Raw genomic sequence first — 72089 nt, forward strand, 5'->3', positions numbered from 1 at the left:
TCAGGCGGAGAAATCTCTTACAACAATGACATACAATAATAGAAGCTAAACTAAAAGTGGAAGTGTACAAGTGTTGGTTTGCTAATTGCTTGAATGAATTGAAAAGCTTCTGGACCAAGGCTGTATTTATAGCCTTGGTCAGGGCGCCTGGAGGGTTTCAGGTGACTGGGAAGGAGATAAAACTTTATCCCTTTCTTATAGATTGCGTTTAATCATGATCTGGATGAAATCTCGATCCGGGCGCCTCGGACTGGTCCAAGCGCCCAGAATGGTTCCGAGCGCCCGGACCAAGAAAGTCAACAATATTGACTTTTTTGGTCCAGGCCCTCTACTCCAGTTCAGCTTGCCTCGGTCCGGGTCTTCTGCTCCGGCTCCGCTTGCTTGGGTGATATCGACCATCTGGAATAAGGCTTACCCGAACCCAACTTCCAGCCTCGAGCAACCTTCCGCTTCGGCTTCTCGTCCCTTGAAAACATTGCACGCCTCTTTCTCGTCCGCCCGTGTACTCTTCCGCGGCACCTCGTCCCTCGGACGCACCGAGCCCGTCAGCTCTCTCCTGTGCCGTCCTTCTCGCTAGTTGAGTCTTTTGCTCGACCCCCTGTGCTCCTAAGCACACTTAGACACAAGGTTAAAACACCACAAGACCTAACTTAACTTGTTGATCACATCAAAACAACCTTGGGTTCCAACACATGCTTGACTAAAAAATTAACTAAGTCTAATATCTAAGTCAAATCACTCCAAAAGGAAGTAAAATCCCTTGAGGAGAGGACTAGCCCAAGTTCTTCAACTAACAAGTTCAGGATGAACCTCAAATCAAGTCTAGAAACTTGAGGAAGAGAATTTCTGCTTTGAAAACTCAAGTTCAAGAACTTAAGAGATTGTTGAAATAATTCACTTTGGGCTCCACGTACCTTAACATGATACATGGAACTCAAAGAGTCGTATACAACAAATCCAGACTCGAATATAAAGCTAAGACTTGATTCAAAACATACTTGCAAATTGAAAGTGGAGATTAGCTATTTAAGAAGAAATGTAAGCCTTGGAAAAGAATGGTACATGGGAAAATCTAGAACTGCCTAATGGGAAAAAAAAACTAGTGGGATGCAAGTGGGTATTCACGGTCAAATTCAATGTTGATGGTAGTGTTAACCGATACAAAGCAAGGCTCATTGCTAAAGGTTTCATTCAAACATATGGTTTAGACTACAAGGAAACATTTTCTCTTGTACTTAAACTCAATTTAATTTGAGTTCTCTTATCACTATCAACAAATCTTGATTGACCTCTTCAACAGTAAGATATAAAAAATATATTTTTAAATGAGATTTACATGAATAAGTGTATATGGATCCTCCTCCAGGTTTTGAAAAAGGGGATAATTTGGTGTTTAAATTGAGAAAATGACTTTATGGCTTGAAGCAATCACCAAGAGAATGGTTTGAAAAGTTTATTCGAGTTGTAAAAGGTAAAGAATTTCTCCAAGTGTGATCATATCATACTTTGTTTTACAAAAAATCTAAGAATGTGAGAAAATCCATTCTTATAGTATATGTGGATAATATAAATATTATTGGTGATGATCATGTTGGTGCAATCGACCTCCAAGGTCTTGATATTTGTATGACAATATGTTTACTTGGAAAAGTTCAGTCAAGTCAAGATTGATTGGATGCCTCGCACAGGGAAATGAGTTGGTGAGAAATCTAAGCAGATCAATATTGACCAGAGCTTCGCAGACAAGTGAGAAGTCTTGATAGGTCAAGACTGACCTAGGCAAAGGCAAAGTTGAGTTAGGTCAAGGTTGATAGGATGACTGGCAAAGAGAAAGTCCAAGCAAGTTAAAGTTGACTAGATGCTTAGAAAGAGAAAAGTTCAGGTAGGTTAAGGGTGAGCGAATGTCTGAAAAAGATAAAGTCCAAGCATAACAAGGTTGATCAGATGTCTAACAAAGAAAAAATGTCCAAGTAGCTGTAGGATGACTAAATGTCTAGCAAGGAAAACAACCCAAGCAGGTCAAGGATGATCTGATGTTTAGCAAAGATAAAATTCTAGGAGAGTAAATCCTAGGTAGTCAGAAGTCTTAGAGGAATCAACTCTAAACAAATGTGATTGAAACAAGGTTTTCGATCGATCTCACGCGGTCAATCAAACCAGTGTATTTGAATGATCGAAGCATAATATTTTATATTATTACTTCTATTCTATTGTGCTAATTTGGTGTAGCAAGAAAGTTTTAGTAGATCAGGTTGATCGGACACTAAGTAGAAGGAAGTCGAAATAGGTCAGTTAGACCATATGTTTAGCATGTAAGGTAAGTCTTTGAGAGACCTTCAATTTTGAAAGATAGAGAGGGTGCATCACATTTGGGATAAACCTTAAGTATTGATCCTACTAAAGAAACTAACGAGGGTTTCTAAATCAAGATCAGACAGTTTTAACTGTCAAAATAATTTATGCATACATATTTGTTTCTAATTCTATTTACAAAACTATTATTATTATTGTATGCTAGCTTTGTTTTGTAGAAAAACAAAGTCTCTTGTGGCTAAAGGGCTCAATTGATTGAGTAGGGTGGTTTAGTGGATCGATCCAAAGAGGATAAGCAGAGATTAGTTTCGATCTGAGCTTAGAAGAAAACAAAAGTTTAGTTGACTAAACAGGAGGATCAATTGACTAAACACATATGGAAACTAGGAATTGGAATCGATCGGATCAATCAACAAAGGAATCCTTTGGAGTTCAGTTGATTGATTAGGTGGATCAGTTGAACAATCAAGTGGATCACACAAGATTGATCTAATTGGATCAGAGCAAGCAAAGAATGATCATGTTCAATCGACCTATCTAGAGGTTTAGTCAACCAAAAAATCTTGAAATTAAGCACGGACACGATGAGATTTGATTGGGTTCAGTCTACTGAACAAGGTGTTTAGTCGACCAGAAAAAGTGTATAAAAGAGCCTCGAGATTTGATACTTAGAATAATAATTATGTAGTCCAACTCTTTTGTCTCGCTATTTGAAGCAAAGCTCTACAAGTCTATTGCACTAATTTACTCTCCAACAACCAACGCCAAATTTTATTAAATTATTTCGGTAATGTTTATATTACTTGCATTTCATTTAAATAGATAGTAGTGTGATCTCTTTTTTCTTTTGTAGTAAGTTTTTCTCTTTCTTCAAAAGATTCTTAGAAGGAGAGCATTAGTGTATTTCTTGACTGAAAATGATCAAAGGGATCGTAAGCCTTGGAGTAATAGTCGCTGGATTGTGAACCAAGTAACCACCTAGGTTATTTGTCTTTTACTTTTTGTTGTGTTTCTGATCTTGAAATGTTTTTGTAAAAGGAAAGAAAGTTCTTAATGTTGGGATCGATTGGCCAGCTAGAAGGGGGGTTGAATAATCCTGCACAAAATAAAAAAAAAATGAACCCTTCTCAGACTTAAAAGAACACTTGTATAAAATAAAATAGAGAAATAAACTAAAAGACGAGGCTCACAGATTTTACTTGGTTACAACCGGAGAAATTGCTAATCCAAGGAAATGAATCGTACTAAGTATCTCCTTCAGGCGGAGAAGCCTCTTACAGCAATGAAAGCACAAAAAGATGAAGCTAAACTAACAAAGTGAAGCGCACAAGTGTTGGAACTCAAATTGCTTGTTGTTGTTAAGCTTCTAGACCAATGGTGTATTTATAATCTTAGTCAGGGTGCCTGGAAGGGTTCCTAGCGCCTGGAGTGGGATAGATTTCTATTCCCGACGCAATGGTCAACGCCCACGTCGATGTTGATAAAAGTTGGGTTTCAAGCGCCCGAAAGGGTTTTGGGCTCTCGGAATGGGTCAGGGCGCCTGGACCCTCAAAGTCAACCCCGTTAACTTTTTCGGTCTAGGCCCTCTGCTCTAGTGCTGATCGCCTTGGTCTGGATCTTCCACTCCGGCTCCGCTCGTTTGGGTGATTTCGGCCAACCGAAATAAGGCTCACTGGAACCCAATTTCGGCCTTCTCCTTGAGCAGACTTCTGCTCCGACTTCTCGTCTCTCGAATGTCGCGTGCGTTCTTCTCGTCCACCAGTGTACTCTTCCACAACACCTCGTCCCTCAGACGCACTGAGCCCGTTGACTCTCTCCTATACTGTGTTTCTCGCTAGCCGCGTCTTCCGCTCGACTTCCTGTGCTCCTAAGCTCCTGCACACTTAGACACAGGGATCAAAATCAACATGATCTAACTTAACTTGTTTGATCACATCAAAATAACCTTTGGGTTCCAACACTTAAAGCATGATATTCACACCCCCCCCCCCCTCCTCTATCACATTCTTGGTCCTACAAACCATACCAATATAGAATCATTGAAAAAGTATTTGGCAAGTGAATTTGAATTAAAAGATTTAGATGCTTTCAAATACTTCTTAGGTATTGAAGTGTAGGATCGAACTCAACGCTAGAGAGGGTGGAGTGGGGGTGAATACGATTACAAATTTTATGAGTTAATATTTTCAAAAATAACTAAAATAATTGAATAAGCAAACTAGCATAGCAGAAATAAGAGTACTAACTTAGCACAAATTCAATCAAGCAAAACAATGTAAGAATGCAAAATTTATTCATAGTGAATCAACCATAGCAGATATTAACACATACATTAATTATAAAATATTATTTTTATTTCTAATTTATCTTTTCCAGAAAGCTTTTGGAGTGGAGAAACCTTACAGAAAAGAATCTAAAAAATAAGCACGCAATAAACACACAAGTATAACAACAATAAGGAAATAAAGATTATACTCTAGGTGTTATCATTTAGGAATTGAAGCGCAAAGCTGTAGGGTGTCGTAGTCACAGCATAGAAAGCACGAGAGCATAAAGAGCATGAGCACAGAAAGGATTGAATGAATGACTGATCTAAAAGCTCTACCTCGAGTCCCTTTATATAGCCTTCTTCTGTTGCTAACGTGCAAACTTCGATCGATCTAAGACTCCTTGGAAGCCTGTAAGATGATGGCGTCTACAACATCTATCAGTAGATAATGCTGTTTGAGTTCTCTGGTCGCTTGGAGAAGGGTCAAATATTATCTTGACCCGACTTGCTCAGATCGCTGGAACATCTTCTACTGATCGCCCGTACGCTTTGTTCACCCCAAACTAGCTACTATCGCCTGGATCCTCCAACTTTGCTTGTCGGAGTTATCACAAGACAATTGCTCGAACTCCTTCTGATCGACTGGAACCATTGAATTTTGCTTCCCTATAATTGTTATGCGTAATGAGTATGATAGAAAATTTTAAGTTACTTGCACTTATATGGCTAGATGTTCAACTCCCAATTGACCTATCTAGTGTGAGTTGTCAAACTTCAGCTCCCAACTGATTCCACTTAAAGTTGTCTACTAAGCCTTTAGCTCCCATTTGACTCTACTTGGACTTTTCTGCCAAGCCTTTAGCTCCCAGCTAACTCAATTTGGACTTGTTTGTCAAACTTTTAGCTTCCAGCTGACTTAACTTGGACTTCATCCACCTATTTTCCAACTAGGACTTTCTTGCTTGGTTCTCAACCAAGACTTAGGTCCTCCTTGATTCCTAATCAGGGCTTTAATTTTCTTGCTCCACTAAGACTTAATTATTGTCTGATTCTCAACCAGGACTTCACAATCTGTCAAGTAACCTGCTCCTACACAGTTGACATAAACTCATTAGATCTCAACAAATCTAACTTTAACCTTAGTCATACATCAAAATTTTAGGTTTAATGTTGTGCTATCAGCACCAATAGGAAGTTGCTCGAAGTAATGCAAGAATTGTTGTTTCTCAAAGAAAATATATACTTGATCTTTTAAGAGAGACAGGTATGTTGGGGTGCAAGCTAGCCGAGATGCCTATGAAGCCTAATGTTAATCTTGGGTTTGAAGGTGAAAAGGAGATTTATTTAGAGCAATATCAGAGACTCGTTGGTAAGCTTATTTATCTATCACATACTCATCCTGATATAGCCTTTGTTGTAAGTATTATTAGTTAATTTATGTATTTTCCTAAGGAATGACTTTTTAAGACGGCCTGTAAAATTTTTAAGATATCTAAAAAGCACCTCTAGAAAAGGTTTATTTTTCAAGAAAAGATATCATAGAATGGCAGAAGTTTATACTGATTTTGATTGGGAAGGTTCTTCTATAGACAGAAAATCAATTTCATGATATTGTACATATGTTTGGGGCAACTTAGTGATATGGAGAAGCAAAAAACAACTAGTAGTGGTTTGAAACAACGTAGAAGTATAATTTCGAACACTTGCACATGGGATATATGAGGGTATATGACTTCAGATATTACTAGAAGAATTGAAGTTCTCTAATGGCTCTCCTATGATATTTTATTATGACAATAAAGTAGCTATTAGCATTGCTCACAATCCAATTCGTCACGATAGAACAAAGCACGTAAAAGTGGATCCCCATTTTATCAAAAAAAAATTGATAAAGAAATTATTCGCATGATATACATTCCAATTAAGAAGCATAGTGTAGACATCATTAACAAAAAGTCTTCAAAAGTCCATCTTTGAAAATATGATAAACAAGCGTAGGTCGTCTCAATTATTCTGGAGGCCCTAGGCTGAAAAAAAAACTAAAGCCTTAATATTTTTTAAAAAATAAATATTAAAAATATTATTAGAGACTTCTAATTTTATTAGTAAAATTTAAAAGAACAAATTTATACATTACCAATGATTATTTATACAATCGAAAGGAGTGACCAACTAGGTCACATAGTAATAATTTTATCTTATATCAAACCTCACTTTTTTATTAGTAAAATTTATAAAAAATAAAAAAATATTTTATATTAATTAATTTGACAATGATTAATAAATTATTATAATATTATTAATATACATTTTAATTGTTATTTTTTAAAAAAATATTAATTAATTTTAACTTCGATGAAAGTAAGTCTTGACGCAACGGTAAAAACTATTATTATATGACCTAAATGTAATAGATTCGAGTAATAGTCTAGTAGATATAGATACTGTGTACAATAGACTCTTTCTTAGGATCCCACATTGGCAAGACCTTCGTGAACCAAGCTGTCTTTTATCAATTTTAACTTGGATAAATCATCAATTAAATTATTTAGTCAAAAATATTTAGCTAGTAAATATCGACGAAAAATTATTTTAAAAAAAGGTGTGTATAATAACTCATCGAAGAGCAAGGACACAATAATAATGGTAAAAATAATAATAATAAAGGATCAAAAAGAAAAATAAAATTTAGAGAGAAATAATAGCATAATGTTAAATATGCTTTTGAAAGACTTTCAAAAGTATTTTTATAAAAAAAATATTAATTAAGTATAACATTTTTAATTTATTAACTAGACTTAATTTTAATTATTAAATTAAAATTTTATTAGTAAAAAATTAAAAATTATGAGTCAAATTTTAATAAAAAATAAAAATAAATTATCAACCAAATTTAACTTTAATATTAAACAATTAAAATTATCAATCAAATCTAATAGAAGTAAAAAAAATAAAAATTTAACTTTAATCTATAAAAATAAAAAATTATTAGTTAAATCTAAAAATTAAAAATTATTGACCAAATATAATTTAGCTAGTAAAAAATTTAAAATATCGATGAAAATAAATTTTGACTAAAATTTATTTTAACTATAATTTTAAATATTTAATATCCAAATTAATATCATATATATATAATTTGATAGTCCCCAATATAATAGGGCCCTAGGTATAGATCTTAATGACTTATGTCTTGAGCCGACCTGAATAAACGGAATGACAATGTTTACATTCCTGCTTAAGTGAGTGTTGGAATATTCAAGATATTTAGCAGATTGGAGTACATAGTAAATCACTCTGTGTTGGAAGACGATGAATTTATTTCCCTTTTTTATTTTTTTTAAAGTAATTCTTTTCTTTACTCTTTTATTTTTTTTTTATAACTAAATATTATGGCATGCGTGCCTAGACCTATCGGGGCCTTAACCGATCCCGACCCATAACTGGGTCAATGGATCGGTTATTCATTGACTATGTAACTAACTTGGTAAGGTGTGGTGCTGGTTAAGGATTAGGAGTCCTATAACCTTAGAACTGATGGTTTTTTTTTATATAGATATAAATTGTTGGGGTTACGGCTCGAATATGGGTTTCCCAGATGAGCATCAAATATCCTAACTAATTAGACTATAACTATTAATATTTTTATATGTTAATTAATTATTTAATAACTAATTAATAATTTTCTTTTATTATATTATTATTTTTAATAATTATAATAAGAGTAAAAGAGATGCTCGTTTATTTGACGGTAAATAATTTCATGTGTTAGTTAATTATTTAATAATTAATTAATAGTTTTCTTTTGTTATATGATTATTCTTAATACTTATGGTGGCAAATGATTTTATAATTTTATTTTTTTAATATAATAATTTCGAATCGTGTCGAACCAGGACTAACTTTGAATTAAACCATGAACCGACAGTTTCAAACCGTAAATTATAATTATCTTGAACGGTTAAAGTTAGTGGTTGATCTATCAGAAACTATATAATTCCGAATTGTCAAATCGATAATTCCGAACCGTCGAACTGGTGATTCCAAATAATGGCATGGTCCAGCATGTCAAATCATTTTTCCTTTTTTGTCCAGATAAAATTGTATATATGTGTTAAATTATTTAAATAAAATACATGAATATTTCCTTGTAATAAATTTCGGATCTTTAGCTTCACCTTGATTTTGGCTACCCGTTCTCAAGTCAGTCACCCGACCTAACCTTTAGTCTCTAAGCCTCTCCTAGATTCGAGCTTCCCTTGAGTTCCAGATCCACTTGATCCAAATTACCTATATTGAGCTCCAAGTCCATCTAACACCACCATGTAGGTTTATCCAATCACTATAGTCTCACTAACAACAACGAAATAATTATTTTTCCAACTTCTAATCTATACCAATAGAACATCAACTTAGTATTCCATCCAAGATGAAAAATAACGTTAACAAGAAAGCTACTCAAATTTGGTATCATTTAGTGAAAAACACAAACATGCAGTGCCCAATGAAACTCAATTATGAATTTGATACTTATCTTGTCCGAAAGTCGAAGAGCCGGAAAATCGAGGATGTGGCGCTCACATTGATCTCATGTAGATTTCGCTCCGACCTACAATATAAACTACGTTAGTGCTGAGCCAGGAAAGGTCATTTGTGTCAAGCCAGGGAAGGGGTCTTGGCGTTGACCCTTCGACACTCAAGTCAGTCACTGGCGATGAAGTGGAAAGCGGAGCAACAAGAAGACTGTAGCATAAAAAGTGAATATCGCATACCTTCGCCGATACTTGGACTCCCCTTTATATAGAGCGTCGGTAACGCACGGGCACGCTTCCCAAGGCGAGCATTTTTCTCAAAGTTTCCCCTGAAAAGACTTGTCGGTAAAGTGTCCCTGACACAGTACCTTAACGGGCCGAGCATATTTTGAAGTGACGGAGGAAGCTTCCGTCGTACGATTTTCTGGTTGTCCATACTCGATGTCGGCAACACCAACTGTTGGACTGCGCGTTGGGCGGCTAGAAGGGGGTTGAATAGCCCTGTACAAATAAAAAGCAAAACCCTTCTCGGACTTTTTAAAATAACACTTGCATAAAATTAAATAAAGAACTAAAAGGTAGAGGCACAGGAATTTTTACTTGATTACAACCGAAGAGATTATTAATCTAAGAAATGAATCACACTAGTATCTCCTTCAGGCGGAGAAACCTCTTACAGCAATGATGTACAAGAAATGAGAAACTAAACTAGACAAGAGAAGCGCACAAGTGTAGAATTTGCAATTGCTTATTCTGTTTAGCTTCGCGGACCAAGGCTAATTTATAGTATTAGTCGGGGCGCCTGGAAGCGTTTCAAGCGCCTAGAAGGGGATACAACTAGGGGTGTCAAAAATGAACCCGACCCGACGACCCAACCCGAGTCGACCCGAAAAAAATCGGGTTCGGGTTGGGCATTTTCGGGTTCGGGTCGGGTTCGGGTTGGAGGGTTGGAGAGTAAAAAAATTTCGGGTTGGGTCGGGTTGGGTTCGGGTTGACCCGGGTTGACCCGGGTTGGCTTAAATATAGGGTTTTGTGGGTTTTTTTAGAGTTAAATCAAATTTTATTTTAAAAATTTAGATGTTTTTATGTATATTAATATCATGTTTGTATGATAATGATGGAATATTGAGATAAAAGTGAAGAATTATAGGGAAAATAGCCCAAAAAAGTCGTTTTGAATCGGATTTTCGGGTTATATGGGTCGGGTTCGGGTTGATCGGGTTGGTCGGGTTCGGGTTCGGGTTGAGGTGTTTTGGGTTGAACTCGGGTTCGGGTCGGGTTCGGGTTGGGTTAAAAAAAAAAAAAAAAAACTCAACCCGACCCAACCCGACCCGACCCACCCGAATTGACACCCCTAGATACAACTTTATCACATTCGTATAGATCGTGTTTGACTGCAATCTGGATAAAATCCAGATCTGGGCGCCCGAAAGGGTTCCGAGCGCCCCGGACTGGTCCGAGCGCCCGAACCAAGAAAGTCAACAGTGTTGACTTTTTCGGTCCGAGCCCTCTGCTCCGGTTCAACTCGTCTCGATCCGGGTCTTCCCCTCCGACTCCGCTTGCCTAGGTGATCTTGACCATCAGGAATAGGGGTCACCCGAACTCAATTTCCGGCCTTCTCGAGCAGGCTTCAGCTCTGGCTTTTCGTCCCTCAGAATCGTCGTGTGCTTCCTTCTCGTCCGTCAGCGTACTCATTCGCAGCTCTTCGTCCCTCGGACGCACTGAGCCCGTCGGCTCTCTCTCGTACCGACCTTCTCGCTAGCTGCGTCTCTTGCTCCCCGAACAATCTTCTGCTCCGGCTTCTCGTCCCTCGAAAACACCGCACGCTTCCTTCTCGTCCGCCGGTGTACTCTTCCGCAGCGCCTTGTCCCTCAGACGCACCGAACCCGTCGGCTCTCTCTCGTGCAGTCCTTCTCGCTAACTGCGTCTTCTGCTAAACTTCCTGTGCTCCTAAGTTCCTGCACACTTAGACACAGGGTTAAAATACCACAAGACCTAACTTAACTTGTTTGATCACATCAAAACAACCTTGGGGTTCCAACAATCTCCCCTTTTTTGATGTGAGCAACCCAAGTTAAGCTAGGGTTAACCAACATAAATTAAAGGTAATAAATTTTGCAAGAAAGTGCAAAAAATTAAAAATTTAAAAAATTTAAAAGTACCTCCCCTAGACTTAATATTCCCTTCTCCCCTTTTGATCACATAAAAAATGAGATTCCTTAAAACGTCTAAGGGTACATTTTCAAGACAAATAAGATAATTTAAACTCTGAATTTATCAAAAAATGACTTGAAAAAAATTGTTAATCTTAAACACAAGTTAAAAATGATAGTGAAAGCCTCAAGTCAATTTTTGAAATCTTGAAATATTTTCTGAAAAATAGAACATGCATTTTGACAGAAAAAAATATATTTTCAAAATTTAACCAAATTGTATATAGATAAGCCTTTAAAGCAATTGTATAAACTTAAATAGAATTTTTTGTAGTAAAAAATTATGAAAAGAATAATGCTAGCATACTCTTGAAAATAAGAAAATTTTAAGTTATTGCCAATTCTTTTCATTGTGATACTTAAATTTTCATTTTAGTCTATTATAATTTCTCAAATTTAAAGTAGAGAATTTTGAACATACAGAAAATTTTAAACTCTGTACTTGTTCCTTTAACATGTCATTTTCTATTTTTAGTTTGTTAAAATCCTTTAATCGACAAACTGTTGCTTGAGTTTCTTTTAACTCATTATTCTTTGTTAATAGCTTTTTAGGTTTTAATTCGCAAAAAACTTTCAAAAATATGATTTCTAATTTGTAAAAATCTTTCGACAATATAATTTCTAATTCACAAAAATCTTTTGACAAAGTTTTGATTTAATTAATCAATTGGTCAGGAGGTGGAGACCATACCTAACTTACCTTGTCGGTTGTTGATTCTCCCCCTGTTGAGTTGTTTTCTTCCGAAAACTCTCCTCTTTCATTGACGCTCATCTGAGATGAGCTTTCTATGTCCTCAAGATGGAATTCGGCTATTAAGGTTGTCGCGGCAATTTCCTCGGTCTCAGACTCTTCTGACAACGGCTTGGTGTCCATCGAGGAGTTTGATTCAACTTCTAATGGTTCTTCGTAGAGCTTTAAGAACTTTTTCCAAAGTTCTTTTGCACTTTTGTATTTTCCGACTCTGTCGAAATCCTGGGCAGGTAGTACGCTCAAAAGACTAGACTCAACCTTACCATTTGTCATAACATCATTACGTTGCTCGTCAGTCCATTGATACTCCTCAAGTTCTTCTCCTTCTTTGCTTTTGGGCACTTTAAAATCATATTTCATTGTTAGTAACATATTAAAATCGGTTTTAAAATAAACCTCCATTCGTCGCTTCCAAAAAGTGAACTCCCCCTCAAACATTGGTGGATAGATGTTAGTTCCGGCCATCTTATTGCTTCATTCAGCGGTTAGTCCTTCTGAAGCGTTTTTGCTCTGATACCACTTGTTAGACCGCGTTGGCCGGCTAGAAGGGAGGTTGAATAGCCCTGCACAAATAAAAAGCAAAACCTTTCTCGGACTTTTTTAAATAACCCTTGCATAAAATTAAATAAAGAACTAAAAGGTAGAGGCACAGGAATTTTTACTTGGTTACAACCGGGGAGGTTGTTAATCCAAGAAATGAATCACACTAGTATCTCCTTCAGGCGGAGAAGCCTCTTACAGCAATGACGTACAAGAAATGAGAAGCTAAACTAGACAAGAGAAGCGCACAAGTGTAGATTTGCAATTGCTTGTTTTGTTTAGCTTATTGGACCAAGGCTATATTTATAGCCTTGGTCGGGGCGCCTGGAAGCGTTCCAGGCGCCTAAAAGGGGATAAAACTTTATCCCTTTCGTATAGATCGCGTTTGACCGCGATCTGGATAAAATCCAGGTCCGAGCGCCTGGAAGGGTTCCGGATGCCCGGACCAAGAAAGTCAACAACGTTGATTTTTCAATCGGGGACCTCTGCTCCGGTTCAGCTCGCCTCGCTCCGAGTCTTCCGCTCCAACTCCGCTTGCTTGGGTAATATCGGCCATTCGGAATAGGGCTCACCTGAATCCAACTTCCAACCTTCTCGAGCAGGCTTCCGCTCCGCCTTCTAGTCCCTTGGAATCATCGCGTGCTTCCTTCTCGTCCGCCAGCATACTCATCTATAGCTCTTCGTCCCTCGGACGCACAGAGCCCGTCGGCTCTCTCCTGTGTCGACCTTCTTGCTAGCTGCGTCTCTTGCTCCCCGAGCAATCTTTCGCTCCGATTTCTCGTCCCTCAGAAACACCGCACGCTTCCTTCTCGTCCGTCGGTGTACTCTTCCACAGCGCCTCATCCCTCAGACTCACTGATCCCGTCGGCTCTCTCCCGTGCAGTCCTTCTCGCTAGCTGCGTCTTCCGCTCGACTTCCTGTGCTCCTAAGTTCCTACACACTTAGACACAGAGTTAAAACACCACATGACCTAACTTAACTTGTTTGATCACATCAAAACAACCTTGGGATTCCAACACCAACTCTCAAAAGGATGTCGATGGATATCAATGTACTGGACCGCTAGGCCGAGTGGGCTGGCCGCTCAGTCGATAATTCGCCGCTCTAGCGCCGCGTTCGGTTGGCCAAAACCTCGATACTCTACATGTCTGCTCGCCCGAAGTTATACTCTGCCGCTGTAAAGACCTGCTGTCGGACTGAGCAGGATAGCCGCTCGATCGAAGTTGAACTCTATCGATGTCAAGCTCGATTATCTGACTAAGCGAAGTAGCCGCTCGGTCGAAGTTCCGTCTACCACTGACGAATATTGGTACCTTGTTGAGCGAGGAAGTTGCTCGGGCGGCTTCTGCTCCTTATCTTCATTGAGCGTCGATTGACCTCTCCATGTGCTGAAGGCAGACCCGACCCCGGGCCGGGTCTGGCCCGGACCCGGCCCGGGCCCGTAACCGGGTCAACGGGCCGGTTGCCGGTTGACCCGGTTCGCCGGGCTGAACCGGAACTGGCCCGGCAAGTTGCCGGGCCGGTGTAAAACCGGCGAACCGCCGGTTCAATCATTTTGTTTTATTTTTTTTAAACGTCTTGAACCGCCGGTTAACCGACGGTTCATAGCCGTTGGAACCGCCGATTAACCGGCGGTTCGTAGCCGTTGGGAGGGTTTTTTGGGTATTTTTTTTCAACGGTTAGGATCATTTGACCGTTTTTTGATCAATGACTATGATTTAGTGTCCGTTACTATCGAAACTCTATAAATAGAGAGCTCATTTCATCATTTTTCACACATCTTCTCTACTTTTAATCTCATTTTCATATTCTCTAATCTCTACACGCTTTCGTTTTCAATTTTCAATTACAATAGAAGGAGGCCGCGGAGGTGCATCATCTCAAGCTCAGAAGGGAAAGCAAATAATGAATCCGCGGGAGGAGGACCCCAACATTCAATCCACCGATAATGAGATCGAGCATCTTCCGAATCCGACACCCGAAACACAAGGAAGTACCAATACAATTACTTCTAAGGTTCGGGAACTTCCTCCTCTAAAGTCTTCTATTTTTACTAAACATTTTGAGAATGTCACTCTTCCGTCGGGAGAAATGCGTGCAAAATGTAAGCACTGCAATGCTTCCTACAAATTCCAAGCCGGCGGCGGCTATGGGTCGTTGAAACGACATGTAGAAACGAAACACCCGACGGAATATGGACTCGACCGTTCTCAAACACAATTATCAAGATTTTCTTCAACTAGCGGTAGTACCGATTCCGGTTTATTTTTATATTCGGATAATAAATTAAGAGAATCATTAGCTAAATTTGTTTCCGTAGAACATCTTTCTTTTAGTTTTGGATCTAAATGCACATTTGAAGATTTTTGTAAAGAATCTCTTAATCCATGTGCTAAACGTGTTCCTAGGACTACACTTACTCGTACAATTAAAAAATTAGTAAAACAAGGAAAAAAGAATTTAATTGATGAATTTAGTAAATTAGATAATAAAGTTTCTTTATGTTCCGATATTTGGAGTGATCATTGGCAAACACATTCGTATATGGGTGTGACTTGCCATTGGATCGATAACTCTTGGAATCTCCAAAAAAGATTATTAGCTTATAGAGTTTTTGATGAATCACATAATGCTCATAATATCGCACAATTATTATGTTTAATTTTAGAAGAATATGGTTTAACTCATAAAATATTTTCAATATCATTAGATAATGCTAGTTCTAATACCGCTTGTATAGATGATCTAAAATTTGTTTGTCAACCTATTATTGGAGGTTTATTTTTTCATATTCGTTGTGTATGACATGTTTTAAATTTATGTGTTCAAGATGGTTTAAAAATTTTAGAAAGTTATATTAAACCAATTAGAATTGCAATTTCTTATTTATGGTCTCATCCATCTACAATGAAACAATGGGGTAGGTTTTGTAAAATTAATGGAATGAGACCTAAAAAATTTCCACGTGATGTACCAACACGTTGGAATTCAACATACCAATTATTACAAGATTCATTTAAATATAAAGAATTATTATGTTCATTTTTTGCACAAAACACTAATACTAAGATATATATTTATTTTCACAACAATGAAATATTTGTAGTAGTATTTGTGAAATTTTAAAAGTATTTAATGATGCAACCAAACAACTTTCCGGTGTTTATTATCCCACTGCTCAATTAGTTTTAGAAAATTTTTCTAATATAGTATTAGTTTTAAATGAACATATTAATAATGAATCTTTATCTCCTTGCATCTTAGCTATGAAAACTAAATGGGAAAAATATTTTTATTTAATTCCTGAAAAGATTTAAATTAGAAGTTTTACAAGAAATGTTAACTTTATATTATGATGCTTTAATTCCAATTAAAGATTTTTCTTCCCCTGATCCAGCTAATATTATATATAATGTTAGAATTTATTTATATGATATTTATAATCAATATTATGCAAAATATGGAACACAAATTAATATTTCTGAAATTCAACAAACTACTAGTAGTAATTTAAAACTTACAAAAGCACAACTCTTATTAAAAGAACGGACAAAACGTCCACGGGGATCCTCAAGTTCCACACAGGAACTTGAGAATTATTTTACGACTTCTTTTGATTTTAATGAAGCAGATAGCGAAAACTTCGATATCTTAAAGTGGTGGTCACAGAAGGCTCAAAGCTTTCCCGTTCTCTCCGTGATCGCAAAAGAAATTTTAGCTTGTCCAGTGTCAACTGTTGCTGTGGAGCAGACGTTCAGATGAACGACGATCAACTTTGTCTCCCGACTCCTTGGAAGCCCAAGCATTACTGGACGATTGGACCAGAGCGGAGAAAAGAATCCAAGGAATGCAACTTTCAGATGACGAAGTTGAAGATTTTGATACCGAAGGAACAAATACGATAGGAACAGGAAATGGAAGTGAATGAAAATGTAAAAGGATAAAAAATGTAAAAGAACTACGTGGGTTTTGATTCCCCTAAAGGGATACGTAGGCAACTTAAATAAGTGCAAACCCTTTGTTTAATAAATTTTAATTTCTAATTTTTAATGTTTAATGTTTAATGTTTAATTTTTAATTTTTTATTTTTTTAACATATTAATCTTGAACCGTGACGAACCGTAACGAACCGTGAACCGTGAACCGTAACCGTCTTGGGCGGTTAAGGTTAAGGGTCGACCTGCCTGGAACCGTCGAACCGGCGGTTCCGAACCGTCGAACAGTCGGTTCCGAACCGTGGTCAAGTCTAGCTGAAGGCGGTAGTGGATCGAGATCTTCTCCCTCGATCAAGGTATACTTTACACGATCGATCGATGTTATTTACATATTCATCGTCTTGATTTTAATCTTTACTATGATAGTAAAATGGGACCCTTCATCATGACCGTGCAATCCCATGGTGAAGAACAAACCGCGCGTACTAATCCTAACGAACCAGTGCCTAATGTAAATTTAAGTGTATATATATATATATATACGAAAAATAACTTTAAATGGTTGTTAAATCAATTATCCTGGCAAAGAATTTCTGGGATGGGGGCCACCGGGGGCTTATCCGGTCCCGGCCCTCGTCAAATACCCATCCTGCTCCTGCTGACTTGGATCACGTTTATCAATCTAATCGACGACACTCGAGATTTGTTCGCCGCCTCCGAATCTTGCGCCTTCACCGTATCCAATCCATCATCAAATCTACCCATCCATTGTCTCCGTCACCCAATAATAAGCTGTCCAATCACAGGATTAGGCGGACCCCACCTCCTCTGACCAATGGCCACCACAATTAATCATAAAAAAACTCATTTATTGTTAGGAGCAACGGAATAATTAAGGCATAATTAAAATATTGGCTAAAAATTAAAATTACATTTGAGTTGTCCAAGTGGTCTGTTAGGTCTAACATTCAATGAGTTGAATAATGCCAACTTGTGGGCCCGCCCTATCCCTTTGACGAGCTAACCATTGGCCACTTCTCACATCTCATGTTTTCGATTTTTTTTTTTATTTCTTTAATTCCTCATGCTCAAAATGATTATCGATGAGTTGCCATCTTCTTGTCCAAGCAATTGCGTGTCAGAAGGTAGAAAAATAAAAAATGTAGTCATTATAAATGATTTTTGTTCCCGTGATAGGCTTTCTGTCAACGTGTGGAATATCGGTGTTGGAACTAATTATTGGCCCACAAAGAAGACCACTTTGTTGTTCAGTAGAGTTTGAATCACCAACTCGCAATTGAATCCACTCGTCAAATGAAAAGTATGACTGAGCACAAATAGGGTGGTGGAGTTAGTAAAACCAAAAATAAAAAATGAATTATTCATTTGCCTAACATGATCAAATAAAAAAAGGAATGCCAATTTTTAACATTGACATTTCCATATAGATTGTGACAAAGTACTTTGCAATAAGAGATAAAAGCAATCAAAATTGTCATGTTTGATGTTTGATGATATCTATCACGGCTTCGTACAACAAAAAAAGTAAACGATTATAGTCAAGATAGACTATACGACAGTGTTATATGTTGACATAAAAGGAATTTCACTTATGCTACATCAATTGTAGTGAGACTTCTTTATGTATCCACTTGGACAGCATTCCACAATTATGTCAAACTTTGTAAATCAACATTAAGAAAAATCGAGTATCTATTTGTATTCTTGTTCAACACACAATAGTCCATACATAATCTTTGAAATCTACCATTCTTGTTTTGAGAAAGAAAAATTGCTATGAATGGTACTTTAGAACGTTGGGTGTATGCTACTTGGTTAATTATTTTTCCTCAATTATTTAGTTGATGACTTTTTAGATAGTCATCAAGAAAGAGCATATCCGAGTTAGTTATCATATGATAGATTTATAGTCACTTCACTTTGCAATATTGTTAACTCCATGCCCAACATGCGTACTTAGAGATCCCTTCCCTTTCAATCAATTAATTACTCGACATCAACATAAGCAAAACAGAGTTAAACCTAGGTCAAACTAAACCTCATAGATAGAGATGGAATGAGTGAAGGAGTGCGAGCCCAATAACTGAGGCCAAGACTGTGCCTTGTGGCAGAAGACTTCCACTGGCATCGAAATTGTACTGAATAAAAACAGTAAAGCTAAAATCAATGGGCCCACACATACATTTCCCATGCTTGTCGACAACACAAGTAGAGTCCAACTTTTCCTCCTCCGCTTCCTTACCTTAGGTACTAAACTTAACCCGTCAAACTTGAGTTTGAACGGCATATATTCTATTTGTTCACATTTCTTTTCTTTTTTTTTTCTTTTGATAAAATTGGATTAAAAAATTGAGAAATTTAAAAAGATCGCTTTATAAAATTAAGTATTCAGGAGCGATGCATGCTTCTCGCCATGGATCGGCGCACGTGGAGACACGTCCGAGAAATGGCGGCGGCACGTTTGTTTATTAAGTTTTCGATTTTGTAGATGACTCGTTTGCTGTGTTAAGATCTTCCATCGTCGGGAGGAGGAGGAGGAGGAGGAGAAGGAGGAGCTTGATTGTATTCCATGCATGCGCATCAAAGCGGCGAAGCCACACCGCCGCCGGAGGCGGATGAAATGGAGGCGGCGATGATGGGCTACCACCCATCGGCAATGGCGCCCGGGGACGTGCTGCTTTCGGCCTACCGCCGAGGTTGGGAGCTTTCGACGATGGTGTCGGCGCTGACGAACGTCGTGTCCGGGGATGTGCGGGTCGCGAGGCGGCAACCGGCGTCGGCGGGCGTCGTCGTGGACGCGTTGTCGGTGGTCTCCTCTCCGTCGTCGTCGTCGTCGTCGTCTCACTTAACGTCGGTGTACTCGCCGCCGCCTTTCAGCAGAACGGCGACGGCGCCGCCTGATTTTGCATTGAGGTACTACTATCAGGGTTTGGCTGGTGATCAGCAGGGAAGCTACCAGGGAGAGGCACTTGCTGATGTTTCAGGTGATCCATCGAATTTTAATTACTCTTGACTTCTTTCACATAAAATCATAGTATTTCATGTCACTGGTGATCTCTGTTTCGATCGTGTTCTTCATCATTTTTTCCATCTTCGTCTCTCTTGTAAACTGCTGCTAAATTTGAGATCATCATCATCATCATTTATTGATTCGAACACTGCGTTCGTGTTTATTAATTGTATTCCTTGTTTTACATGTTGTGATAACAAACAGATCATGATTTGATGATCATTGAATATAATTTTTGCATAATACATTATGAGACGTTTAATATTCTGTACACTTCTGTATCTGTAAATGTGCTTGTGAAACAGAGCAGCAGTATCCACAAGACGGCTTGCGACCGATACTGATACCGCCGCCGGCTCCGGTGGCCATGAACCTAGGAGAGGCCTCCCCTGCTTCGTCAGAAGGCGAAAGGGTGGCCCCGCCACGCAAGTACCGCGGCGTGCGACAACGGCCGTGGGGGAAATGGGCGGCGGAGATCCGCGACCCCGTCAAGGCGGCCCGCGTGTGGCTCGGCACATTCGAGACTGCGGAGGAAGCTGCGCGCGCCTACGACGAGGCCGCACTCCGTTTCCGTGGCAGCAGAGCCAAGCTAAACTTCCCCGAGAACGTCAGCCAGCTCCCGACGACGGCGCCAGGCCCGAACGCCCCGGCGAATGACGCGGCCGCCGCTAGGGACTACCTGACCTACTCCCGGCTGTTGGAGGGGTCGTCGTCGGATTTTCTTCTGGATCAAGTCTTGCTGGCGAACTATGGCTCGGTGGCTAGAGAGAGCGGCGGCACGGCACGCTCGCACTCGTTACCGGTGTCCTCTGTTTCGTATTCCTCTTACTCTCCGTTCTACCCTTCGATGACAGAGCTGCCGGATAGTTCTTGGATGGGTTCCAGCCAGTTTCCTCCTCCATCGTCTTCTTCCGGATAGAAATAGAACGGTCCTGTTCTTGCTCATCACTTGCTTTCTCCTCTGCTTGGATCCCACCTTTCCTATTCTTGAAATGGAACAGAGCTCACGTTCTGTCTCCCCCTCCCCTCCCTCATTTTCGTCCTTGTTATTGCCCGATATTGCTTTATCACGCCTCAAATCGGCGCACTGAAGATCTGCACTTACGGCCTTTGAAGCTTCGCCATGTTCTTCCATTGGCAGAAGCTCGGAGGAGCAAATGGTAGAGAAGAGCTGTCTCCAATCCCCGAGTAACCTATTGCTTCTGTTGTGCATATGGATGGATCTTGCCCTGCAGAAATCTGTCTGCTTCAACAGATAAATCGAAGAAACTAATTGAAAGTGAGCAAACCATAAATTCTTAAATCTTCGTTTTCTTTGTTAGGAAACGAGGGAAAAAAGTTAGACATAATTTTATGCGTTCATGAAATTTAAGCATTTATTCTTTAAAGAAAGTTTTATTGCCATTCTTCCTTTCTATTTCTTTTTCATCTTTTTTATATGTCCATATTTCGATGTAAGACAAATAAGGCCACTTAATTTAATAGATATGCTAAAAGAAGTAATGATTAGCACATGAGTTATTATCATCATGAAGTCTGGAATTCGAATTTCAGTAAAATCGAGATAAATATCTTCCTTATGTGTTCATTATTCCAAAGATTAGTAGTCATGATTTATCTCATTTGTATTGATCCTGAAATAAATTGACGGGGACATTAAGAATGAAGGCATTCACCTTTTGCCACTAAAAAAAAGTGAAAAATGTCCCGGAGCACTTATATTTATAAGAATTTTTTCTTAAAAAAATTTTAAAGAAGGCCTCAAAGTGCTTGGTCAAGAATGCTGAATGGAATTGAAAGAAGTATAAAAGAAATCATTCAATATAGCTTTACAGCGTGTAAGTACTCTTCACCTTTTCTTGAATTTGTGGTTTTAATTGTTTTTATAAAAAGAAAATCCTTTTGTTTTTTGATAAAATTTATAAAAAAAAACAAAAGTAAGTGTGTTAGTAATTTAACACTCTTCCTCTAAAAGAATAAATCGCATTAATAAAAAAAAATAAAAAAGATGATGATAGATAGATAGTTTTTCTGTAAAGTTTTATCTTTTCTGAACCTCTATCTCTTGAAAAGAAAGTTGAAAAGTTTCCCAATAAAATAAACAATTTAAACATTTCCCATTACTTTTATAAATAAAACATGTTTACAAAGCTTCAAATATAAGATCAGTGCTAACGCCACAAATATGAATCAGTAAAAATGTAAAACATATTATAAGTGATATGCGGATTACAAATTGTTTACAAGGAGGAATGAATCAATACACAACATAAATATCTCATGGCAATACAATCGATTTAATCAGAAGCATACAGAAAAGCTTTCTAGACTTTATTTAGATAGGTATAGTAGATGCCAGATAATGTTTTCAATAGGAACAATCTGCTCCTCTCTGCCTTGGTAGCTCTTCTATATAACAACTATTAAAATTGTGCAGCCAATCTACTTCTTCGAGGTTTGATGTATATATTCAGCATAAAGATCCCTGCAATGATAATAACAATAAGCAACAGTCACTCCCAATTATTTAAAATAGGCCACACGAATATTACCGGCATAAGAATTCAGAAAACTAAAGTTAAATAATTATATGGTATGCACAAATAAACGTGTTAGATATTTGGGGAATAATATCTTCGTGGATCTGGAGGGGAGCATTGGCTCAGCATAAAGTTGTTACCGTGTAATTTGTGGTTATAGTTCAAGTCGTAGAAATAACCTCTTGTAATATAGGATAAGACTGACCTTTTCTTAGGACTCCGCATTGATAGAAGCATTCCTTAATATATTAGTAAGCTATTATTTACCGGAGTTTGATGTTTAAGGTTTTTTTATGAATGGATTTTTGACATACTGTAATTGAATCAATCAAAAGGGGAATTTTAATCCGTAAAAAGGAAAGAAAAGGTCGACATTTATGTAACTTTTGTTGGTGTGTGATATTTGAGTAAGCTTACATTGAGGATCGGATGGCTTTCTGAGCATCGCTTGCAGGCAGGAATTTATCGACTGCAACCTTTTTGTTCTCATTTTTCTTGTCTGAAGAACTTGTCGAGGACTTCGTCACACTAGAGAAAGGTAAAAACATACTTATACTTGAAGCTCATATGAAAGGATACAGTCTTCAAAGAAGCTCTTTATCTCTGCAAGACGATGAGGAGATAACTCGCTGAGGTCATTGAAGTGGCGATACTCAGGATCATCAGCACAGACTGCAATGATCTTATCATCCTGCTCTCCCTGAGTTCCAGGCAAATTAGGCAGTCAATTGAAGCACTAAAAACCATCCAGTAGCGAAATGGCTCTTACTTTACTTTCTATCTGACTTCTTACCTGATCAATCATAGGCATAAGACCAATTGCCTTGGCTTGTAAAAAACATCCAGGAATCACTGGTTCCTAATCAAATATGGGCACTATCATCTAATGAACACCATTCTCATAAATGAAACAACAGAAATCACCTAAGCACCGAAGATAAAGAAATAAAGTTTGTGGAGATAGCATTAACAAACTAATGCAACAGATTTGTAATAATAAATCACATGAAAATACACGCAATGTTCAACCTGCATGAGGACCAAAACATCCATCGGGTCATTGTCTTCACAAAGTGTACGAGGGATGAAACCATAGTTATGAGGGTAGACCACTGATGAGTACAAGACACGATCAACCTGATAGTAGCAATAGAAAGACATTGAATGCTAAATAAATCAACAGAATAGGTCACACAAGAATATGTAATGGCATATCTGAAAAACATCACTTGGACAGTATGTCTGACTACTTATACTGACAAATTGTAAAAGAATATAAACAAACCATAATCAGCCCCGTTTTTTTGTCAAGTTCATATTTCACTTTACTTCCTTTTGATATCTCCACAACCTAATGCCAACAAGTGAAATCAATATGATCAGATAACTGCAGTAAATTATAAAAATGATATGAGAAAAGATGATTTACTCGAAATTAGTTTGCATTTGTAAAAAACAATCTCACTTCTGATACTTTATTTTGTACATTTTATCAGTCAAAAGGAAAAAAGTATACTTACCACATTGAACACAACAGGAGCCTCTTTACCTGGAGACAAATTCATGTTCAGAAACAGATACTGAGACAAATCAAATAAGTAGATGCGTAAATATTAGTCGTACTGTTAGTTTCGTTTTCGGTTACCTGTTTCAAGATCATGCCAAGGATGGGCAGCCACTGATCTCTTGGACAATGACGACAATATCCTTTCATTCAACTTTGGAGCTGCAACGTTCTGCTGTTGTCCGCTCATATTTCTACATACATAACAACATAATAAGGAGTATTTGAGGAGGTTGTAAGAGTTTATTGATAACAAAAGTTCAAGGTAACTCATGATCCATGAAAAAAATATATAGAGAGAAAACAAAAAACTATCAATCTGGAAGTTTTGCGCCTCGGCATTCTCTGAATGAAAGTTTAGTAATATGATAGTTGATGTCAAACAGAGTTGCAAATCCAAAGATGGCCATTTGTTCCCTATTATGGAAGTTAATTAACAATTGAACTTGTATCCAACAAATTAAAGAATGAAAAATTACTGGACAAGTTGGAAAATATGTTATTGTTTCATTTTTATGCTCGCATAATCATTGTGGTATTAATGAACCGTATACAAATTACAGGGCAGTAATTGGATAATCAACCAACTGCTTGCATTTATGCTTCCAAAGCAATGTAGAAGGTTTCATCACTTAACAAGACGTCATAAAAATAAGTCCTTCATCAAGTTCACCAGCATTACTACAGCAGATCGATAATTCACGAATAGTTTAATGATTTCAATGCAAGTAAATGATCAAAATCAAGACTAAAAGAGATTAAAGCAGGAATCGGAACCGAGAGTGCGATGCTTTTACCTTGACGAAGGAACCGGAAGCGAGGAGGGCGTAGTGATCGGGATCGGAAAGAGAGAAATCGTCGCGATCTAATTCAGACACGGATGCGGTACAGGACGAAGCTCCGAGGGAGTATTTATAGGATGGAACCTGCTTCACCTCCACCACTTTGTGTCGACGAGTGAGGGCAGGAAGCCACGTGTTCGCGTGTATCTTCACGAAGATGTAAGGGAGGTATCCTCACCATTCGCTATCCAACTCCCCACTGACCTTGTCCTTTTGTCATTTGGGTTTCGACATTAATCATAGGAAAATTTTCAACAAATAAATTTTTTTTAAAAAAAATCGCCACTTATTATCATTTTCGGACACTCTAATTTTTAAAAATATTAAAATATTAATTAATAATTTTATTAAAAATTAGTATACCATGAGCAATTCTAAACAAAACTACTATAATAATATCAAATTGAATTTTGTTTTTGATAAAATTAGAGTAATTTTAATTAAATTTAAAAAGCATATAATAATATTATATATAATGTATAATAATTTTAACTAAATTGAAATAATTTTGTTTTATGATATTGAAATAAGGATTTTTTTTTTCAAAATGAAAAATTAGATAGAAGTTGTTTTTATATTTTAAAAAATTAGAATTTTTTTAATCGCTAATAAGCATAAAAGATACTCTCTTAATTTTTATTAAATCTCACATTTCTTGTTTGTTTGCCCTAACTTTAACTTAGATTGATACACATCAAAAATGAAAAGATTGTAAGTACATTGTGTTAGTTTTGATGTGATAAACTGAGTTAAGTTAAACCATGTGTATTGGATGTCTTGTGTCTGAATGTACAAGAACTTAGGAATACAAGAAGTCGAGTGGAAGATGCAGCGAACGAGAGGGATGACACGAGAAGGGAGTCAACGGGCTCGGTGCATTCGAGGGATGAGGAGATGTAGAAGAGTACATCGGTGGAGCCAAAAGGATGTGTGTGACGCATCCGAGGGACGAGAAGTTTGGGAGGAAGTCTACTCGATAAGAAGGTTAGAGTTGGATTTAGATAAACTCAACTCTAGACGACCAGAGATCACCCAAGTAAGCGGAGCCTGAAAATGATCAACTCAAGTGTTGGCCATGAAGACCCAAGGCGCCTCAGTTGGCTGGAGGCGCCTCGAATGCCCTAACAAAGAAGCTGCCGTAGAATTGATCTAAGGTGCCTTAGTTAACTTGAGGCACTTCATATCAACCGGAGGTGCTTCTGATGCTCAAAACCGTTACAACTCAGATAAGAAGCTTAACACCATGTCAACAATAATTGAGGTTCCTATGGTGAACCGAGGTGCCTCTAATGCCACCAGATCAATTTTTTGAACATTGCATGGATAAAATTTTATCCACTTAGAGGCATCTCCAACTATTCAAAGCATCCCAAACTGTCGCATCAACAAAACAGTCACTTTGACCGTTAAGCAATAAATAGAGCCCTGAAGTTGTACTACAACTTCTGTATTTCTTTCTAAGAGTTCAACAATTATAAGGGGCTTCTCTGCCTCTGACCTCGGTCGAATAAGGAGTTTTTATTAGTGCTTTCATTGCCTTGGACTAGTAACATCCCTGGTTGTAAACCAAGTAAATTCTTTGGGTCTCTTACTTATTTTTTATGTTATTTATTTTTAAATTAATTGTGTGTCCTTGCTAAGTTAGAAAGCAAGCGAAATTGCATTTTGATTTGCAAGTCGTGTATTCACTGCCCTCTAGTCGGTCCACCCGATCCAATAGCAACAATCACAGAAGTATCAAATTCAGAGTTCAAGTTAGACTACAACTCAGCATCAGACTCAAGTCATAATAGCAACTCAAATGAATTAGATGATGAGGTAACAGACCCTTTAACTGAAAAGTTGTTTGCTATTGTTTCTTATTTGACTGAGACCCTAGCTAAATACAAGTCTAAAGTTAAGACTTTGCTTATGGAGGTCAAAGACCTTAAGAAAAGGACTAACTTAGACTCATTGACTCAGGTTAATCAAGTTGGAACCTCAACTCAGGTGTCAAATTTCAAGAAAAAGAATTCCAATTTGAAAATCTAAGTTAGTGAGTTAAAGTTTACTTTGAACAAGTTCACGTCTGGATCTAAATATTTAAATATGATTATTAGAACCATACATGCTGCACATAACAAGACTAAACTTGGGTTTAGCTTGAATCAAAATCATGTTTTTTTACCTTACCTTAGTCAAAAGAAATTTTAGAAACAAGATTGCTTGGATTCTAAAATCATGCTTAGTTAACCAAGTAAAAAATAACTTCTATTGGGTTCACAAACAATGTATACACGTGGTAAATGCTAATGTTTATTATACCAATCCTATTGCTAAATTGAAATATGTTAGAGCTCCAACGTAGGAGGAGTTAAACTTTTAGATCTGTTTAGATTAGGTTTGATTCTAACCATGTTCGTATGTTTTTAAATAAATAGCAATAGGAGATGGCAGCGGCAATAGGAATCAATAACAAGGGGCGGTAGAAAAAATTAGGTCAGAGAAGGAGAACTGCTCTGATACCATGTATAAATTAAAAGAAGAAAAAAATAACCATATTATTAAATCTTAAAATTGATATAGAGTATAAGGTCTTATATAGTTAAGTTAAGAAACCTAAACTCTATAAAAAAAAGGAAAAAGTTCAAATTGCCCTAAAAACTATAAACAAATAAATATATAATCTAACAAGAGATGCATCAAAGTTCTAGTTTTCTTAATATTCTTACTTGTTCCTATGACCAAGAGATTGAGCTCCTCTCCCCAGTCAAGACATTATTATACTTCTTGTATTCCTGATGTTTTGGTTATCATCCTCCCAACCAAGGGATCGAACTCCTCTCCCTGGTTGGGATATTATTGTACTTCTGTTATTCCCGGCTTTCTGATTATCATCGTCTCAATCAAGGGATCAAACTCCTCTCATCGTTAGGGACAATATTAGACTTATGGTATTCTTATTATTATCATTGGGCGAGATCAAATTTAATTTCTCAGTATTGCTACTTGCCCCTACAACCAAGGGATTGAGCTTTTCTTCTTGAATGAGACAAGGATTGGTCTTCTGACACTCTGGGAATCCACTTTATTATTATTATTATTATTATTATTATTATTATTATTATTATTATTATTATACCCATGATCACGAAATCCGTCACCTCTTCTTGGTCGAGACAGTACCAATCTTCCCGAATACTAATATTCTTGGCCTTTTGATTATTATCATCATGACCGAGGATAGAGTACTTCTCCTGATCAATGTAGTCACTTTTCGATTGGCCAAGCTCCTTTCCTTAGCACTACCAACACTACAGTAAAAGTTGGGATTATCGTCCAATATTTTACGTCCAAATTGAATTTGGTCGGTAAACATTTAAAATTACAGGCCAAAATAAATTTAGCCAGTAAATAATTATAATTGCCGACCAAAATTTGTTTTGGTAGGCAATTTTAATTTTTACCGGCCAAAGTTAAATTTGGTCGGTAATGTGTATTCTTTTATTGGCCAAAGTTTGATTTGGCCGATAATATTTAAGTTTTTACTAATTAAAGTTAGATTTAGTTGATAATATTTATTTGTTTAACTAACCAAATATATATTTTAGTCAAAATTAAATTTGGCTTATAATATTTAATTTTTTACTAATCATAGTTAGATTTGGTCAATAATTTACTAACCAAATCTATTAATATTTACTTTTGTACTAACCAAATTTACTTGGTTATAAATTTCTACGGGCCAAAATTAGATTTGACAGTAATATTTAATTTTTTACTAACTAAATTTAGATTTAACATGTAATATTTAATTTTTTTTATTAGTCAAATTTATTTGGTCGGTAATGAACTTCCTCTCTGCATCTAAAGTTAGATTTGACTAATCAAAGATCCCTATCAATATTTTATTAGTCAAAATTTATTTGGGAGATAATATTTATTTTTTTTACTAATCAAAGATATATTAGTCATTTTAATTTTTTAAAACCCAAAGTTATATTTGTCTAGGAAATTATAATTTTATTATGACTAAAGTTATATTTGACTAGTAATTTTTAACTAGAGGTGTAATTAAATCGAATTGAGTTGAACAGTAAAAGGTTGGAGCTCGATTCCATTACTTTTTTCCTAAGCTCAAGCTCCACTTGAGTATATAATTCGATTCGAGTTTTAATTTTATATTATATGATATTATATATATAAAGTCTCTTTACGAATTTGTTCACATTTAAAATAATTCATTTTAAAATATAGTCAATAATTATATTAATTTTGATTGCTAAAAAATTTTTAAATATCATCCAATTTTTTAGTGATTTCTTTTTAATATTTGAATAATATTTATATTAATATTAGCCAGTAAAAAATTTAAAAAATATCAAGTAGAATTTAGTTTGATATACTTTTAGAAAATTTTTACTATTTAAATTTTTATTTTTTACAATTTTATGATAAATTTTAATGAGATTATGGATAAAAATTTAATAAATAATTATTATAATAGATAATAATCAATTTTTAAGTCAACCAATAATTATATTATTATAAACCTATTTTCTTTCTTTTTTTTAATTTTTCATGTTAACATTTATTTGATCTTTATTTACACTTTACTTTATCAACAGAAAAACCTTCATCTTCCTCACCAAAATACAACTTTTCATTCCTTGTCTTTATTTACACCTTCCTACTGCTTCTCAACAAAAATCCTACATCTTCCTCATAAAAAACCTGAGCTTTTATTTCCGTCACTACTTTCCTTCCTCTTCCCTTCCTCACACGTGCCCGGACATTGTTGCCGCAGTAGCCACCCAATAACTGATGGTGACGCCACATCCCTCTGTCACATATTGCACTTCACTTCATCACACTCCTTTTTTTTTTTCTCGCAATGTTAGTGAGTTGTCTATCCAATACATTTTCTCAATATCCCTTTGACTTCAACGTATATAGGAATATTCTTCCATGTTCGTATTATAATCAATTTCTTTCACTTTTTTTTTTAACAAATATCACTTTAGCTTTCATCTGTATTAGTCATCACCTATTTTTAAACTGCATCGGCAAAACTGTAGTTAGTGAGTTTCTCCATGGATTTGATCTTTTTCCCCCTTCATAGCGAGTGTATTATAAGTTCATTTAGTGTATAATTAATAATCAATTTTTTTCCAACTTCAATATTTATCTATTTTTAGTTCAAGAAATTGGATATAATTGTATTCATTGACCCACTAATTATTTGACTAATAAATACACCTCATTCAAGAAGACTTTTGTGATCTATCCACGATAATATGAAAGTTAAAAACTAAAAAACAGATTGTAGGTAGTTAGTGCTTAACTAGATGATTTTTTTTTTTATTAACTTAATTAATGTTTGCTAAATATAAAAAAAAAATCTAAAACGATGTTATCCCTGATTGAGCACAGAAGATATATTACATTTTGGTTGTACCCTTTGGAGTATTAAATAATTGGAATTCAAAAAGAGTCAAGTTTAGTCTCAGTCTTGACTAATATTTATATTATAGTATATTTTTCAAGTTTTTTCCCCAGTGTTTGCCAATTTTTTTCATTATGTCTTATTCTTATAGTATTTTGGAAGAATTTTCTTACTTTTGATTCATGTTTTCTCTATAGTTTAGCCTAATTCTTTACTGTTTAATTTTCATGATCTCCTTCCCCGATGTTATTTTTTATTATTATTTAGATATGCATCCCCGATTATTGAGCATGCTTATATCTATATACAATTTTTCAATCTTTTTATTTAAATTAAATTATTAACCTACTTAAGTCTTTTTTTAAAAAAATACAAATGTCACCCAAACCACTTCACTTACAAACTAGTTTAACCATATCACCTAAGCAATCCTCTATTCCTATTGATGTTGGATTTTCGCAAACAACACCTAACGCTACAACCACATTAGTTCTTCCTCCATCTATTGGTCATCTAAATTTATCAACTATGATTCCAAGCTTTTCACGACAAGGTATATGTTCACATTTGAATTAAATTCTATTAACTATTTAATATTTGTATATTTTTTGAACTGGTCCAAGAATTAATAGTTTTTAATTTATTTTTTTTATATGTCGTCATGCACATTCATCGTCCCAGTCATCTAAGGGGTTTTCACATCCACATCGTATAGACATAGTAAACTAGACAAGAGAGGGAAAAAAAATTACTGTGACATCAAAATCAATTTATGGTAGGCCAACGGGCTTGATAGCCAGTATATTTACTACTAAACTTGGTGCATTGGTACACAATTTCTTACCATTTACATACAAAAGTTATAAGAAAGTCTTGGAGCCAGATAAAATTCAACTAATTCAATGCATTCAAGTAATATTTTTAAAATAAATTATTTACAATAATTTCCTTTTTAATAAATTATTGAACTAATTTTTATTATTTATTGGTCTGTGTTTGAGTTTCAAGGTTGTGATGATGTAGAGGTTTGTCTTTTGAAATTGATGAGGAAATCATATTCTACTCAATTGAATGGCATCAAGAGTATAACAAATTTCTAGCTAGTTGAATTTTAGACCAAAAAATAAAGCCGAATAATTTATCATCACAAGAAGTATGGACATTTTTATGTAATTATTGGGAGTCTGAAGAATTTAAGGTGATTTATTTTATTTTATTATAATCTTTTCAATTTACAATCTTAATTTTATCATATGATAGTTACTGATTATTGGTTATATTTTTTTTATATAAAATTTCTTCAAGAAATAAAAGAAATCGTGTAAAACTTTTGTTTAATCATCACGGGCTCTAGACCAGTGGTTCAACATATAAAAGATGTAAGCTAAATAAGAATTAATTATATAATTATATGTTTGATTCTATATAAATATTTCTGTTTATTTTTTATTTTTACTAATGACATGATGCTTATTTTTTTAATAAAATTACAAAGGGCACTTGAGCCTTGACGTCGATATTATTGCATAGAGGAGATTGGGTGGACAAGCGTGCTTGCAAAAGAGTAATATGTAAGTCATAATTTAATAATTATTTTTTCATATTTGTATTTTATTTTTCGTATGATAAGTTTTTTATATTCATATATATTTGTTTAATAGAAAATGATGATCACCCACTACCAGGGACGGATCCCAGATTTAGAAGTGTACTGGGTTAATCCTGACTTAATTAAGTAGGCTAAGAATTTCATAGAAAGGTTTGAATTTATTTTGCACGATTATGTTATCATCTCATTGTAGAAGAGAATTTCACATAATCATCTCATTGTAGAAGAGAATTTCATTGTCAAACATGAAGTGATCGAATGCTACGGTTAAAATCTAAATCTATTAGGCAGGCAGAGATAAAAATTATATTATTTAAATTGGAGTTTTTTTATATTTTATTTGATTAAATTATAATCGAACTGAATATATAGATTGATTCGGTGATTTAAAATGACTTAGCTATTTTTAACGAATATTTTTTTAGTCTTCTCTCTCCACACAGTAGCCACTGCCACTCTCATCGCCTCATACTTATGTTTCGATAATTTATCAAAAGATGTACTAAGTTTAATGTATTTACCAAAAGGCGCATCATGGTTTTGTATTTACCAAAAGGCGGAGTTTACCAAAATCAATTCCCAGATTACCCCACTGGCTAACCTGGCAACCACCTTTTTCAAACATATTTTTCGAAGCATCCAAACCGAAATTAGAATTGAAAAATAATTTGTGGTTCGGATGCACGTCTTCTCACCGTCTCTCTCCCTCCATCCCTTTGTGTGGTGTTATAAACTTGAAAGAAAAAAGAAATATGAACCCTGCGCTTGCCATTATTGCTCGTGGTGGTTGGCGGGATTGCAATAGACCAGTTAGGTTTATGGCATAATTGCGTAAGAGTTGTTAAAGGAGACCAAGGACAAATTAAGTTAAGAACGTCAGCCGAGAAGGGCAAACTTCTTGCAAGAGGGAAATTAGTAGAAGCATACATTTAAAGATTTAGACATGTATGTATTGATTTTTTTACTGTAAATTAAGGTAGTGAAGGTAAATAAAAATGACACTATTGGTGGGCAGGGTGGCAGCAAAAAGTATTTTTATAGTTAATTTTGGTTGTGTGGGGAATAATATTCAACAACACCTGAATTATGATGTAATAGAAGACTTAATCGATTTAAGTCATGTTAGTTTTTGACGTTGATAGTTAAGTTTGGCCAAAAATTGTTTATTTATGGTTTAGGGTTTAGTCAGTGGTGGTCCTAGTTTACAAGAAATATTTGCTTCAAAAGGGGTCTGATATCTATGATATCAGGCCCACCTTGGGCCTGATATCGATAACATGTTATGTGGTTAAAACTTTGCTTTTACATCAGACCCTTCCTAGTTTGAGCAAAATTACAATTTAACTACAGCAATAGATTATGTAGTTGCAAATTTACTAAAATAGTTTGTAATTTATTTATTAGGGATGATCATATAACTAACGAAATTCTATCTGAGATATAGAATACTCTTGATGCAAATTCTAGCATTGGACATGCAGATAATGTAGGAGAAGTATCCAGAACAAATATTCCATCATCTTCACAGTATAGTTGTGTGCATAACACAAATAGAAATACAAGCAGTAATTTCACATTTGATCTAAATGAAGAAACTAGTATTCAAGAAGATGAGGTTCTGAACCCGTGTGCAACACTTGTTGATTACTATGAGTCTACTTGGAGTGAGAAGGAAGGGTATTATAACCGAAATGGAGAGGAAATGCAATGCAATACATATGTACAAGAATTCTTTGCTGATGATATGCAGATTGAACAATATGAAATATCTCAAGAGCAGTACAGTGACTTAGAGGAGGAGTTCCCAATAGCTGATGATCCATATATTCTAAATTCTCGATTGCTCCAAAGGCCAATTGAAGAGGCAACAGATCAGCATGAATTTTTTGTAGGACAGATATTTCCGTCTCGACAAGAGTTCAAGAATGAACTTGTGAAGCATGTCATGGTTAAACATATGAGATATAACCCAGTTGACACTCGAAAAAATAAAGTAAAAGTTGTCTGCTTCAATCAACCGTATAAGTGGAGAGTAGTTGCCAGGGGGGATGTCGAGTTCATTGTTACAAAATATATAAAGGAACACCAATGTGGCACCACTAAGGAAAGTGCTGATCATCAAGCATGCTCTTCATCCTTTGTAGCTTCTTTTGTTGAAGAGCAATTTCTTGCTAATAAACAATACAAGCCAAGTATGATTATAGCAGATATAAAAGTCAGGTTCGGAGTGATCATATCCTACAGAAAAGCATACATAGCTCGAGAGAAAGCGATGAAGAAAGTTGTTAGAGATTATGATCAAGCATATAGAGATCTTCCACTATATCTGTGTGAGTTAAGAGTCATGGATCCTGAAACCTATGGCACTACACAGGAATGGGGATAATCAGTTCCAACGCTGTTTTTGGGGTTTTGGAGCTTGTAGAAGAGTATTCAGGTCTTATCTTCGTAAATTAATTGGAATTGATGCCACACACCTAAGAGGCAAATATCCGAGTGTGTTGTTGATGGCTACATCAATAGATGCTAATGACAATGTCCTCCCAGTATCCTTTGGAATCGCTGAAGTTGAATGTGGGTCTGCATGGGAGTGGTTTCTGGATCATACGAAGAGATTCTTTAATGTTGATCCAGAGTCAATGAGTATAGTATCAGATAGACATCGTGGCATTATAGCAGCAGTTAGGAAAGTCTACCCTACTGCCCATCATGCTTTTTGTTGCCACCATATGTCTTGCAATATGGTAACAGATACTGGCAGTAGGTCAGGTTTAGGGTTGTTTTGGGCAGCTGCTCGAGCAAACACAACACTACAATATGATCTCAAAATGCAGTCCATGCTTAAAAAACATCCAGATGCTCATAAGTGGCTTCAGAACATTGACCCTAAAAGATGGGCTAATGCACACTTTAGTGGCAGAAGGTACACAATGCTAACCACCAATTGTGTAGAGAGTTTAAATGCTTTGTTCAAGGAGACGCGTGAACTTCCGATAAACAGGTTAATTGCTAATACCAGAAGAAAGGTAGCTCAATGGTTCTTTAACCGTAAGGAGGAAGCGTCGAAATGATATGTTGCGTTGACACCTCATGCTACCAAAGAAATGCAATCAAGGAGGGAGAAAGCTAGACGATATAAAGTCCACCCCTACTCTCAATCCGAAATGGAAGTAGAGACATGGGGTGCTTCATACATTGTTGATTTGGAGAGAAATTATTGTAACTGTGGGGAGTTTCAAATTTCAGGATTGCCTTGCTCACATGCAAATGTCGTCATAATTCACCGAAACATGGATACACTCCCATATTGTGAGCATTATTTTCATTCACATAATTGGAAAACAACACACATGGATCGTATTTACCCATGTCGAAGCAAGAAATTTTGGCCTAGGGGAGTCAACAACATTATAGTGCTATGTTCCCGTAGCCTTGTACAGCCTGGTAGGCGAAAGAAGGCAAGGATCGAGTCGAAACATAATGGGAAAGTAAAAATCAAATACAACAGGTGCAAACAACTGGGCCATAATCGGAGGACCTGTAGAATGCCGCCAGCCCCTGGTTCTTGACTGAATTGTAAATTGGAGGAGTTGAGCCATATGTTTTGTATGAAGTACATAAATAGGTTTGTAAGAAAAACAGTTGTTAAAAGTGATGTTTCTGTTATATAGGTTTATAGAGTATTTAGTTTGTGTTACAGTGTTATGGTAGGTATGAGAAGTGTAAACCATCACCTGCAAGGCAGAAATAATACTTCACACCATATCTCCATTGTGTAAAATAAAAATGTGATACATTTCAATTCAACAGGAAGGGGTTCGTAATTTCAAAGTCACGTAAATATGTAGTGAAATATAGATGTGTTAAAACTCGCACAAAGGGATTGTAGTAATCCTTGCAAAATAAGATAGGACAGCAGTTCTCGGTCATTGAAATGAGGTATAAATATGTTTTGACACCAGATATACCATCTTCCCAGTTAGACCTTCACAGGGACTTGATTTCATGTAAATCCAAGTAGGGGAGGGCCATCAGTGGGTTTTGGTCAAAACCCACTGATGGACCTAGACACCTCTGATTGTACTCATTTCAGCTCTAATGGTATTCTGGAGTTGCAAGGACTCCAAATCTGCTGGCAAATCATTATTTAAATATCTATAGGTGTGGGCAACGATCTTCCAAGATGAGGACCACCAAAGCACCTTCTTCTCCTCCTTGCTAGGTTTGGCCAAATCAAAAGCTTCACCAAGGATGAAGAAAAACACCAACCAAACTCCAAGGGATGAAAGCTTTCTCTCCTTCTTCTTCTTCTTCTCCAAGTAGTATCCGGCCACCACAAGAGCTCCAAGCAAGAGAGGGTTTCGGCCACCACAAAGAGGAAGAGATGGAGAGAGGATGGTCGGCCACAACACCAAGGAAAAGAGAGAGAGAATAATAGAGGTTGTGTCTCATGAAGGCACCCCAACCCCCTCTTTTATATTCCTTAGCTTTGGTAAATAAGGAAATTTAATTACAATAAAATTTCCTTAACTTTCCTTGATAACAATTAATTAAGAAAAATTAAATAAAATTTCCTAATCAATTGTATATGGCCGGCCACCTCATGGAGATCAAACAAGACAATTTTCAATCAACAATTAAAAATTCCTTATTTGCCTTCGAAAATTTTAAAAAATAAAATTTCCCTTTAAAATCCCTTCATGATTGATAAAAAGAAATTTTTATAATTTTATTTTTTCAACATGTGAATAATTTTCAAAGAGAAAAAATAAAATATCTTTCCTATCTACAAATAAGGAAAGAGATGTAATCTCTTTTCTTAATCTTTTGTAGAAGAGATATTTTAATTTTAATTCTCTTCAATAAATTATATCTTCCACATAAGAAAATTTTAAAATTAAAATTCTTTTAAATTTAATGGGGGTCGGCCACCTAAGCTTGGGTTCAAGCTAGGGTCGGCCACCCATTAACCAAGGCTTGGCTGACCCTAGCTTGAACCACAAGCTAGCTTGGCCGGCCCCCTTATCATGGGTATGAAGGTGGGTATAGTACTCTATAAATAAGAGGTTATGATAGGGACCGAGAGGAGGAATTGGTTTTGGTCTTCCGATAAAATTAAGCATCCCGTGTTCGCCCCGAACACACAACTTAATTTTATCAATAATAATTCATTCCACTAGAGAACTATTATTGAACTACCGCACCAATCCCAAATTATATTTTTGGGCTCCTTCTTATTATGAGTGTGTTAGTCTCCCTGTGTTTAAGATGTCGAATATCCACTAATTAAGTGAGTTACTAACAACTCATTTAATTAATATCTTAATCCAAGAATAGTACCACTCAACCTTATCGTCATGTCGGACTAAATCCACCTGCAGGGTTTAACATGACAATCTTTATGAGCTCATCTTGGGGACATTATCAACCTAGATTACTAGGACACAGTTTCCTTCTATAATCAACAACACACACTATAAGTGATATAATTTCCCAACTTATCGGGCTTATTGATTCATCGAACTAAATCTCACCCATTGATAAATTAAAGAAATAAATATCAAATATATGTGCTTGTTATTATATTAGAATTAAGAGCACACACTTCCATAATAACTGAGGTATTTGTTCCTTTATAAAGTCAGTATAAAAGAAACAACCTCAAATGGTCCTACTCAATACACTCTAAGTGTACTAGTGTAATTATATAGTCAAGATAAACTAATTCCTAATTACACTACGACCTTCCAATGGTTTGTTCCTTTCCATTTTGGTCGTGAGCTACTGTTTATAATTTATAAGGTATTGATAACATCATCTTCTGTATATGGCACCACATACTATGCTATCTACAATATAAATTAATTGAACAACTACAACTAAATATAGACAATTTGACCAAATGTAATTCTTTATTCAAAATAAATATTTACAAAAGCTTAGGCTTTCAGTATACACTTTAACAATCTCCCACTTATACTAACGACTAAGCTGTCATATCTTCTGCCATACATCTGATTCTCATTCCCTCCACATGTCGATCGAAAGCTTTTGCTGGAAGGGCCTTAGTGAAAGGATCTGTCAGGTTATCTGCTGATGCAATCTTGGCAATGACAACTTCTCCTCGCTTCACGATATCTCGTATCAGGTGGTACTTGCGCTCTATATGTTTACTTGCCTTATGGGCTCGTGGTTCCTTCGAGTTCGCAACTGTACCGCTATTATCACAATAAATTGTGATGATTTTGGGCAAACCAGGAATCACATCTAAGTCCATTAGAAAGTTCCTGAGTCATACTGCTTCTTTAGCCGCCTCAGAGGCTGCTACATACTCAGCTTCCATGGTTGAGTCCGAAACGCATTTCTGCTTAACACTCCTCCATGCAATGGCTCCACCTCCCAAAGTAAACACATAGCCTGATGTAGACTTACTGTTGTCGCTATCTGATTGAAAATCTGAATCCGTGTAACGCACAGAGAGCAAATCGTCTGCTTGGTAAACTAGCATATAATCTCTAGTCCTTCTCAGGTACTTTAATATATGCTTTACTGCAGTCCAATGTCCTTATCCAGGGTTACTTTGATATCTTCTAACCATGCCCACGGCAAAACAGATATCAGGTCTCGTACATAGCATTGCATACATTAGGCTTCCTACAGCCGAAGCATAAGGAACTGCTTTCATGTCCAATATCTCCTTTGATGTCTTCGGAGACATCTCTTTAGATAGAGCTACTCCATGCCTAAAAGGTAAGAAACCTTTCTTGGAATCCTGCATGCTAAAACGAGCAAGGATTGTATCTATATATGAAGCTTGGGACAGACACAACATTCTTTTCTTGTGATCCCTTATAACTTTGATCCCAAGAATGTGTGCACAATCTCCTAAGTCCTTCATATCAAATTGTTTGGACAACCATACTCTTACATCTGATAATACCTTGACATTGTTGCCAATTAACAAAATATCATCTACGTATAGTACAAGAAATACCACCACGTTTCCGTTACACTTCTTGTATACACAAGACTCATCCGGACACTGAATAAATCCATATGACTGGATTACTTCATTGAACCGGATGTTCCAAGACCTTGAAGCTTGCTTCAGTCCATAAATGGACCGATTGAGCTTGCACACTAGATGCTCTTTGCCTTTTTCAATAAACCCTTCTGGTTGCTTCATATGGATGTTCTCTTCAAGACTTCCATTAAGGAAAGTTGTCTTGACATCCATTTGCCAAATCTCATAATCCATATGAGCAGTAATGGATAAGAGTATCCGGATAGACTTAAGCATGGCTACCGGTGGAAAGGTCTCCTCATAATCGATTCCCTCTTTCTGAGTGTACCCTTTTGCAACAAGCCTAGCTTTGAAGGTTTCTACCTTCCCGTCTGTCCCTCTTTTTCTTTTGTAGATCCACTTGCATCCAATGACTTTTACACCATCAGGTGGTTCTACGAGCTCCCAGACCTTATTAGAGTACATAGACTCTATTTCAGAATTCATTGCCTTTTGCCAAGATGCTGCATCTATATCTTGGAGTGCTTCGTCATATGTTCGGGGATCAGGTTCATGTTTACCCGGGATCAAATCCGAAGATTCTCCCAAAAACATTAATCTTTCAGGCTGCCTTACAACCCTCCCACTACGACGAGGTACTGTCTGTGGTTGTGTATCATGTGTGACACGTGTTGTAGTCTCTTGTGGTACTTCATCTTGTACTGTTGGTACTGAAGTAGACGTGTCCTCTCTAAGTTCTTCTAAAACAATTTTGTTATTGGGCTTGTGATCCATTATATAGTCTTCTTCTAAAAACTGGACATTGGTGCTAACAATGACCTTCTGGTCTTTAGGACTATAAAATAAACCACCTTTCGTTCCTCTGGGATACCCCACAAACACGCGAACTTCTATACGAGATTCTAACTTATCAGCATCTGGTTTCAGCACATGTGCTGGACTACCCCAAATTCGAATATGTTTTAGACTGGGCTTTCGCCAATTCCACAATTCTGTGGGAGTAGTAGAAACTGATTTAGAAGGTACTAAGTTCAGAATATACACTGCTATTTCCAGAGCATATCCCCAAAACGAATTTGGTAATTCTGAATAACTCATCATCGATCTAACCATTTCCATAAGAGTCATATTCCTTCGTTCTGCCACACCATTCTGTTGGGGTGTACCAGGTGCAGACAGTTGGGATTGAATCCCGACCTCTGATAAGTAATTACTAAACTCTCCTAAGAGGTATTCGCCACCACGATTAGACCGTAGTGTCTTGATACTTTTACCTAGTCGTTTCTCCACATCAGCCTTGTACTCTTTGAACTTATCAAAGCACTCGGACTTGCGGCGCATTAGGTAAATGTATCCGTATTTTGAATAATCGTCTATAAAAGAGACAAAATATTCAAAACCACCTCTTGCCTGGACAGACATAGGACCACACAAATCAGAATGAACCAATTCTAACACTTCTTTGGCTCTATACCCCTTGGCCTTAAAAGGCCTCTTGGTCATTTTACCTTCCAAGCAAGATTCACAAGTCAGAAAATTTTCCAACTCTAATGAACCCAAAAGTCCATCGGCTATAAGCCTCTGAATCCTACTTAAGTTAATATGATCAAGCCTTAGATGCCAAAGATATGCTTGGTTCATTTCCGAATGTTCTTTTCTCTTATTAGAATTAGAAGATGAGTTATAAATTTCCTTGTTTTGCATTGTGGGAGAAATTGGATTTAAAGTATACAAATTGCCAACTAATGCACCAGAACAGATAATCACTTTATTTCTCTTAATAACTACATCGTTACTAAAGGAAACTGAATATCCATCTAAAAACAGTTTAGAAATTGAAATTAAATTCTTTCTAAAACTGGGTACATAAAGACAATTTCTTAAAACCAAATTTCTATTTCTATTAAAAGATAAGTAGACATCTCCCACTGCAACAGCCGCCACCTTAGTAGCATTGCCCATGTAGACGGTAATCTCTCCTTCAGTTAGTCGTCAGGTTTCCTGGAACCCCTGCAAGGAATTGCAGACATGATCAGTGGCTCCCGTATCTACACACCAGGTGCTGGTAGATAACACCGCTAAATATGTTTCAACAACTAGAGCATGAGATATACCTTTGTTGTTCTGATTCCTAAGAGGACAACCCGCCTTCCAATGCCCTGACTGCTTGCAGATGAAGCACTTGCCCTTCGGCTTCTTCATTCCAGCTTTAGGTCCTGTACTCTGAGATTTATTCACTTTCTTTGCTGAACCAACTTGTTTTTTCTTCTTCTTTCCTTTCGGTTTAGAAGTAGAACCATTTTCAACATAGTGAATATGAGAATTGTGACGAAACAAACCTTCTGCTGCCTGAAGTTCTGTCAGTAGTTCCACCAATGAATATACCCTTTTGTTCATATTGTAATTCAAGCGGAATTGCTCAAAACTTCTAGGTAGTGTTTGGAGAATCATATCGATCTGGGTTTCCCCATCAATTTCTCCTCCAAGGATCTGTATTTCGTTTAGATAAGCCATCATCTTTAGGATATGATCCCTCACAGGAGTACCCTCTTGCATGGTGGCTGTCATTATCTTTCTCATGGCTTCTTGTCTAAAAGCTCGATCCTGATGACCAAAGAGTTCCTTGAGATTGTTCATAATATCATAAGCTGTTGGTAAATCTTGATGCTGATGTTGCAATACATTTGACATTGAAGCCAAAATGTAACACCGCGCCATCTCATCTGCCTTTACCCATTTCCTATGATATTCAATCTCCTCTTGGGTAGATTCACCAGTGGGTGCATCAGGACAAGGCTCAGTCAGTACAAATTTATAACTTTCAGCAGTAAGAACAATGTCCAGGTTCCTTTTCCAATTTATGTAGTTAGAACCAGTAAGTCTATTCTGTTGTAGTATGATGGACAGTGGGTTGAAAGTCATCCTAAGAATCACAAATAACTTTTGGTCAGAACTCTAAATTTAGAATAATATTGATTCCTCAAACAATACTATTTTAAATTGACCAACACCTCAAAACACCGTGAATTTTGTATGCCACGATAGTGTGGACATATACAAATTCAACATTTGTAAAAGGAGGGTTTTAACCCATTAATTTTATTATCTTATCAACCTAACTTTTTGACAAATAAAATTAATAGTTGGTATCCTTTGGTCACACAAATAATAACAGTGACTCTGATGGGGAGGATACTATTAGATGTGCCTAAGTGTATACCATTACTTGACACTAAGTCCATTAATAAGATTATGCCCCTTCCGATGGGGAATATCACACGCTCTTAATTAATTTCCTATAGTCATCCTAAATGGAAGTTTGTTCTAGTGATCCACAAACAAGCTCATCCGATATGGAGGAAGGCACTCAGAGCCAACGCGCAAGCTTGTTTGCATCACTTACAAACCAGTAATGGAGACCGTGGAATTTATTTAAAATCCCTCTCCCACTTAGTTATTTATAAATGAGGAATTTTAACTATGCTAGCCTACTAAACATGTATACTAACATGCACACATCACAATATAAAAGCAATAAATAGAAAAACTAATTTTCAACTATTATGGCTTTTATCTATTGTTGTCCTCCGTGTGTTGTCATCCCAAGCTGCTGCCATTTTTGGCCACCGCCACCGGGTCTAGCTGTCGCTTCTTGTTCCGCTGCGCCTCTGGTCCTCAAAAGGTTCCACGCCTTGCAAGATTCGATCCGCGACATAAATAGAATTTTACATTCTTCGATCCTATATTCCTCGAAGGAATGTACATGTAAACTAGATCGAACATAAAATAAAATTTACATCCATCGATCTTATATTCCATAAAAGGAATGTACATGTAACTAGATCAAAAAATAAAATCATAATAAAACTAAATACAGCTCCTGCTGTATTTTATAATACAATCATACACACACAATAAAATGCCCTTGACATGTCCAAGGGTCCAATCACACACATAATAACTATAAGCCATAATAGTTGGATCCTGCATCCACAAAGTTAGCACATCCTACTATTAACCTGCCTAAATTATGTATGACATGTGCAAGGACTCAAAACCCACTGATGGACCTAGACACCTCTGATTGGACTCATTTCAGTTCTAGTGGTATTATGGAGTTGCAAGGACTCCAAATCTGCTGGCAAATCATTATTTAAATATCTATAGGTGCTGGGAAAAAATAAAATAAAATCAATCAGCCTCCGTTGGGCCTGATATGCTTGGATATCAGGCCCAACGTTTGCCTGATATGAGTGCATATCGGGCCCAACGTGGGCCTGATATGAGTATCATATCATAAAGCATTATTCTATCTTCCCCTAATATAAACTCCAAACATTCTAACAGGGGCCTGATCAAAAAAATAAAATAAGATCAATTTTAAAAGTCACCTTCGATAGGGTTGAAAAGAAAAGCTGTGCACTGTTCCGTGCCAACTGGCACGAAGTCATACCTTCTAATCCATGGTGTATAAATTATGTTTGACACCATATATACCATCTCCCCACCAATACCTTCACAGGGGACTTGATTTCATGTAAATCCAAGTAGGGGAGGGCCAGCAGTGGGTTTTGGTCAAAACCCATTGATGGACCTAGACACCTCTGATTGGACCCATTTTAGTTCTAGTGGTATTCTGGAGTTGTAAGGACTCCAAATCTGTTGGCAAATCATTATTTAAATATCTATAGGTGTTGGGAAAAAATAATATAAAATCAACCTCCATTGGGCCTGATATGCTTGGATATCAGGCCCAACGTGGGCCTGATATGAGTGCATATCAGGCCCAACGTGGGCCTGATATGAGTATCATATCATAAAGCATTATTCTATCTCCCCCTAATATAAACTTCAAACATTCTAACAGGGGTCTGATCAAAAAAATAAAATAAGATCAATTTTAAAATTCACCTTCCATAGGGTTGAAAAGAAAAGTGGTGCACTGTTCCGTGCCAACTGCCACGGAGCAATACCTTATTAGAAATGGGGTATAAATAAGGTATTGATTAACCATAAATTTAATTTACAATAAATTTATATATTCACCATAAATTTAATTTACACAAACAGTAAATCATTACAAGAATAGTATATTACAATTGTTCACTATTTCTATAGTTTAAAGTTTTTGTCAGACATGATTTTATGTCCAAGTTTAAATCTATAAGCTCTCATATCAGCTTGTACAAAGTCTGTAGATCTCTGGAACATCAAACTCTCTGCACAGCGCATTATAAATAAAGCACAATCCAACCTACAAAACAAAAGCACAATCCATCATAAAAAAGCCAAATCAAATTATTATGGAACATACACAAATACTTACGATTTGCTTTGTGTGGGGCCAATAACTTGCATCGTTTTATACTCTCTCCCAGAGAATGGTGCTAAATCTTTATGTCATCTGTGATAGTATGACCAGTTTAGCTCCTTAAAAAACAACACCTACAAATATCAAACCATAGTAATTAATACATAAACAATGATTATTGGATATAAGAAATTTGTTACTTATAGTTTGATTAAAAACAGAAGTGTAATTTTATGTGGTGCCAAGAGAGTTATAATGAATTATTTGACGTTCCTCCAGGTCCATGACCATTAGATGCCAATGATCATCTTGGTTATGTAGAGGATAGAAAATATATCTAATGTCCTTGTCATCATCAGTTTTTTCAGTTTGTTTCAATGCATCCATGTGCATCATTCCGAACAAGTCCTATGCAAATAATAGAGCTATTTAGGTGACTGCATCCAATATATATTGTAAACAATTTACAATGAGATAAGGGACATACTCGGAATCCAACCCCACAAAATATGGATGGGTGGTATGGTGAGTTAGAGTTTTTGGCTTCATTAGCAAGAATATTCCAATAAACATTTATGCAATCCCCATTAGTATATTGCGTCCAATCAAATATTGTCATAAAAGATTGCATATCTAAAGAGAAATTATCATTTATCCATATTGGTTGCACCGTCACCCTACACACAAGGATACAGTCAATGGTATTTAATAAATTAAAAATATAAAAAATATCATTAAATTCCAATAATAATCCTTCATTGACATGTGGGTTAAGTATTTAGGTTGGCAACTATGTTACCTTAACTGACTGAGCTTCAATAATGCACCGACTATCACATCATCTTGACTCTTTTTAAAAAATATCTTCGCTTGCTGAGATAATTAAAATAATACTATGTCATTAAGGATTATAAAATAACAACTTACCTACTCTCGACCGTACCTTCAATATTTTGGTTTTGACCTTGTTAAGTTCATGACATTGTGTTTCTAGCTGTGATGAACTTGTATTTTCTGTCTTTGATGGTGCAGGAGCATCTGGTTCGACAGTAAGAACAAGTTGTTTGCCTTTTTTTTTGGTGCATTCGGATATCAAACTTCTCTGGGTTCTCTTTCTTTTAGGGCCTACCCGAAAATTAGTTGGAATTATAGGCAGATTAGGGTCTATGCCTTCTGATGCAGGGTCTATGCCTTCTGATGCTCTTGGCTCCCCTGATATGCTTTGTATGACTTGTTGGAGCTCTTTAATCTAATTTTAGGCATCGGCGATGATTTTGTCTTTTACATTTAAAATTCTGTTATCCACGTCAGAATTTATAGTGTCAGCTGTAACGACCCGACCCATTTGGCGGCCCATTTGGCGATCCTCGGGTCATCGACCGTCGGTCGTGCCGTTACTCACTAGGACTTTCCACCCCTGACCAGTGGATTTTTGCCTCCCCCAGGATTCGAACTCTAGACCTCCAAGCTTAAGTACTAGAGTTCGAATCCTGGGGGAGGCAAAAATCCACTGGTCATGGGTAGAAAGTCCTAGTGAGTAACGGCACAGTCGACGGTCGACGGTCGACGACCCGAGGGTCGCCAAATGGGTTGTCAAATGGGTCGGGTCGTTACAATAAAAGGCGTCTTTTTATTGTAACGACCCGGCCCTCTTGGCCCATTTGGCGGCCCATTTGGCGACCCTTGGGTCATCGACCATCGGCCCTTATGTTGTCAGCCCATTTGGCGACCTCTCATGTCGTTGATCGACGACCCTTGGCCGTGCCGTTACTCACTAGGACTTTCCACCCCTGGCAATGGATTTTTGTCTTCCCCAGGATTCGAACTCTAAACCTCCAGGCTTAAGTATTAGAGTTTATGAATCCTGGTAACCAAGTGAGATAAAAGAAATTAAAAGATTAATTTCAAGTATAAAGCTATAAGTAAATGAAACAAGTATCACCTATGTTTAGAATTTGCAGAAGTTTAGTTCCTTTAATTCTAAGCATACAACATGAGTTTCATTACTTTTCTTATCAGTTTAGTGAGCATGATTAGTTTAATTTACAGTATTCAGCTTTATTCTGGTATATCATGAGTATGTAGTTTATTTGAGTACCTTGCTATTAGATGAGTACATGTAGCTTTTCTTTTAGCATTTCAGTTTCAGTATCGTTTGCATTTTTATGCACTTCGAGTTTTTGTGAGATAGTATAGTACTTACTAAGCGTTTCGCTTATAGATCTATTTTTTCCTCCTACTGCAGATAAAGGAAAAGCTAAAGTATGAAAGGAAGGTGACAAGGTGGTGGTGATGAAGGTGTGTGATGACTGGACTATGGAGAGATCCAGAGTTTGCTGGCAAATTGTCAAGACTCTTCTGTTTAGAGTTCTTTTAGTTTCTTTAAATATTATTATGAGTTGAGATTGTAATTAAGTTTATTCCGCACTTGTAGTTGGGTCCTATTGTTGGAGTGATATAGTTGTTTGCTATTGCTAGAGTAGTTTCCTTCTTCTTATTGTGTTATTATACTGCGTGGTTGTGAAAAAAGTATGTTCCAGCCGCCTGTGGCTGTGTATATAGTGTCTGTATGGTTGATTTGGTCATCGGTACAGGGGAGACTCTGCCGAAATTTTTCGGTAGGACTTCCTCTGGGGCCGTGATAAATCTAAGTGTTGCTAATATTAGCATAAGTGACACTAGTAAGTAGAGTAATAGTTAGGTAACGGTCGCCCTTAGAGAGTAGTAGTAAGAAGGGTGGTCGTTACAGTCATCTCACTTGGTTACCAGGATTCATAAACTCTAATACTTAAGCCTGGAGGTTTAGAGTTCGAATCCTGGGGGAGGCAAAAATCCACTGCCAGGGGTGGAAAGTCCTAGAGAGTAACGGCACGGCCGACGGTCGACGGTCGACGACCCAAGAGTCGCCAAATGGGCCGCCAAATAGGCCGCCAAATGGGTCGGGTCGTTACAATTAAAAGGCGCCTTTTTATTGTAACGACCCGACCCTTTAGCCTCTTGGGCGGCCCACTGGCGGCCCTTATGTCGGCGGCCCTTATGTCGTCGGCCCATTTGGCGACCTCTAATGTCGTCGACCGACGATCCTTTGGCCGTGTCGTTACTCACTAGGACTTTCCACCCATGGCAGTAGATTTTTGCCTCCCCCAGGATTCGAACTCTAAACCTCCAAGCTTAAGTATTAGAGTTTATGAATCCTGGTAACCAAGTGAGATGATCTCACTTGGTTACCAGGATTCATAAACTCTAATACTTAAGCTTGGAGGTTTAGAATTCTAATCCTGGGGGAGGCAAAAATCTACTGCCAGGGGTGGAAAGTCCTAGTGAGTAACGACACGGCCAAAGGGTCGTCGATCGACGACATTAGAGGTCGCCAAATGGGCCGACAACATAAGGGCCGCCAGTGGGCCACCGCAAGGGCTGCCCAAGAGGCTAAAAGGTCGGGTCGTTACATCAGCCTTGGTGCCACTCGTATCCCGTTTCTTACACAGTTCACTTATTTGTTGATCCTTTTCTTTAAGCATAGATTCCATATCAGCAATCACAATATCCTTTGCTGCTACTAGACTATCCTTTTCTTCTATCACCGTTGCCAGGTTTTTATTAGCTTCCTCCAAACTTTGAGAAACTTTATGTAATTCTTGCTTTAAACTCTCAATTTTGTTATCCTTTTCATTGCACAAAATACAATCTATCGTATCGTCACACTGCAGTAGACCTTCTTCGGCTTGATGTAAAGATCCTTTGCCAACCAACTCAAGATACTCAGTTGGCTGAGGCCGGTTTGGTAGTAAATCCAACTCTGATTCTGTCGAAATTAAATCTACTAAAATTTTATCTGCAGTTACACGGTCTATCATTTTTTTTACTATGTCAACATGATAGTTAGGCCACCTCCACCGTAGTATTCTTGGCAATTTTTCTGGATGGTCTGGATCAATAATGTTGATGTGCTCACACACCCATACCTACAATATGATTATAAAAATAATTCATAATCTTTACAAATATCGTGATATATATGTAATCGGACTTACAGCTAAAATATTTGGAAATCCCTTGAGCAAGGGGGCCTTGGGCGTTGCATCAGCAACCTGTGGTTTTGGTCTTAATGTAAGCTCCAATCCAATGGAGTCTAATTGTTGAGCCATGAAACTGTATATTGCATTGCACTAGTTAAACCTAGCTAAGTTGTCAAAATCATCTATACAATCAATTAGGGAGAGCACAGGTATTCTAAGAACACTGCTACTCCCACAAAACAGAACAGTTGTAAAAAAATATAGGATATACAGCTGACAGTACAGCTTGTCATTTGATCTCGACTTCCTAATCAGTTTCTCTAAATGTCTGACAGAACAATCTGATTCTCGGAAAAACTCCATGTACAGTGCGCTTGAAGCCTCATTTAAATCGAGACGAACTATATGTAAAATACCGGAAAATAGGCGAATATTAATAAGGAAATTTTCCGGAATTTTTGGAAATTTTTCGGGAATTTTTCGGAGCTCGTATGGACGAGTTAACGGGGACAAAAACGGGGCTCGGAAAAAAAGCCTGTTTCGGATACCCTGTTTTAATGAGGAAAAGTTTTAATTTTCCTTTTTCCTTTTCTTTTTCTTTTATTTTTCTTTTCCTCTGGTTTTTTTTTCCCCGACGCCGAACTCGTGCCATTTCCCTTTCCTCTCCCGCGCGTGCCGAAGCCCGACGCCGAGCCCTAACCGCCGGCCCGGCGGTTCCTTCCTCTTCTCCGAGGCCGAAGCCTTAAACCCCTCGGCTCCTCCTTTTCTTCTTCTCCTCATCTTCTTTGCGCCGATCGCCTCACCCCGCGACACCGAAGTCACCACCGCCGGCTCCTCTTTTCCTGCGCGCCGACGCAGATCGCCGGCTACTGCCGACTCTAACGCCTTACCCCGACGCACGGAGCCAGTCGTGGTCGTGCCCTAGCAGAGACTTGCCGACGCCATTGCCGCCAGCGACGCCGAGCGCCTCTGCACAGCGCCGTCGCCGTCCGGAATTTGTTGCCGGCTTCTCCTCTACCCCACCACCTCTGTGCCCCAGGCAACCACCCGACGCCTTCTACTCTTCTCTGTGACCAGGTCTTTACCTCTGCCTGTCGCCACCTTGCCCTAGATTCCTTCACACAAGAACCATAGTGCTCTGCTCACTTTGGTGCCCTAATTGTGATCTGGAAGGTAAGGTTTGGTTTCAGAAATTAGGTTGTTTAAATTCGGAATGCTTGGTTTTGTGATCTTCTCATCTTGGTCTGATCCAGGAAGGGAGGTTTTGGGATTGTGAAGATGCTCTTTGGTTCCAGTAGTGCAGATTCTTGATTGTGGATCGAAGGATAAGGACCGTGAGGTGAAATTTAGTGTTGTAGATCAACAAGTGCGGTTGTGAGATTCTGTTCTGTTCTCTTCTGTGGTGTTCTTGATTTCAGCTCACTTTGTTCAAGCAACACTCCTTTCCGCCAGTTCCTCTTTGGCTGCTGATTAAGAACAGAAATCTGTGATTTGAGGTAAAGTGTATAATTTGTTCCGATCTTATGAGCCTACTTAGGAGAAATCAAGTTTATTTAGGTTTAGACCTAAAGCAAGTTGATTATGTGATGCTGATTAGGGTTTTGTCCTAATTTAGGGTTAGAGATTTCATTTAGCTATTTATGGGAAATTGTAGCTAAATAAAATATATTTACATTGGTACCACAGGTCTTTGACGCGAGACGGGTATCTCGATTATTGGATTGGAAAGCTATTTTGGAGGCGGGTACTTTTGACTTATTGTCTCTGATATGCTTAGTAATTAAATTAACAAGATGCATTAATTGTGTTTCTTACTTGTTTTGGTTAATTACTGCCCAATACATGCTACCTGTTGATTGATTGTTTGTTTACATCTTGTATGGATATGTACCTGATTCCACATGCTCATGGGTAGTGATATAACCATATTTTACCATGTCAGGACCTAGGTTTGATACCTTATAGGATCAGATACCTTGATATGATTCATTCGCTTTGGTGCACATTATGATATGTCCAGAGATTGGTTTAGTATATTACCATGTTTAGTGACATGCACCATTCGCATGATTGCACGCTTGAGTGATTGATTGCTCCTTTATTGTCGAGCACTTTGCGCTTCATCACCGCCGGTGCTCGACGCCATGGATAGCGGGACATGGTAGCACGCCGGTTTGGCTCTTCGGTGCTCCGTTGGTCCGCTCATGGGTAGTGTGACGCAGCTGTAGCACGTTAGAGATCCCTCCCCGTCACAACGTACCGGGAGTTGATTGCGCGCCCCCATTTATGATTTGGGGTAGAGTACGTATGTACTCCGACAACATCCCGTCCACTCGATCACTCATCGGAGTAGTGTTGCAGAGTGCACGATTGTCACACCCTACCCACTCGGTCCCACCGTTGTTGTGAGTCGGCCGACGTCGGGGTGACCATGACATTGGCATCATATGCATGATGCATTTATTGTTTGTGTTTGTGTTTGTTGCACTTATATGCTGCACATTGCTTGGATACCTTGATTGACATGCATACAGGTCTTCTATACCTTTCGGACTGTTTGTCCTTTTACCGGGTCCTGGTTAGTACAGATTCTCTCCTGTCTTCTTCGGTTTGTAGTTACCTTTATCTTTATCAGGAGACTGTACGCATGATTAGTGCTAGGTGTTATTTCTTTACTTTGCATATCAACTGTACCTGCTGAGTGTTGGACTCACCCCGCCTCCATTGTTGATATTTTCAGGTTGATGCTGTCAAGAGGGAGTTCCAGTCGCTAGTCCCCACTGCACGTAGTGCTGGTCCCTGCAGACCTCGAGGATATGTTTGGTTTTCTTGGTTTCTTTTCTATTCTAGACTGTTTTGAACATGTTATGTTCTAGATTTATTTGCTTATGGACATGATATAGATTTTATTATATTGATGGATTCGGATTTGGTTTTTATTCTACTACATGCCTGCCTGGATGGCAGAAGAGGTGAGTTCGTCGGTTTTGAGCTTTACGAGTGTAGTTGAGTAGGGTGGTTTTTGAGTCAGAGTATTATTACTGCGTGGTTGTGTCAGCCAGAGGCTGAATATATATATAAACTGCGTGGTGATTGATTTTTTATTATTGTTATGATTCCAGCCGCATGTGGCTGAGTATTTAGTGCTTGTAGAAATTTTTGATTGTCCGGTATAGGGAGATGCTGCCGAAATTTTCTCGGACAGGGTCTCCTCGGGGCATGACAATTTAGTGGTATCGCGCAAGTTTACGATCTTGTTGGATTTTTGGATTTTGGATTTTCGATGATTTATCAGAGCGGGTTATGATACCTGCTTTTGGTGTTCTGGAGATTTATCGGATACCTGTTGTGGGTATTCTAGGTATTGGGTTAGCCAGGTTTGCGAGTCAAACTGGGCATTTATTTTGGAGTTATCGGAGTTTCGATAGGGTGATGTTTCGGATTTCCGTTTCGGATTTATTTTCAAATTTGGGGACTGGACAGCGACGGAACATCTCCAGACAGCAAATAGGTATGTTGTTATTTTATGTTGGTTATATTGGTATTGATATCTGTAATTTAATTTAACAGATATGAGACGATCTACTCGTATTGCTGCGAGACGTGGTGCTGGACGACCACGTGCGAGGACCACGGGATCTCTGGATATGCCAGAGATGCCCACTGTTAGTGAGCCTGTCAGTCAGGGACAGACTCAGGATGCAGCGGGAGCATCGGGCTCTCAAATCCCGATAGCTCCTGTAGAGATACCTACTTTGGCCACACCGACGGTATCCACTCCTACCTTATTTACAGTACCATCAGGGGTACCATTGGTGTACCCGACATCTGCTCTAGCGCAGCCTACGACGTATTCAGTGCCACCACCACTTGGATCTACAGTGTATCCTATACCAGTGGCACCTGTGCCCCCAGTGCCTACAGTAGCAGCAGCTGCACCATTACCTACCGTACCTCCAGCTGCCACCACTTTTATTCCCCAGTCAGTACCACCGACGGCTTATGCTCCGGTATATACAGCAGCTTATTCCGCGGTACCACCTGTAGTATCAGCTCCGCCAGTTCCTGCAGCCGTCCCGACACAGCTCACTGATATTGTCGCTGCACGAGCTAGGATTCCCGCACTGGCCGAGTCGATGAAGACTCGTTTCACTCTTTTCCGCGGAGATCTCGATCCGAGTATGGCTCTGTCATGGATAGAGACTATGGAGCAGACTTTCTTCTATATGGCTTGCTCCGAGTAGGGGTGTCAATTCGGGTGGGTCGGGTCGGGTTGGGTCGGGTTGAGTTTTTTTTTTTTTTTTTTAACCCAACCCGAACCCGACCCGAACCCGAGTTCAACCCAAAACACCTCAACCCGAACCCGAACCCGACCAACCCGATCAACCCGAACCCGACCCATATAACCCGAAAATCCGATTCAAAACGACTTTTTTGGGCTATTTTCCCTATAATTCTTCACTTTTATCTCAATATTCCATCATTATCATACAAACATGATATTAATATACATAAAAACATCTAAATTTTTAAAATAAAATTTGATTTAACTCTAAAAAAACCCACAAAACCCTATATTTAAGCCAACCCGGGTCAACCCGGGTCAACCCGAACCCAACCCGACCCAACCCGAAATTTTTTTACTCTCCAACCCTCCAACCCGAACCCGACCCGAACCCGAAAATGCCCAACCCGAACCCGATTTTTTTCGGGTCGACTCGGGTTGGGTCGTCGGGTCGGGTTCATTTTTGACACCCCTAGCTCCGAGTGGGAGAAAGTCGAGCTGGCTGCTTACCATTTACGGGATGAAGCTAATGCCTGGTGGGTTACTCAGCGTTCTATTACTGGTGAGCGCAACGTCACATGGACCAGTTGAGAGGCTTTTGAGCCGTTTCTTCCACCGCCCTATCGATGGCTCGCCACAGATTTTATAAGTCGAGGCGAATAATCGCTCGAGGACCGAGTATAACTGAATTCCTCCGTTGGCCCGCTTTGTCCGAGTTAGTTATGGAGGACGGAACTCGCATGATGCGCTTTATATAGGGATTGGATGGTTATCTGCATGTACACTTGCCTGGATTAGGGTTACATCTTACTCGATGCATTGAATCGAGCTTTGATGATAGAGTTAGCTCGCGCAGCATATCCGGACGGGAAAAGAAAGCATACGGTCGAGACTTGAGGCAGGTCCAACACACAAGGCATGTGCGGCCTCGAGAGCAGATCCGGCAGCAGTCGTAGGTACTGGGGCGCCTCGTAGGCCTCGTAAATCGGCGGTCTTCTTCAGACGCGTTCCCGCTTTCTCAAGAACCGCAACCACCTTCCGTGATACTCTGTTTCGATGTGGTTCCAGACCACATCACTTCACCAGACTGGAAATCGGCTTGCTTTTATTGCAACCACTACGGCACCGAGCCGAGATTGTCACCAAGGCTCAGACACGCTTCCTGAGGGTCGAGAGCGAGAGGGACAGTCTAGTCGGTCCGCTGTCTCGACGAGGAGGGCGGAGATTCACACCCTCAGCCGCCAGGGCAGCCCTCGCAGAGAGCATTTGGCATGCATGGGTGGGTACTCCATCGTAGCACCCAGTTTTGTTCCAGATCTTATTATCCGACTCAGGGGCAGTACATCCTCTCAGTTTTCTCTGGCTCATTATCCAGCACCGCCTCAGTGGCAGGTTTCTGCCCAGCCGCAGCAGCCGCTGGCAGCGTTACCTCCTCCTCCGCCAGAGACTGGACGTGTTCATGCGATTACCAGGGAGGATGCGCAGCGAGCCGACGGATCCGTTTTCCGCGGTATGATTTCCATTTATGCATTCTCCGCTGATATTTTGATTGATACTGGTAGTTCGCATTCTTTTATATCCCGTACTTTTATGCGGGAGATTGGTAGATTACCTACTGTTAGGTTGCGGCGATTGACTGTCTCGCTACCGTCTGGTGATACTTTAGACGTCACCCAGGAGATCAGAGGTTGCCCGTTAGACTTTGGCAACATGATACTTACGGTAGATCTTCTAGTATTGGAGATGGTCGAGTTTGATATCATTCTTGGTATGGATTGGCTATCAGTATATCATGCTACCGTTGATTGCCAGACGAGGGTGGTCACCTTCCCACCTCCGAACCAACCCTCGTGGAGTTTCACCGCATCGAGACGTATCTCAATTATTTCGCGATTGTGCAAAAGCCGCCTCACTACCGCCATGGTTTTCGTTGTCGCTGATCAAGACGAGGACATGAGTAGTTCGCAGCTCTCCGACGCTCCTGTTCCGGAATACCCGGATGTATTTCCAGAGGAGCGCTGTTTGCCTCCCGTAAGGCCGTGGAGTTCGCTATTGAGTTGATTCCGGAACCGCTACGACATCAAGGCTCCGTATCGTATGGCACCGAAGAGTTGAACGAGTCAAGGTTCAACTCCGTGAGCTTTTAGACAAGGGATTTATTCGCCTAGTGTTTCACCATGGGGTTCTCTGTTTGTTAAGAAAAAGGATGGTACGATGAGGTTGTGTATTGACTACAGGCAATTGAATTCAGTGACCGTCTAAATAAATATCCATTACCACGGATTGAGGATTTGTTTGATCAGAGGTACATCGGTGTATTCTAAGATTGATCTGCGATCCGGATATCATCAGAGTGAGAGTCGATATTCAGAAGACGACTTTCCGTACCGATACGATCATTATGAGTTTTTGTAATGCCATTTGGCTTACCAATGCTCCAGCGGTGTTTATGGACTTGATGAACCGCATCTTCTCGAGTATCGGATCAGTTTGTTATCGCTTTCATTGATGACATATTGGTCTACTCGCTCCGAGGAGGAGCATGCACAGATCTTCGCATAGTCTTGGAGATTCTTCGACGACATCATGACGCCAAGTTCAGAAGTGTGCATTCGCTATCCTCATCGGTTTTCCGGGGCACGTGGTTTCTAGCAGAGGTATTTCAGTTGATCCTCGAAGATCGAGGCGTCACCGGTTGGGAGCAGCCGCCAGAGATCCGTAGTTTTCGGATCGGATATTACCGACGCTTTGTCGAGAGATTCTCGCGTACTATGCCACCGACACGCCTTACCAAGAAAGGCGTGAAGTTCATGTGGTTTGAGGATTGCGAGACCAGCTTTCAAGAGCTGAAGCGGAGATTAGTGTCGGCTCTAGTTTTGGTTTTACCTTCTGGAGAGGATGAGTTTGTACTCTACACCGATGCGTCTCTTCAGGGTTTGGGCGCTGTTCTGATGCAGCACGGCAGAGTAGTCTCTTATGCTTCTCGTCAGCTGAAGGAGCATGAGAAGAACTACCCAGTTCATGACTTGGAGTTAGCTGCCATCATCTTTGCTCTGAAGCTTTGGCGTCATCATTTATATGGTATCACATTTGAGATTCTCACTGATCATAAGAGTCTCAAATACATTTTTACTCAGAAGGAGCTTAATCTCCGACAGAGGAGATGGATGGAGTTCCTGAAGGACTACGATTGTACCATTAGCTACCACCCGGGGAAAGCTAATGTGGTTGCAGATGCACTCAGCAGGAAGTCTAGAGGGACTTTGGCTTGCCACCGGATTTCGGTTACGGATTTGATACAGAGTTTCTCGGAGTTAGATCTTGAGGAGCAGGGACCGACAGAGCAGGGTATTCTTGTTACCATGGTTGCTCAGTCGTCGATCAGGACGAGGATCCGAGAGGCACAGGCTGGTGATCAGCATTTGCAGTTCATTAGCAGTCAGATAGCTTCTGGGCAGCAGACCGAGTTCACACGAGACGAGGAGGGTGTTATATACTTCCGAGGCAGATTATGCGTACCTCAGTCTCATCCGGTCTTACAGGAGCTACTACAGGAGGCACATCGTTCTCGATTTGCGATCCATCCAGGCGGAACCCGTATGTATCGAGACTTGAGGCGTTCCTATTGGTGGAACGGCATGAAGAAAGACATCGCGGATTTCGTAGCTAGGTGTCTTGTTTGTCAGCAGGTGAAGGCTGAGCACCTGAGACCTGCAGGGTTCCTATTCCTGAGTGGAAGTGGGATCACATTACCATGGACTTTGTGGTAGGGTTGCCGAGGACACGACGAGGCCATGACGCGATTTGGGTAATCGTTGATCGATTAACCAAATCCGCGCACTTTTTAGCGATTCGGAGGACTGATCCCCTGGATCGATTAGCAGATTTGTATTGTCGAGAGATTATCAGACTACATGGTGTTCCGTTGAGTATCATTTCGGATAGAGATCCACGGTTTACGTCTCGTTTCTGGCAGAGTCTGCAGCAGGCCTTGGGCACACAGCTCCGTTTCAGTACAGCTTTCCATCCACAGACAGATGGATAGTCAGAGCGGACCATTCAGACTTTAGAGGACCTGCTGAGGTCATGTGTTATGGATTTCGGAGGCAGTTGGGAGGACCATCTGCCATTGGTAGAGTTTGCCTACAACAACAGCTTCCATTCGGCTATCCAGATGGCACCGTTTGAGGCGTTGTATGGTAGACCTTGTCGGACACCCGTCCTTTGGGATGAGGTTGGAGAGGCTCAGTTGTTGGGACCTCATAGAGTTCAGCAGGATGCAGAGTTGGTCCGTACTATCAGACGGAGGATGTCAGAGGCGCAGGACCGCCAGAAGAGTTATGCTGATCGGAGACGCAGACCACTAGAGTTCTCTGTGGGCGACCATGTATTTCTGCGAGTTTCACCCACGAAAGGGGTGAAGAGATTTGGCCTCACAGGTAAGCTAGCTCCGCGGTATATTGGTCCTTTTGAGATATTGGAGAGGATCGGAGCAGTAGCTTACCGACTGGCACTACCACCGTCCCTGTCAGGCGTTCACGATGTATTTCATGTATCCATGCTGAGGAGATATGTGCCTGATCCGACACATGTGCTGGCAAATATTCCAGTTCCAGTTCAGCCTGACATTACATATGAGGAGGTTCCGGTACGGATTCTCGACCGGAAAGAGCGTCAGTTGCGAAACAAGACTATCCGGCTGGTTAAAGTCGGATGGTAGCATCATTCGGATGAGGAGGCTACTTGGGAGCTCAAGGATACGATCCAAGCTCGATATCCCCATCTTTTCACTTGAGGTATGTGATTTATTTACCGTTCAGTATTTATACTTTCTATATCTGTTGTAGTACTTGCTGATGGTAGATAACGAAATTTGGGGGACCAAATTTTTATTAGTGGGGGAGAATGTAAAATATCAGAAAATAGGCGAATATTAATAAGGAAATTTTCCGGAATTTTTGGAAATTTTTCGGGAATTTTTCGAAGCTCGTATGGACGAGTTAACGGGGACAAAAACGGGGCTCGGAAAAAAAGCCTGTTTCGGATACCCTGTTTTAATGAGGAAAAGTTTTAATTTTCCTTTTTCCTTTTCTTTTTCTTTTATTTTTCTTTTCCTCTGGTTTTTTTTTCCCCGACGCCGAACTCGTGCCATTTCCCTTTCCTCTCCCGCGCGTGCCGAAGCCCGACGCCGAGCCCTAACCGCCGGCCCGGCGGTTCCTTCCTCTTCTCGGAGGCCGAAGCCTTAAACCCCTCGGCTCCTCCTTTTCTTCTTCTCCTCATCTTCTTTGCGCCGATCGCCTCACCCCGCAACACCGAAGTCACCACCGCCGGCTCCTCTTTTCCTGCGCGCCGACGCAGATCGCCGGCTACTGCCGACTCTAACGCCTTACCCCGACGCACGGAGCCAGTCGTGGTCGTGCCCTAGCAGAGACTTGCCGACGCCATTGCCGCCAGCGACGCCGAGCGCCTCCATCGCGTTGGGAAGGGAGGCAACCCTCTCTCGGCCTTGTACCAGGCAACCACCCGACACCTTCTGCTCTTCTTTGTGCCTTGGTCTTTACCTCTGCCTGTCGCCACCTTGCCCTAGATTCCTTCACACAAGAACCATAGTGCTCTGCTCACTTTGGTGCCCTAATTGTGATCTGGAAGGTAAGGTTTGGTTTCAGAAATTAGGTTGTTTAAATTCGGAATGCTTGGTTTTGTGATCTTCTCATCTTGGTCTGATCCAGGAAGGGAGGTTTTGTGATTGTGAAGATGCTCTTTGGTTCCAGTAGTGCAGATTCTTGATTGTGGATCGAAGGATAAGGACTGTGAGGTGAAATTTAGTGCTGTAGATCAACAAGTGCGGTTGTGAGATTCTGTTCTGTTCTCTTCTGTGGTGTTCTTGATTTCAGCTCACTTTGTTCAAGCAACACTCCTTTCCGCCAGTTCCTCTTTGGCTGCTGATTAAGAACAGAAATCTGTGATTTGAGGTAAAGTGTATAATTTGTTCCGATCTTATGAGCCTACTTAGGAGAAATCAAGTTTATTTAGGTTTAGACCTAAAGCAAGTTGATTATGTGATGCTGATTAGGGTTTTGTCCTAATTTAGGGTTAGAGATTTCATTTAGCTATTTATGGGAAATTGTAGCTAAATAAAATATATTTACATTGGTACCACAGGTCTTTGACGCGAGACGGGTATCTCGATTATTGGATTGGAAAGCTATTTTGGAGGCGGGTACTTTTGACTTATTGTCTCTGATATGCTTAGTAATTAAATTAACAAGATGCATTAATTGTGTTTCTTACTTGTTTCGGTTAATCACTGCCCAATACATGCTACCTGTTGATTGATTGTTTGTTTACATCTTGTATGGATACGTACCTGATTCCACATGCTCATGGGTAGTGATATAACCATATTTTACCATGTCGGGACCTAGGTTTGATACCTTATAGGATCGATACCTTGATATGATTCATTCGCTTTGGTACATTATGATATGTCCGAGATTGGTTTAGTATATTACTATGTTTAGTGATGCACCATTCGCATGATTGCACGCTGAGTGATTGCTCCTTTATTGTCGAGCACTTTGCCGGTTTCATCACTGGTGCTCCGTTGTGACGCTCATGGATAGCGGGACACAGCGTGGTAGCACGTCATTTTGCTCTTCCGGTGCTTGGTCCGCTCATGGGTAGTGTGACGCAGGTGTAGCACGTTAGAGATCCCTCCCGTCACAGTATCGGGAGTTGAGAGCATTGCGCCCCCATTTATGATTTGGGGTAGAGTACGTATGTACTCCGACAAGATCCCGTCCACTCGATCATCATGGAGTAGTGTTGCAGAGTGCACGATTGTCATAGCCCTACCCACCCGGTCCCAATCCGTGTTGAGAGTTACCGACCGCGCGTCGGGTGACCATGACATCGCATCATACGCATGATGCATTTATTGTTTGTGTTTGTGTTTGTTGCACTTATATGCCGCATATTGCTTGGATACCTGATTGACATGCATGTGTCTTCTATACCTTCTGATTGCTTGTCCTTTACCGGGTCCTGGTTAGTATGATTCTCCCGCCTTCTTGGCTTTGTAGTTACCTTTATCTTTATCGTGAGACCGCACGCATGATTAGTGCTAGGTGTTATTTCTTTACTTTGCATATCAACTGTACCTGCTGAGTGTTGGACTCACCCCGCCTCCATTGTTGATATTTTCAGGTTGATGCTGTCAAGAGGGAGTTCCAGTCGCTAGTCCCCACTGCACGTAGTGCTGGTCCCTGCAGACCTCGAGGATATGTTTGGTTTTCTTGGTTTCTTTTCTATTCTAGACTGTTTTGAACATGTTATGTTCTAGATTTATTTGCTTATGGACATGATATAGATTTTATTATATTGATGGATTCGGATTTGGTTTTTATTCTACTACATGCCTGCCTGGATGGCAGAAGAGGTGAGTTCGTCGGTTTTGAGCTTTACGAGTGTAGTTGAGTAGGGTGGTTTTTGAGTCAGAGTATTATTACTGCGTGGTTGTGTCAGCCAGAGGCTGAATATATATATAAACTGCGTGGTGATTGATTTTTTTTATTATTGTTATGATTCCAGCCGCATGTGGCTGAGTATTTAGTGCTTGTAGAAATTTTTGATTGTCCGCCGTACAGGGGAGATGTTGCCGAAATTTTCTCGGACAGGGTCTCCTCTGGGGGCGTGACACTATATCTCCATTGTCGGGTAGGCCAAGAATCAGTCCCACATCTACCTTTGTAAAATTGAGCTTCTTCCCATGGAAGATAAAGTTTTTTTCCTCATGATCCCAGTTATCAAACATATTTTGTACCTGATCTCTTACAAAAGAACTATCAGGGAGGTCGAGGATCCACAAAAAAGGTGTGCCTCGAATCTTCTGTTCTTGTTCTGCAGTCGGGTTAACAGAAGAGATAAACTTTCTGAAGTGGCAAATGGTACTTTTCCAGTTCATTCTTTTAGTTCTTCCTCTGTTGACATAAGTTTGATAATTTGGTCGATCAGCACTCGCACTTGTCGAGGCTTCTTTTGTTGCCATTGCGAACCTAGCTACTGTATAACCACACCCAGAAAAACAACTCTTAGTTCCCGTAATAACGACTACGCTCTTATTCTAACACACCCACACAAACCCTAGGTTAAACGGTTATAGAAAGCATAACGAAATGAGCAACCGATCTACGTACGAAAATGATTCTTGAACGCTGGTGAAGGTAGAGTCACGCCTCGACCGGAGCTGCGTAGAATGGCTTCGAGAAGAAGATGACGACCGAAGCGGGAGAGTGTGCGCTTTTGCATATTGAAACTTGGGCTTGATATCCCATTATTTTATTTTAAATTTAATTGACTCAATTTATGTGTAAGATTATTTATTATTATTTTGAAATAATACTCTTTAATATCAGGCCCCACGTTGGGGCTGATATGGCACTCATATCAGGCCCACGGTGGGCCTGATATCCAAGCATATCAGACCCAACGTATTGGTGCAACCTTAGGTCAAGGTTGACCTGGTTGACCTGGTTGACCTGACTCGAGTTGACCTGACTCGAGTTGTATTTTGATGTTTGACGAGAATAGAAAAGTTCTATTCTGATGTTTGACGAGAGTAGAAAAGTTGTATTCTGATGTTTGACAGAATACAAACTTGGGAGATTGTGGGTGCAATCTTTGGTCAAGGTTGACCTGGTTGACCCGAGGTGAGTCGACCTGATTCGGGAAATCCTGGTGAGTGAAGTCAGGTGAAAGTCCTGGTGAGTGAAGCCAGGTAAGGGAAAGTCCTGGTGAGTGAAGCCAGGCAGTTGGAAAGTCCTGGTGACTGAAGCCAGGCAAGGGAAATCCAGATAGGTCAAGGTTGACCAGACATCTGGTGAAAAGTCCAAGTATGGAGACTTGGCACGGAAAAGTCCAAGTATGGAGACTTGGCACGGGAAAAGTCCAAGTATGGAGACTTGGCACGGAAAAGTCCAAGCAGGGAGCTTGGCACGGGAGAAGTCCAAGTATGGAAGCTTGGCATGGGAAGTCGGAGAGGGCTCGGCACTGCCTTCTCGGACTAGGTCGAGAGGGCTTAGGAGCTCGCTCTCTCGGACCGCACGAAGTCGAGAGGGCTCCTGTAGCTCGCCTTCCGGACCGAAGTCGGAGAGGGCCTGAGCTCGTTCTCCCGACCAGGCCGAGAGGGCCCAGAGCTCGGTGCTCTCCGGACCTGACGGCGAGAGGGCTCAGTAGCTCGTTCTCCGACTAGGTCGAGAGGGCTCGTTAGCTCGCTCGGACCGTAGGGTTTAGGGCCGAGTTTAAACCGATCGGTCCGGTGACCGATCCAATATTACGCTGATCGGTCTCGCATCGATCCGACGAACCAATCGGTGGTATCAGGAGTTATCCATCGTCCGAGACCATCGAAGCAACACGTAGGAAAAGGAGAGAAGGACCGATCGGTCCAGACCGATCGATCCTTCCCCGACCGACAGTGATATGGTCCGATCGGTCCAGTTAGCCCCGATCGGGTCCGTGGACCGATCAGAGCCCGGACCGATCAGTGATCGGTCCAGGCATAGCCGTTGAGTCACAACGGCTATCTCCGTCTTCTTCGCAGAAATCTGTCGCCAGTGAGCAGGTGCAGGTTATAAAGAGGTCGAGGGCTTCTACAGTGCTTAATCTTCTTCCTGGTTCCTTCTGGTCTTACTGAGCTTTGCTGAGCTCATACTTCTTGAAGCTTCGAGTGAGCTTCATTCGGCTGGTTCAGCTGCTGTTGGGCATCCGTGAAGTTGTTGCTTCATCAACGGACTCCCGTCGACGAGAAGGAAAAGTGTTTTTACATTCGTATTGCTTTTTGTTTGTTGCTTTCTTTCTTGTACTCCTATCTTGTTGTTGCAAGAGATTGTGGCGAGGTTTCTCCACCCAGAAGGAGTGTTTATTAGCCGGTTTTTCGGGGTCTCATCCACCGACAGATTGAGAGGATTCGTCCACCTTACGGACACGCCGAAGAGTAGGAGTTTCATCTCCGAACCTCATTACATCGCTGTGCTTGAGGTTTGATTTCTCCATTTACGTTTCTGTTGTTATTTTTCCGCTGCGCTAACTTGATTTGTAGAAAGAAACGCGAATTTGGGGTCGGCTATTCACACCCCCCCTCTCTAGCCGCTATCCGAAGGTCCTAACACAACGGAGGCTGATTGATTTTATTTTGTTTTTTCCCAGCACCTATAGATATTTAAATAATGATTTGCCAGCAGATTTGGAGTCCTTGCAACTCCAGAATACCACTAGAGCTGAAATGGGTCCAATCAGAGATGTCTAGGTCCATCAGTGGGTTTAGACCAAAACCCACTGATGGCCCTCCCCTACTTAGACTTACATGAAATCAAGTCCGTTGTGAAAGTCTTGGTGGGGAGATGGTATATATGGTGTCAAACATAATTTATATACCATGGATTAGAAGGTATGGCTCCGTGCCAGTTGCCACTTATTCCACTTATGGTCATGCTGTTGGAGTGTATACTGAAAGCCTAAGCTTTTTGTAAACATTTATTTTGAATAAAGAATCACATTTGGTCAAATTATCTACATTTGTTTGTAGTTGTTCAATTAATTTATATTGTAGATAACATAGTATGTGGTGTCATATGCAGAAGATGATGTTATCAGTACCTTATAAATTATAAACAGTAGCTCACGACCAAAATGGAAAGGAACAAACCATTAGAAGGTCGTAGTGTAATTAGGTATTAGTTTATCTTGACTATATAATTACACTAGTACACTCAGAGTGTATTGAGTAGGACCATTTGAGGTCGTTTCTTTTATACTGACTTTATAAAGGAACAAAGACCTCGGTTATTATGGAAGTGTATGCTCTTAATCCTAATATAATAACAAGCACATATATTTGATATTTATTTCTTTAATTTATCAATGGGTGAGATTTAGTTCGATGAATCAATAAACCCGATAAGTTGGGAAATGATATCACTTATAGTGTGTGTTGTTGATTATAGAAGGAAACTGTGTCCTAGAGATACTAGGTTGATAATGTCCCCAAGAGGAGCTCATAAGGATTGTCATGTTAAACCTCGCAGTGGACTTAGTCCGACATGACGATAAGGTTGAGTGGTACTACTTTTGGACTAAGATATTAATTAAATGAGTTGTCAGTAACTCACTTAATTAGTGGACATTCGATATCTTAAACACAGGGAGACTAACACACTCATAATAAGAAGGAGCCCAAAAATGTAATTTGGGATTGGTGCGGTAGTTCAATAATAGTTCTCTAGTGGAATGAATTATTATTGATAAAATTAAGTTGTGTGTTCGGGGCGAACACGGGATGCTTAATTTTATCAGGAGACCAAAACCAATTCCTCCTCTCGGTCCCTATCGTAGCCTCTTATTTATAGAGTACTATACACACCTATACCCACCTTCTATACCCACCTAAAGTGGGCCGGCCAAGCTAGCTTGGGAACCAAGCTAGGGCCAGCCTAAGCATGGTTTAGGGTGGCCGGCCCTAGCTTGAACCCAAGCTAGAGGGGGCCGGCCACATTAAATTAAAAAAGAATTTTAATTTTAATTTTTATTATGTTGAAGATATAATTTATTACAGAGAATTAAAATTAAAATATCTCTCTTTAAAAGATCTACAAAAAATTAAAAGAAAGAGATTAGATCTCTTTCCTTATTTGTAGATTGGAAAGATATTTTATTTTCCTCTTTGAAAAATTATTCACATGTAGAAAATTAAAATTATAGAAATTTCTTTTTATCAACCATGAAGGGATTATAAAGGGAAATTTTATTTTTAAAAAATTTCCAAAGACAAATAAGGAAGTTTTAATTGTTGATTGAAACTCTCCTAATTTTTCTATTTGAGGTGGCCGGCCATGATTAGTTGATTAAGAAATTTTATTAAATTTTTCTTAATTAATTATTGTCAAAGAAAGTTAAGGAAATTTTATTATAAATAAATTTCCTTATTTGCTAAAGCTAAGGAATATAAAAAAAGGGGTAGGGGTGCCTTCATGGTAGACAACCTCTATTATTCTCCCTCTCCTATTCCTTGGTGTGGCCGGCCAACATCCTCTCCCTCTCTTCCTCTTTGTGGTGGCCGAAACATCCCTCTTGCTTGGAGTTCTTGTGGTGGCCGGATACTACTTGGAGAAGAAGAAGAAGAAGAAGAAGGAGAGAAAGCTTGTATTCCTTGGAGCTTGGTTGGTGTTTTTCTTCTTCCTTGGTGAAGCTTTCTTGTTTTGGCCGAACCTAGCTAGGAGGAGAAGAAGGTGTTTGGTGGTTTCTCATCTTGGAAGATCGTTGCCCACACAACGTCCGAGGTTAGAAGAGGAATACGGTAGAAGATCAAGAGGTTTTTCTAAAAGGTATAACTAGTAATTTTTCTTTCCGCATCATACTAGTTATTTTTGGAAATAATACCAAATACAAGAGGCTTACGATTCTAGTATTTCGAATATGTTTTTCGATATTGTGTTCTTTTGTTTTATTTTTCCTTGTGATTTGATTGTTCCTTTCGGTTAACCTAAAGTTATTTTAGGAAATTAAATATTAGCTTTCTATAAAAGGTTTTGTCTAGTCGGTGGTGGTTGCTCCCATATCCAAGAAGGTCATGTGCCTCGCCATGTCAGTACTTGGAACCAATTATGGAAATTAATATTTAATGGAATTAATAACTTAAGGTGACTTGGGTCGAACGTGTTAAGTTCCGTAGGAGATCCAAGTCAAAACCTAAAAGAACAAATAGATTAAGTTTTGGATCAAACGTGTTAAGTTCCGCAGGTGATCCAAAATTTAATTTAAAAGAACACATGGTAGCTAGGAAAAAGTTCAGACCTTTGTACAAAATTTTTGTACAGTGGAACCTATAGGTTTTCCGAGTAGCAACCAACACATGCTATAGACTTAAACCCTATGGTAGCACCTTCTAATTTTATTTTATTTTTTATTTTTTCATAAGGAGCATGGTAGTACATTTTGAGTTTATAGAAAGGGTGAGATAGTATAAATTTATAAGAAAGGATACCATACCAAGGCCGCTTTGGGCCTGATTTGGTCTCATATCAGGCCCACGTTGGGCCTGATATGCACTCATATCATGCCCACGTTGGGCCTGATATCCAAGCATATCAGGCCCAACGGAGGCTGATTTTATATTATTTTTTCAGAGCACCTATAGATATTTAAATAATAATTTACCAGCAGATTTGGAGTCCTTGCAACTCCATAATACCACTAGAACTTATATGGGTCCAATCAGAGGTGTCTAGGTCCATCAGTGGGTTTTGACCAAAACCCACTGATGGCCCTCCCCTACTTGATTTACATGAAATCAAGTCCCCTGTGAAGGTCTTGGTGGGGAGATGGTATATATGGTGTCAAACATAATTTATACACCATGGATTAGAAGGTATGGCTCTGTGCTAGTTGCCACTTATTCCACTTATGGCCATGCTATAGACTTAAACCTTATGGTAGCACCTTCTAATTTTATTTTATTTTTTATTTTTTCATAAGGAGCATGGTAGCACATTTTGAGTTTATAGAAAGGGGAAGATAGTATAAATTTATAAGAAAGGATACCATACCAAGGCCACTTTGGGCCTGATATGGTCTCATATCAGGCCCACGTTGGGCCTGATATGCACTCATATCAGGCTCACATTGGGCCTGATATCCAAGCATATCAAGCCCAACGGAGGCTGATTTTATATTATTTTTTCTCAGCACCTATAGATATTTAAATAATGATTTGCCAGCAGATTTGGAGTCCTTACAACTCCAGAATACCACTAGAGCTGAAATGGGTCCAATCAAAGGTGTCTAGGTCCATCAGTGGGTTTTGACCAAAACTCAATGATGACCCTCCCCTACTTGGATTTACATGAAATCAAGTCCCCTGTGAAGGTCTTGGTGGGGAGATGATATATATGGTGTCAAACATAATTTATACACCATGAATTAGAAGGTATGGCTCCGTGCCAGTTGGCACGGAACAGTGCACAGCTCTTCTTTTCTACCCTATGGAAGGTGACTTTTAAAATTGATCTTATTTTATTTTTTTTATCAGACCCTGTTAGAATATTTGGAGTTTATATTAGGGGGAGATAGAATAATGCTTTTTTAAATGATACTCATATCAGGCCCACGTTGGGCCTAATATGCCCTCATATCAGGCCCAACGGAGCCTGATTTTATATTGTTTTTTTCCAGCACCTATAGATATTTAAATAATGATTTTCCAAGAGATTTAGAGTCCTCGCAACTCCAGAATATCACTAGAGCTGAAATGTGTCCAATCAGAGGTGTCTAGGTCTATCAGTGGGTTTTGACCAAAACCCACTGATGGTCTTCCCCTACTTGGATTTACATGAAATCAAGTCCCCTGTGAAGGTATTGGTGGGGAGATGGTATATATGGTGTCAAACATAATTTATACACCATGGATTAGAAGGTATGACTCCGTGCCAGTTGGCACGGAACAGTGCAGAGCTTTTCTTTTCTACCCTATGGAAGGTGACTTTTAAAATTGATCTTATTTTATTTTTTTTATCAGGCCCATGTTAGATTGTTTGGAGTTTATATTAGGGGGAGATAGAATAATGCTTTATTAAATGATACTTATATCATGCCTACATTGGGCCTGATATTCAAGTATATTAGGCCCAACGAAGTCTGATTGTATTTTATTTTTTTTCCCAGCACCTATAGAGTTTTAAATAATGATTTGCCAGCAGATTTGGAGTCCTTGCAACTCCAGAATACCACAAGAACTGAAATGGGTCCAATCAGAGGTGTCTAGGTCCATCAGTTGGTTTTCACCAAAACCCACTGATGGCCCTCCCCTACTTGGATTTACCTGAAATCACGTTCCCTGTGAAGTTCTAACTGGGAAGATGGTATATCTGGTGTCAAAACGTATTTATAACCCATTTCTAATAAGGTATTGCTCCGTGGCAGTTGGCACGGAACCTAGTGACGTTGTGCTCTTAAAACTGACTGTTGGTCCGAGCCTATTTGATTTTTTAAACAATCCCAACCGTTACCATGTTTTCAGTTTTGAGAAGATAGAAATGGTGTGTATTATAACTTATATACATTGTCTCTTTCCACTGATAAGCACCAGCATCGCATTTTGTATATTGTGACTTATATTTGACTAATCACTATGCAATATTATTAATATTCCAGTGACAGTTTATAATCTTCTCATATACTACATACCACCGTATTATACAACAAAGACTACATACAAAGATATTAAACTACCTACACTACGTAATAAGTTCATTTACATTCTATACAAGTTTTTGCCTTACAAGACTGGATATTTAATCCAATGTTCTAAAATACTTATCCCTCAAAATTGATACTATTACATCAATTCTAATCTTTTTCATGTCTCCTTGTTTGAAGTCCATTTTCATATCATATAGGAGACATCGAATGTATTGCATCACAAAAAAGCCACAGACAACGCTGTAAAGAACAACAACATTTTTATGGTCAATATTTTTTTATCAATAATTTATATTCACACGTTGTGCTCGATTTACCTTGCTTGTTGTTGTGGACATTCTATTGTGCGAGAGACTCATCTATCAAACGGATAATGTCTTTCCAAGTTTGGATGAATAGCAGCAACGTGCTCACGACTATATAATTTAAAATCTAATACCTGAAGATTGAAGAGGAAATTTTCATTTTCCATCAACTAGCATTTATATTAAAATACAACCATACACATTATTATTAGATGTTCACCGCTGCTTCAAATTCATATTTGTATTTGCTTCCACTTGCTAGAGAATTGTACTGATTGAACGTCATTGATTTGGTGTCCACCACCAGCAAGTGGAAGTGTGCATTATCACTGCACAAAGGTATAAATATATACCTTACCTCTTCATCTAGTCTATCCGTCTTTATCATGTGTTGGAAGGCAAACTTACTTGACGATTTCATTAATGACTACAAATATGCAAAGTCATACATACATAACCAAATAATAAAAAGAATTCTATTTTTTACTATAATCCAATCAATTCCTTACTGTGAAGAATGTTGAACAATATATTGACTTGTTGTATGTGCTTCCAGACGGGAATGCCCCCCTAAATAGAATTTTACAATACGTGTCGATTACATCTCCTCTTGTCAACATTTCTCCATTCACACCAGATAAAAGGGAATACAAATTTAAACAAAAGGGTGGTTCCTCCCAAACTATATCATTTGTAAACCTACAAAGTAAACAAATCAGAGATTATTTTTACAAATTTATTTTTGGTAACCTTAGCTCAAATATGTAATCAGATAAGCATATAATATACTTGACTATTCAACTATGTAATTTACATACTTTATTTCCTCCAAGGCTTTTAACAAGTACGCCACCTCTTCGTCTTGCTTTTTTTTCTTGGAAGACTTAAATTGCTTCTTCACATACTATACATACAAACAAAAAAGGCAATTAGATAATCCATTAAATCTAACAAATTACAATGAAATTTGCAGATATCGTCTTACAGCAATTGCTTGTTTCCTCATTTTGTCATATTTGGCAAACATATCTACATCCTTGTCTGCCTCTTCATCAGATTTGTCTTCCATCAATTGTACAATATTAATTTCTTCTTCCATTTCATCCAAAACAATTTTTCCTTTCCCGTTGCCCACAACAACATATTCTTTGACAACTTTTTTTCCTTCTCCTATACTTGTAACTTTCTCCGCAGGCTCACTTATTTGTATATTTCTACGCTGCCTCTTAGGTAAAGTTTTGAGCCACAATGGACTATCAATTGGAGTATCCCTGTAATCATAGCAACTTCTGTCACGTCCTCTCCTACTTCTTGTTGTAACACCTACAGGTTCAATTTGAGGATCGTCTACTGGCTCGCTATATTGAGATTCCATGCCTTTTTTTTTTTAACTATTTTAAGTAACTCTTTCACCCTCTCCTTCAATTGCATGTTCTCCATTGTTAGCTCTTTAATTCTGTTTGCTTGAATAATGTAATTACAACAATCCTTATTAATCTGCCTTCCTCCTACAGTGACTTCAATTTGTGATGCCTCCATTGCATGTGGATTGTCATTAACGCCAGCAAGGTTCTCAACTAATGATCTTTCATCTTGGTTAGGGATTAGGTCAATCACAACCTGTAAGAATATTAAACCACATGTTAAAACAAGACTTTTTAACCAAACTATAGTCAAAGTATTCAAAATTTACCTCTTCAGATGAAACTTGGTCAATCAATTCTCTCACCTTACTAATATGTGAAGGAATATTCCTCCACTTATTTATTCTGGCTCCTTTTATTTTGTATGGTTTTTGGATTGGAACATGCTCCAAAAACCATGCCTGATTCACCATCACAAGGTTAACTATTTTAAAATTGTCCGTAAAATATTAAAAAATTTCACACAAATTATACACTTACTGCCAAAAGACCAGCAAATCCCTTTAGGTAAGGGGGGTTGGTGTTAGAATGTTTTGTCTCAGTTGATGAAAATATGTCCTCAATCTTAGGTAATTGTGCAGCCATAAACTCATGGATTGCTTCAACCTAGTTGAATCTATCAAGATTCTCAAAATCATCTACTATATCTATAAGACTTAACGGGACCTTATATGTACTAGAAGAAAATAAGACACAAACAAATATATACAAAATATAGAATTTGCAAAATAATAAAACATCATCTTCGACTTCAACGAGATTGCCATAAAATTTAAGCAACTCCTCAATTCTTGATCTAGTAGCTTCTTTTTTGTTTGAGAAGTAAGTTAGAAAGAGGTCACTGGATGCTTTAGCTGAATTCATCGGAATTGAAGCTCCTCGGTCTGTAATACCAAGCAGCAATGAAACGTCTCCTCTTGTGAAGCAAACCGGAACACCTGACCAAGTTAAATTATTATTAGACTTCTACCAACACATACAAAAGTATTAGGAACACCGTGGACATGATACGATGTCATATCAAGCACACATTAGGCCTGATACAGCATCGTATCAGGCCCACGTTGGGCCTGATACGGCATCGTATCAGGCCCACGTTTAGCAAAAGATTAAATTTTACCATACAACTACTTTGTAATTAAAATACGAAATTATAAATTGTACCTGAGAATCTAAAGGTTTGACTACTTGAATCCCAATTTTGAAATATATTTACCAAAATCCCACAGATGTGCTGCATATCTTCTATGTCCAAAAAAATAGGAAAGGGTGACTGTTTGATCAGCACTATGTGTCGGTCATGTAAAATAACAGAGCCTTCATGCGTTCCTTTCTTCATGGATGGTTGAAAAAAAATTTTAAAGTGACCGAGGACACTGTTCCAATGCAGTTTCTGTCCAACATCAACTGAACCCTATACTTTATAAAAATAAAAAAATTTAAATCATACTAGTTCAGCTTCTCAATATCACAGAGTTTGTAAAATGATAACATTTACAGCTAATTGATGTGGAGAGGATGATAATACACCCGATCGATGTCTTTGCGCCATTATGATACTAGCTGATTAATGTAAACCCTAGAATCCTTCATTGTTGGCTCACGAACACTACTGGTTTTTAATTGAACTGAAATGTTAGATGCCGCTTGAGAAAAACTCGAGGTCACTAAACTAGGGTTTCACAAGACGGAGCTGTACTCGCATGCCACGAAGGAGGGAGGTACACTAATGATCGATTTTATTTTTTTTTAAATCAAAGTTATTTAAAAATGTGGTTCGGATGCTTGGGAAATGATGACTGATCAGAGGAGTTGGCGGGAGGGTTATATTCGGTAATACACATCACTTACCTGCGCCTTTTGATAAATACCAAACGGTGATACGTCTTTTGGTAAATACATTAAACCTAGTACGTCTTTTGATAAATTGTCGCTTATGTTTTGTTACCTTTCTTCTCTTCTTCTCTTTCCTCTGCTCTATTTTTCCTCTCTACCCTTCTTCGACAATAGCAGCAACCTCGTTTTTTTTCTTCTTCCAGCCACCAAACTGCATCCTTTCCCTCTCCAACTCTCCTCTTCTCAACAGTAGCAAACCTATCTGCTATTTCCTCCTTCTCAAACAGTCGTTTCTCAACAACAAAAGTACAACCATCTTCCGACTGGTCGGCTAACAGCTCAACAACAAATTTCTTCCAAGTTTTCTTTAACCCAAGTAACTGGTTTTAATTGTCATTTTGTTTAGCAAGATGAACAATAGTGTTCTTCTCTTCTTTCATTTAGTTTCTTTTATTTTTCTCCCAATTCACAGTAGTCTAATTCTTCTCTTCCTTTTTTTTTTTTTTTTTTTTTTTTTTGTTGCTGGGTGAGCACATCAGCTATATCCACCACTGCTGAATATTGTTGAAGCCGACTGAGGCTGCTCTCGTTTCTCTCTTCACTGTTGGTTGCTTGCCATTAGCTAAAAGAGAAGAAACACTAACCTCTTTTTCCTTTTTCTAAACATTTACTTGCATGAGGGAATCGATTTCCCTTGACGTTGTACTTAAGCAAGGATGGGCTATAGCCCAGGACAGTTCCTGGCTAGCTCCGTCCCTGCCCTCTACAATGACAAGAAAGCCTCGTATTTTTTTTTTTTTTTTTTTTTGGTCCTTGGAGTCATACTGTCGCGGTAGGACATTCAGATTATCACTCAGGTACCCACGATTCAAACCCCAGCTACGGCATATTTACAGAAATTTTTCCTCCAAATGGGGGTGTAATCAAAGGATGCTGGGTTTCTGGGCGCTTCTCGATTTACCCTGGTGATCAGTGGAAAACTTCCGTGGGGCCGGACCGATTACCCCAGAGATAGTCAATGAGACTAACTGGGGTTATCATTTTTTTTTTTTTAAGAAAGCCTCACTTT

At 38.8% G+C, this 72089-nt stretch overlaps 2 protein-coding genes and 1 long non-coding RNA gene across 3 annotated transcripts; 2 read left to right on the forward strand and 1 right to left on the reverse strand.

Annotated features, from left to right (window-relative positions):
- Nucleotides 1-19082: 19082 nt before the first annotated feature.
- Nucleotides 19083-21083, forward strand: LOC122040185 (ethylene-responsive transcription factor ABR1-like). Its single transcript, XM_042599533.1, has 2 exons — nt 19083-19558; nt 19890-21083. Exons 1-2 carry the CDS (start codon nt 19144-19146, stop codon nt 20501-20503), a joined length of 1029 nt encoding a protein of 342 aa, XP_042455467.1. The 5' UTR covers nt 19083-19143; the 3' UTR covers nt 20504-21083.
- Nucleotides 21084-22026: 943 nt separating this feature from the next.
- On the reverse strand, nt 22027-23878 carry LOC122040186 (soluble inorganic pyrophosphatase-like). Its single transcript, XM_042599534.1, has 8 exons — nt 23770-23878; nt 23645-23673; nt 23410-23475; nt 23154-23261; nt 22918-22983; nt 22704-22824; nt 22542-22623; nt 22027-22069 (listed from the first exon to the last, which is right to left on the reverse strand). Exons 1-8 carry the CDS (start codon nt 23876-23878, stop codon nt 22027-22029), a joined length of 624 nt encoding a protein of 207 aa, XP_042455468.1.
- A 33927-nt stretch (nt 23879-57805) lies between these two features.
- Nucleotides 57806-58427, forward strand: LOC122040187. The gene is made up of 3 exons (XR_006128536.1): nt 57806-57852; nt 57933-58175; nt 58366-58427. It is a non-coding gene; the product is annotated as an uncharacterized LOC122040187 (long non-coding RNA).
- The last annotated feature ends 13662 nt before the right edge of the window (nt 58428-72089 follow it).

The sequence above is a fragment of the Zingiber officinale genome, chromosome 2A (genome assembly GCF_018446385.1).
Source record: "Zingiber officinale cultivar Zhangliang chromosome 2A, Zo_v1.1, whole genome shotgun sequence".
Lineage (NCBI taxonomy): Eukaryota > Viridiplantae > Streptophyta > Magnoliopsida > Zingiberales > Zingiberaceae > Zingiber > Zingiber officinale.

Bases quoted from the DNA above. Each gene is read 5' to 3' on its own strand.
- LOC122040185 (XM_042599533.1), top strand. From the start codon at position 19,144: ATGCATGCGCATCAAAGCGGCGAAGCCACACCGCCGCCGGAGGCGGAT. The intron at 19,559-19,889 runs GTGATCCATCGA...CTTGTGAAACAG, and splicing joins GGCACTTGCTGATGTTTCAG to AGCAGCAGTATCCACAAGAC.
- LOC122040186 (XM_042599534.1), bottom strand. From the start codon at position 23,878: ATGAGCGGACAACAGCAGAACGTTGCAGCTCCAAAGTTGAATGAAAGG. The intron at 23,476-23,644 runs GTAAGTATACTT...TGTTGGCATTAG, and splicing joins CTCCTGTTGTGTTCAATGTG to GTTGTGGAGATATCAAAAGG. The intron at 22,624-22,703 runs GTATCCTTTCAT...CAAGTTCTTCAG, and splicing joins AAAGAGCTTCTTTGAAGACT to ACAAGAAAAATGAGAACAAA.